We start from the raw sequence: 72089 nt of genomic DNA, 5'->3' as shown, positions 1-72089 counted from the left end.
GCCGGGTGTTGTCTTGAGATGCAGTACACGCTGCTTATTCTCCGTGAGCTATACTTCTAGAGATTGAACTTGCTATAAAGAACCCTGAAAGCTTACAAAATATTTGATCAAGAAAAAGAGAGGGAGGGTCATCTTTACTGTCAAGAAGTATGCTATAATATCTTGAAGGCATTTTTAATATAAGCATTGGTTAATAAGCATTTTTTAAAGACTAACCAAAATTTATTCCAGGGGGAAAAAATAACAACCAGAGCATCTTTCATTTCCCCTAATTGAGAGACTGTCTCATTAACAGCCTATTTTTGAGGGGTGAGGGGTGGGGGGGGTGGTCTGGGGCTTCTCATAACAAGCATTAACAATTTTTACATTCTGGATTACAGTCGTCCTCCTCTGGAGCCAAGGCAGGTAAAAGAGCCTGTCACTGTTATCCATTATATTTTCTGTGAGATCCAAAATTATTCAGTAAACGACAACAGTGAATTTCATTATGAAGTTATTACTAAATATTTGTTATCGACAATCTCAGGCTGATAAATCAAAACAGTACAATGATCCTTACTAAAACCAGGGCCACAGGATACGAAGCGCTTTTGTGGTTTAAAACAAAACCAAACCAAATACCTACAACAGGGAAGCAAGTACGAATGTTCAAATCTAGCAAGTCCATCTAGCCTCTGACAGAAGATATGCTAAATGACATCGTGGGTCAGGGATTTTCCTGCTGTGTACCCAGCCCTGGCGTAGTCCCCAGAGCATGAGATTCAAAGGGTACTAATTCCCCTCCAGCAGCAGCTTCTGACAAGAGCGCAGGGCTGGTGCCCACAGTCCACAGAACCAGGAGATCCAGGCTCTCTTGGTCCAGATGCAAAATGGGAAGAAGGGGGCATAATATTTCACCCCTACCCCTAACATTTAAAAATAATTGAGCACATCCCCCCAACATAGAGAGATATATTTATTTACAAATTGTATCCATATATTATTAAGCTAATAAATGATATGCACATAATAAAATCTAAGAGAAGTAGAATTTTTAAATAAAAATATGTGAACAAAATTTCCCCATACTTTCCGGCTGTATCACATTGGTTTGTTTTGAGCAATCCGTGGAGTGCACCCCACCCCCCGACCCCGAGGCCACCACTGGCATGCACTGAACAAGTACAGGCTGGCCTGTCCTTTCTTTCAAATGTACAAGTTCCCTGATTAGCAGCTATCTTGATGTTTTTAATTTTGAGGAACAACAGGAAGCAACATTTGAAAAAATTACCGCATTTATTCAGGAACAACATTTCTAGAGATCGTGTGCAATGGTGAAAAAAGAATTTCTCTGGGATCTAAGCTATTTGTCATATTGTGAAGCCTCCTGCTTAAAACAGAGTTAAACCAAGTTTGAGAGCAGCCAGTGAAATAGATTTAGGGCTATGCAAGATTTTAATACAAGTTTAGTAAAAAAAAAAAAAATCTACTGGATAGAAGTGGGACTAATGTGTTGAAATTCCTTAATTATTTACTTTAAAAATCATTTTTGGTTAATTATATATAATAGTGTGTTTAAAAATGTATGTATTGGGGGTTATATCAGATCATAACATTTTCACTTGGCTATTTCATAAAATATAAACAACAAAATGGCATATTTACATATACAAATAGTCATAAAATAACATTTATATTAATTAGATGTTTAAGTCAAATAATAAGACAAATATTTTTAAACTTTGGGTGTTTTATTTATAAACCAAGGAATATTGTTTTTTTCCAGGTCCCGCCCAGCTCCACCTTCTGTAGTTGTACCTATGTTTCAAAGTTCCCCTCTAATTTTCTTTCTTTGAAAGTACTTTGAAATGTCTCCTCACTGCAGTCAGAACTAGTCACTTCCCTCCAGTCCACAAATTGCCTATTGTGGCATTTTTCTTCATCAGCCTGAGTAATAATATCAGCTATTTTGCCCAAGATCACAGTTTGTAAATGGCAGATCTAAGAAGAACTCAAGTCTATCTGACTGCAAAGTCCAAACCCTCCTGCCAGAGAGCGTCTTACGAAGAACCGTGACTACACCGGTGTCCCCAGAGTGCTGGTGTGGTATTGCCGCATCTAACACAGCATCCTGTACAAAATGAGGAACCACAAATGTTTGGTCATTTGAACTGATAAATGCAAAACAGCAACTTTGAATATATGTATTATATGCATTAATATATAATTTAGTAAGTAATTACATTAGCATTTAAAATTCATATTGCTCTTTGAATATATTTTTGTTCTTTTTTTAAGGAAAACAATATGGAAAGGAGTATGGGGAGAAAATCTGTGGATTACAATAATGTCCTATGCTAAGGAAAAACATTAGGAAACAAGAGAATACAATTTAGGTGGAAAAACACTGAAAAGAAAATAAATTCATTACTTGAGAGAGGGGGCTCATTTTACAATTGACGTCTAAAATTTTTGTTCTTCTTTGACTTTTCCTAGTTCACAGTAGATGGTTAATGATTCACAGGAAAAATAAAGAATTCCACAGAGGAAATTCACTGCCTCACAGTGGTATTTGTATACCCTTCACAAGAATTCTGGGATGTCAGAATAGACTGTCAGAAATCCTGTTTGGCTGAGGCTTCCCAGGAGATACAGTAAAGATTCCCTTGTCAGATCCCTGGGGCTGCTGATGGAGGGGATAGCAGGGTGCTGGCAGATGCCCATGAAGATAGGAAGTCCCTCCTGAGACAGGAGAAAATTACATCGAGGAAGATGAGTCTGGCCGTGGGAGTCTGTCCAGCTTGGATAGAAAAGGGCTGTTTTGAGAATGAATCTGGAGTGTTTCTGAAGGCCCTCCAGGGCAGCTCTTGAGAACTTGTTCTAAATTTCCTGTAGAGAATTTCTAAAGCTGAAAGAGTAAGGCTCCTCTTTGGAGCCCAAAATGATTATTTTCATCATTTCATCCTTTAAAGTATGCATCAAAGTTAATTCAAGGTTTTCTAAGAGAAATTAAAAAAAAAAAAACCAATTCTTTAAACTTAAAAGCCACAAAGCTCAATAGGTTATGGAAGGTCTCAAAAAACAAACTTCGGATGATGAAATTATGAATGACCCTGATACAGAAGTACTGTTTTGAAATATCACCAGGTGTATTTTCCCTTCTCAACAATTAATCTTTAGCCTCTGTAGTCCTTCTGACAGGAAGAGTTGGCCATGGAATGGGACATACTGTCTCTGAGAAAAAGAGACATAGAACCTTGAAAGAAAAAGTCATTGCTCAGCCTTGAGTCTCAAACTTGACTTTTAAAAAGTCATAGGAAGACAACAGTCTTGAAAGATAGCTTTAAAGAGAGAAAAAAGGATTTCCTCCTTATCATCAAAGTTGGAATTTTATTCCAGAACCAAAGTTGAAGGATTGACCATAAGGTGAATACACAGCAGAAATGATAAGAATGTGATGTGGAAGAAGTTCTTGCCAAACAGTAAAGGGAATGGCCTGCCTGTTGCTGAAGGGTGGAACCGAGAGAGTGGCTTTCTCCATCCCCAAACTACGGGTGAATTTCAGAGGACGCATCAATAGAGACGACGAGATATGGTTAGGATCCCAGATCAGAGGCTGCTGCTGCCTGCACCGTCCAGCTTAGTACAGAGAAAGGAACTTAACTGAGAGTTCCTGAGCCCACAAGAGGAGAGTGTGGATACAGAAGAGATACCTTGCCCCCTCTGGCAGGGGCTGACAGACTACAGCCTACCTGTGAAGTCTGTTCACCCACGTGTCTTGATAAGCCGCTCTTCAGCATTATCAGTAGATGTTTACATTTTTAAATGATTTTAGACAAATCAAAAGGAGAATATTTTATAACTTGTGAAATGTATATAAAAACCCAAAATAAATAGTCCTATCAGAACCTAGTCACACTCATTTATTCATGTATTTTCTGTGGCTGCTTTTGTGCTGTAATGACAGAGCACGTACATACAGCAGAGACAGCAGGCCCCGCCAAACCTAAAATATTTTGTCTCTTTACAGAAAAAGTTTGCCAACCTCTGATGGGCAGTGATGAAGGTGAAAAAGGGAGGAATAGAAAGTGACGGATGTGAATGCATAGAGAATTCTCCAGTGAGTTCAGTGAATTCATATTTAAAAGACTCTTGAAAAAATGAGGGACAAAGTGAGGGAAAGGCTCATTAATAATAATAATAATAATAATAATAATAATAATAATAATAATAATAATAATGAAGAAGGAGAAGAAGAAGAAAAAGAAGGAAGAAGAAGAAGAAGAAGACACAATTTGGAGAAGTAGCAAGGAATATGTGGAAATGTCAGTGAGGCTAAAAGCTCAGAAGATTCTTTCTGAAGCTTGTGACAACTATTAACAGCAAGAAAAAACACTTACTTGTATGTTAAGGAAACAAGAATGGCGTAAAAGGCCACCACCTGGGGTGAATGGCACAGAGCTACTGGACAGAGGAAATTAAGTTGAATTACATAACTCTCTAACTCTACTAACCCCTTAAGTATGTTCCTATCTTTTCTGTGAAGATTTATCATCACTTGGGAAGAACAAAATTCATAGTAATAAGAAATGGAGATTAAGGGAGTAAAATAGTGAGAAAATACTCATCTGCTCTAGTTCATCTCCAGGCTTGGGTGAAAAATACCTCAAGATGTGAAAAAGGTATCATCTCAAACTACCAAAAAGCTATTGATAATCTTCAGGAATTTGAAGAGAATTGAAAAGGTGCTTGAAATACAGAGTTAGACACGGAAAGCCGAAAAAATAAAGAAGAAAAAAAGCTGCAAACTATGGGATTGAGAGTTTGCTGTGACTCCCTGTTAGACTCTAGAATGAACTGTGAGTCTTCAAGAACCGAGAAAGGAAATTTATGATCGGGAAGAGAATAGGTTTACTAAGAAAATCATACCAGATAAACCTCATTGGAATTTTAGATAGGATTATAATATCTATATATCTATATATCTGTATATCTTGATTTTGGAGAGTCCTCTGACAGGTTCTCTCAAAATATCCTTGGTAGAAGATTTAGAAGGGTTGATGTTTACTGATTAAAAAGTATCATCAGGGCAGTTACGTGGATTTGTAATTAGAGTTACTTGATTAATGATATTCTCCAAAGTGCTGATTGATGAATTAATGCCAAGTTATGGAGAATTCCCCAGGATTATGTTACTGTCTTATTTTCTCTCTCTTTTTTAACAAATGATTTGGTTAAGGATATTGCTGCATGATACCTAAATTTGCAGAAACTCAGTACCAGCAAGGGATGGCTAGCATGTCTCATGGTAAAATCAAGAACCAAAAAAAGTCTTCAGAAACTGAAGCAAATTCTACATTAGATCCCAAACCAAATAAAGCAAAACATGAACAACAAAACCAAAAGCAAACAGGCAAAACGAAATTGTGGTTCTCAATGCCAGTTGCACATTAGAATTACCTGGCGAGATTTTTATTTAATTGGTCTGCGGTGCAGTCTGAGCATCAGTATTTTTAGAGGCATTCCAATTGATTCTAAGTTCACCAGATTTGAGAATCACTTGGAATACACTAACTATGAAAGATGAGGAGGGGGTAGTAGGTGGAATAACCAAAGCCCAGTGCAAGAATGGAAATGTTTCAAGGATTCCATGGACTGTAAAATCAATGAAACAGTGAGATGTGGCAACTGAAGAAGCTAAAATGACCGTGAGTATTTTACAGAAGTACTTTTTTTTCCTAAATAGAATTAGGAAATGGTAAAAGTAACTCCCATTTGTCAGGCAATTACTCTTGTATCAGGCACAGTAAAAACGACTTTAAGTGCATAATGTATTCATCCCCAATTTGCAGTGGAGAAAACTGAGGTTAGTGAGGTTAAGTAACTTGCCTAAATCACCCAGCTAACATCTAGTGTGGCTAGGGTTTACTGAATTACTATATAGTAATGAATTGAAGAGGGTGTGCAGAGACTAACTGTACTGGGCATTTGTTAGAAAGGAAAAATCTAAATGCTATTTTAATGAAGAACTGATACTGAAGTGAATATAGATACATAAAAAATTCAAATATGTTTCCAAGATTTTCAGTCTATGAGACTAGAATTTTTGTGGGACCTATGAAAAGAATGTGATGGCAGGTAAGAGGGTTCATTTTTTGCAGAAAGATAATTTTGGTTTTTAATAATAATAGGTATTATTTATAAAGTATCTATCTGTGCCAAGCAGTTTACATTCATCTCATTTAAACCTCATACAGCCCTAGGCATAATTAGTATTATTCTCATTTTAGAGAAGTTGCCCAAGATTATGGAATAAGTGAAAGAGCCAGGATTTGAACCTAGGTCTTTGTGAGTTTTAGCCTGCGTTTTGAATCACCTGGCTATACAGTATCACATATTGTATGTAAGGTGACTGTGCTATATCTAAGCAGAAACATGACAGAACAACTGGAAATAGGGGAATAGGACACAGGCAAAATGACTGGGTTATATGTTCAGGTAACTAGCAGTTTAAAAATGTATCTACTAAGTAATTTTGAATGGAGTGTTAGCACATAAATGTTTTGATATGTCCTAAATATAGTGTCACTAATTTCTAAAAATTCTTATCAAGACTGTGTGTGTGTGTGTGTGTGTGTGTGTGTGTGTGTGTGTGTGTTTGTATGAAATATATACTCCCTTTTATACAAGTTCCTCCTTTGTAGCAAAAATCTCTCGCTCTTCAGCAGTAATAGTGAGGGGTTTTTTTTTATGCCTTAGGTCAAATTTTTTTTTTTGAGGAAAATTTATGAAAGAAAACTAAAGTTTTGTACTCTCGATAAGTTTGTTTGTTTTTAGGTAACCTGGCTTCTGTTTTTATCATTATCTTGGCATCTTTACTGAGATGTAATTGATACTCGATAAACAGCACACATTTCAAGTGCTCATGTTGATGAGTTTTATCATATGTATATACGTGAAATCAAGACCATGATTAACATAACAAACACTTCTATCAATTCCAAAATTGTCCTGGAGCCCTTAACAATCTGTCCACCCCCCCCATCCCCCCCATCCCTAGGCAACTACTGATCTGCTTTGTGTCCCTATGGATTGGTTTTCAATTCCTAAAATTAGGGGAAAATAGACTCATAGATTGTGTACTCTCTTTTATTTGCTGACTTCTTTCTCTCAGAATGATTTTGAGACTTATCCATGGTGGGGTGTGTATTAATGTTTCACTCCTCTTTAGTGCTAGGAAGTATGCCATTGTATGGATATATCACAATGTGTTTATCTGTTGTCTTATTGACAAACATTTGGGTTGTTCCAGTCTGGCACCACCACAAATAAATCTAATATGAACAAACATGTTCATTGTCTTTGTGCAAACATATGCTTTCATTTATTTCGGGTAGACACCTAGGAATGGAAAACCTGGGTTACCTGATAGATGTATATTTAGCTTTTTAAGCAACTACCAAACTGTTTTACACCAGCAGTGCATGAAAGGCCCTGTTGTGCTGTATCCTCACCAACACTTGGTATGATCGCCCCTTTTGATGTTTGATTTTAACTATTCTAATAAATACGTAGTGGTGTCTCACTGTAGCTCTAAATTGTCTTTCCCTGATACTAATGATATTGAGCACCTTTTTGTTTACTTGTCATCCTGTAGCTTCTTTGGTCAAGTGTCTGGTCAAATCTTTTGCTCATTTAAAAAAAATTTAAAATATAATTTATTCAATTGTAATTTATGTAATTTAATTTAAAAATACTTTATTTTGCAATAATTGTGCATTCACATTCAGCACTAGGAAATAATACAGAGTGATCCCTTATACCCTTCACCCATTGATAACATCTTATGGTATTTACTCATTTTTAAGTAGGAATTTCTGTCTTCTTATTATGGAGTTATATGAGTTCTGAGTACAGCTCCTTTGTCCAAAAAAAAAAAAAAAAAAAAAGTTCTGCAAATATTTTTTCCTGGGTTAAGCCTTGGTTGTACTGTGAAAGGTAATAGTTTGCCCCAATCAATAAATATTTTCTTCTAAACCAATTCTAGGTTGCAACATGTCTTAAGCATTAATACTTACATCCATTACAACAAAGCTCTCACACTTAGAAATTGATGCAAAATTTTTATTGCATTCTTTGTGAAATACAAAATGAGTTTTTTTACTTGGTTCATAAAGAAAAGTTTGCATTTTCCAAAATGATAAGCAGAGCAAAAACACATATTTTATATAATAGCAATCTTTTTCCTAGAATTTGATATTTTTACCACTTCATCTAATAGTATGAGTAATAATGATGGACTGATTTCATTGTATAAATATTCATTGCTGAGAGACTCTCAGCACCACTTCATTAAATTTATTTTCACTAAAATTAGTATTTACCCCACCCTTTTTTTTTTTCAATTATTTCCCAATCCCTGATTCTGTAGGCTCCTGATTTCTCTTTAATTACTCTTTCACACCTTTCCCCCTCAGAGTCAAAACTTTCACCCGGTAGTAGGCAGAATATCTTTTCAAGCAACGGGACAGGTCATCATCAGCAAATATCTGCATTTAAAGCAAAATGCAGCATTTGCTGAATTCTAGCCCTTTCTTCTGCATCCTCCTGCCAAAACTGATAACCAGCTTTACATTTATAAAGTTATGTTTTTAGTTGTCTGAAAACCCTGGACAGTGATTTTATAAATTCGTATCAGAAAATGTTATGATTTTAAAATGCCAAATGATGGTTAACAATGTTATAAAAGTCAAAAATCAGAGTAAAATGGAAGATATTCCAAAGGAAGCAACTTTGTGACTTAAATAATCTTTATAATTTTCTTTAATATGATGCAAATGTATTTCTAACTCTAAAAGAATAATTCCTTCATAGAATAACAATTAAATTTTGATTTAGAGTGTCACTACAAATTAACCAAGAGCTTCCAGCGGTTGTTTAGAAGAGAGTAGATCATAGGAAAATCTCTAGCTGTTGGGTTGTTTTCAGCCAATTGGAAATAAATCTTCTTAAGATTAGTCTTATATAGCATTTACGTCCTTTGCATCTGAGTTGAACTCAGTATTGACAAGTGATCTGTAACAAGAAGCATTTTGTGTCTGTTTATTTGTATGCAAAGCTGTCTACACTGAAACACAAATCAGAACTGCCCTTTCTTTCTTTATTAACATATCAGCTTTGACATTCAACAAAAAAATTACATTTCAGAAATTAATAACCCAGTTGAATAAATAGCTCTATTTTCTTTATTTCCTTTAACTCAATTTACAGCAAATATATGAAGTAAGCAGAGTTCACATTTGCGTGGCATAAAAGCTGTATTAAAATGAATGTCAAACTTATTTTCCACCAAGACACTCCTCCCTGTCACCTGTTCAGCATTCAATTCACGAAAAAAAAATTACTAATAGAAAAATGATTTCCTAATTATGTTTCATGGTACTCTCATCCCCTGAGATAGTACTAAGTAGGACCTTAAAAAATTCTATGCTTGTATGTGTCAGGTAGCTGCATACTTGTATTAGTCAGCTTTGCTGCTGTTACAAAATGTGATAGAACTCTCTTCCTGGCTTGCAGATGGCTGCCATCTTTCTGTATCTTCACATGGCAGAGGGAGAGAGTGAGCGACAGCGAGCATTCATACTCAAGGTACTTCAGAGGGAGTTGTCTACTTTGCCTGCTGAAGACTCATGCATCCTGGCCATACTAAATGGAGGGAGTTGTAGGATGACGGTAACAAAGTCACTTCTGAAAGGGGTGCCTGGCCCCTCTTGGTGGGTCTCTTTAAAAATAGGAGGGAGTGAAGCTGCCTCAATGCAATACCCCTCTCTATCCTCCATTTCTCTTCTTCCCTCCTCAAATGGGCACAGATCAGTAGATGGCCAACTGAGGGATGAATGATCTGAAGTAGGGGGGGTACCAACGTAAAACGTTTCTTCCTTGTTTTTCAATCACTGCTTTCAAACATACTCTGTCAAATATTTTCCTTCACCCTGAATAACATCTTGGGCAAATCTCAGAGCTTTCCAGGCCCTTTTTTTCCTACAGGGATTCTCATTTCCTCTGAATGGTGGAGGTGGGGTTGTTTGTTTGTTTTTGTTTTTTGAAGTTGGAAGGGGAAGAAAAACCTAGCACCCAGCACTCTCTGCCACCTAATAACCACATTTCTCTTAGAATCCTTTCTTCCCATGGTGTGCCTGACACAGGGTAGACACTCAATAAATGTGAATTAAGCTAAACCACTGGTTGATATTTGAAGAACTTCCCAACAGCTTGAAAGACTCTACTTGTTTACTTTTATCAAATTTCTTGTCTCAGTTTTCCATTATAATCATTGACTAGAAAGAAAATCCTTAGAGGATAGTCTTATCTAAATTTATTTCCTTTTGTACTTACCATTAATTTAGCATTTACAGATCCTTAACATAAAGCATTTTCCCACTGTTTGGTAACAAGCTATATTTAGTGATACACAAATCAAATCTCTAAGTGGTCAAGAATACAAAATAAAATTAAGCACTATTGAGTGCCTGCTACAAAATTAACACAGGCTGAGTAACTGAAAGAAGCAGAAGTGGTTTTAAGTTGGTATAAGCCCTTAAGGAACTTACACCGAAGTTGGAGGCTAGCAGATAAACAACTATGATTGGTTCAAGACCTGAGAAAGGGAGGTAGGGGAGGTGAGAGGCATTCCAATAGCGAGGTTTGGAGTATGAGCTCTGAAGCAACACTGTCTGGGCTTTAATCCTGACTGCCCCTTCCTTACTGGTGACCTTAGGTGAGTTACTTAACCTCTCTCCATGCCCCTTTTACTTAAAAGGTAGATTAAATGAGCACCTGACCTGTAAGTAAGTGCTGATTATTATGATGAGAGTGATGATGTTTAAAAACTTGGAGTTGGGTCTTTGAGGGACTCAAAAAAACTGATGGAAGCAATTCCTGTAACTGGGAGAAAGACCAGAAAGAAAGGGTTAGGGACAGATAAAGGAAGTCACTGATTGATTGCAAACATCTGAACTTTATTCAGTAGCAGAGACGCACTGAGCTTTTTAAACTGGTGAGTAGCATGATAAAAACAGTGTTTTGGAAAACCGTAAACTGGCTATGTAGGATGGTTTGGGATAGGGACAAGTAAGCCTGAGGAAATATAGTCATAATAATAATAGCCAACTTTTATTAGATGCTTTCCATGACCTTTGTGAGTGTGCAAGAAATATTAGTATAACCAAGCAGGACCCTATGGGCTTTCCTGGGACAGACCCCTCCCCCATATCCTCTGCTTTAGCTCCTCTCTTAAGTACCTAGATAACTGTATCTGATACACATTTCTATAGTTGTTTTTCAGATGCTAAAACCCCTGCCAAATGGAAGAAATTAACTAAGAAGATGATCACTAACATGTAGCCGCCAGATCTGCTGGACACTGAGGATTGATAATGTTAACCCCTGTGACATCACCCTGTTACCTCACCATCAACCAATCAGAGAATTGTGCATGAGCTGATCAGGTACCCTGGGACCCCTCCACCTGGCCTTTAAAAATGCTTTCCTGAAACCCTTCAGGGAGTTTGGGGTTTTTGAGCACGAGTCACCTATTCTCCTTATATTGGAACCAAAACCTGGTGTCAGTAGATTGGCTTTACTGCATGTGGGCAAGTGGACCCAACTTTGGTTTGATAACATTACTTATAAATAATTAGTATTATGTTCCAGGCAGTATGCCGACCACTTTATATGGGATATCTGGTTGTAGACTGAATTGTGTCCCCCCCAAATTCATATGTTGAAGCCCTACCCTCCAAAATAACAGTATTTGGAGATAGCGCCTTTAAAGAGGTAATTAAGGTTACATGAGGACACAATTAAGGTTAAATAAGGTTAAAAGGGTGGAGCCCTAATACAGTATGATTGGTGTCCTTATAAGAAGAGAAAGATGTACCAGGGGTTTGTGTACACAGAGAAAAGGCTATGTGAGGACGCAGAAGGTAGCATCTTCAAGCCAAGGCCTCAGGAGAAACCGACCTTGCTGGCACATTGACCTTGGACTTTCAGCCTCCAGAACTGTAAGAATATAAATTTCTGTTGTTGAAGCCATACAATCCATGGTATTTTGTTATGGCAACCCTGGCAGACCAAGACAATAGCTCATTTAACTCTTAAGTCAGCCCTATGGGAAATACTGACAATCATCTGTTACCCATGGAGAAACACAGGCTCAGAGAGCTTAAAGTGAATTGCCCAAGATAGCTAATAGGTGGTAGTATTCAGGATTTATAGTTAAGCTCCTCTAACTACAAATATAGTTAGAAAATTCAGTTCAGTTCTAAATTGATAAATGAAAAGATTTATACACACAAAAGGAACATGATTTGGTATCTGATTGGATTCAAGCTGAAAAAAAAAAGGGGTTATGACCAGATGATTGAGATTTTAGGCCGCGGGGTTCACACAAGATAAATGACTGGCTTGTTTGTGTGTGGTGTGTGTGTTTAGTTTATATTGACTATTGTGTAAAGGTTGTTCAGGGCAGAAAGGAATTAACTGTGGCTGAAGCACTCACGGAACCTAATGATAGCTGACTTGGGTAAAATGATGGAAGAGATATGGCATTACTGGGGAGAACCGCAGTATTAAAGTAAAAGGATACATAGGGGTAAACGAGTAATGAGGGAAAATTTAAATATGAATTGAGGCCAGATCATGTTTCATCTATTTTAATTGTTATTGCCTATAACTGTGCCTGCCTTTTCCAGGGCACTAAATAACATTTGGTAAAAACAGGAAAGAAATGTGGAGACTTAATACTTGAAAGAAAGGAGCTATTTAAATTGTGTCGTCCCTCCCCCCACCCCCAATACAGGAGCAGTAAGAAATTGAGACTGAATGAGACTGAATTTTCCTCGTTTCTTAACTGGGCTTACTAACCACCTCTCTCTCTTTTTTTTTTTTCTTTTCTTTTCTTTTAAAGGAAGGCAGGTTAGCTCCAATACGAATGAAGCAAATAAAAACATGGATACTAAAATAAATGATTTGATTATCTAATCTCAGATTGTTCTGTGCTTATGTTTTAGGGAACAATAAAATAGCCGTAGGGTTATCAATTCCACAAAAGCTGACTTCAGAGGGTAACTGTTTCGCTATTCTAAATAAAACGAGTAAGCCCCGAATACAATCATCAGTCATCGGCTCATTAGTCTTAACTATGGTCCTTCTTGCATCAGTGCACGCTGACTGTACCGAGCAGGGGCTCAGCTGGCTTCAAAGGATGAGGCTACCACCACGCTCACAGGTTAGTAGTAGGAAGTCGCTACTAGGCCTCTGCCAGGAACATCAACTCATCCGCAATGCGCCTGCCCAGACCGCAGCAGCCTAGCTCTGCAGACACCCCATAGCAGCAAAAAACAGCTGTAAGAGAAAATCCGACCTTGCTGCAGAAACCCAGTCCGCCGGGCTCCAAAGGTTTTTCTCCACCACTGCGGCCCCGCCAGACTACAAATCCCCACATTCACTCCTCCTACGGGAGCCAATGAGGAGGCTACAAATTCCTTCAGCCAATCACATCCTGGCCCAGTGTAACATGCCGACTGAATTCTGGGATTTGTGGTTTTCACGTGGCAACATTACACCATCGTGGTTAAGGCAATGTAGGCCACGCGTCCGATACCCAACGAAAGCTCCTTCTGATAATTCTTCTGTTAGTCACTAGGATAACCCCTTAATTGGCATTACTCCCAGGCCTTATACTCTTTAAAAGTCGTAAACTTTTTTTTCTTACTTTCGTATAGGGAAAAAAAATAGTCAAGTTATATTCGAATGAAGGCATGCTTGTCCCACTCTCCCCCACTGTCCTTTAACCGTCGGTTTCAAGTCTCGCGAGAACAGCCCCTTCCGGTCGTTGTCATGCCTCCTGGAAGGCGGGTCACGCGAAGACTGACACAGGCTTCAGCCAACAGGCTTGCCCTTTAACTAGCGTCTCCACAGCGTGCGTAGAAAGGCCTCCGTGAACTCTGACCTCAGCTTTCCGTAGCGTCCTGCGTCTACCACCTCCGCCCCCGGAGCGAAGGAGGCGGGTTTTGGCCTCTAGCCCTTAGGAGCGAGTGCGGAGGGAGTGGGAGTGAGACGGGCCCGAGTGGAAGTGTCTGGCTCCCCGAAGAGGCCCCGCTGTACTCCTCGCTGCCCATGCGCTCGTTCTCCAGCGAGCAGCGCCGTCGTTAGGCCGGTCCCGTCGCCTCTGCTTCCTCCGGAACGGGCCCACGTCTCGCCTGGGAGGGGGCAGCCCGTCGAGGCGCCTCCCTAGTCAGTGTCTGCGTCGCGCTGCGACCCTGGAAGCGGGAGCCGCCGCGAGCGAGAGGAGGAGCCCCGGCGGCGGCAGCGGGCGGCAGCACCAGCAGCGCCAGCGGGCGGGACCGAGGCCGTCAACATGGCGAGCGCCTCGTACCACATTTCCAATTTGCTGGAAAAAATGACATCCAGCGACAAGGACTTCAGGTGAGTCCGAAATCCGACCCTCAGCCCACCTCGGGGCCCCTCGTTCGCGTCTCTGGCCCTCTTACAGGCCTTGCCCCACCCCTTTGGTCTTAACCGGCTCTTTTGCTTTCCCGAGGTCTCCAGCCCAGCCTCTGCTCCCCGGTCCCGCCAGGCCCCTTTCCTCGTCCACCTTCTCACCCCCTCCCCCCATTCTTTTCTTTAGGCCGTTGCCCGCCTCGGGTCCTAGGCCCGGTCTGCGTCCCCCAGCGCCCCCACCGCAGTCCCTCCCGGAAAGTGACTTTCCCGCCCCAGGTAGCATGAAGGGGCAAGACCGCGCACCGTGGTGGGGAAAGGGGTCGCTCTAGGCGTGGAGACCTGGAGGTGGGGCCTACCGCCGGCCTGCCCGAGGCGCTAGGCCGCCGTGCTCGCGGCGCCCAAGCTCCTGCTGCCCACTCAGGGACCCAGCTGCCGCCTCCTTTCCCGCAGCTGTGAGTGGGCCTAGGTGCGTTCAGTTTGAACGATTTGCTTTTATCCTCTAGCTCTTCGGGGACTGGGTTGTATATAAACTTTTTCTTTGGATTATCTTTTTCATGAAGGTGGGAAGAAAGAGGAGGGGGAGCCAGGATGGTGGAAACTTGACTCGTAGGGTTTTCCCGCCAGCATCTCTTGTCATTTTCCGTTGTCAGGTAAAAACCCAAACGGGAACTCGGGGTTTCAGTCTCATTTCCTTTTATCCAAAATTACTGCCAGAAAGGTGAATTGCTGAACCATAAACAAAGAGGTACATCGAGCAAATGGATCTTACTGAAAGGAGGAGTTTTTTAATATGGGGGTGGTGAATATGGTTTGTATAGAAGTTCTGTTGCAGGAGACTTGGTTCCAAACCGTGGTAACATGCGTATTGAAGAAATGTTATATTTTCACGGATTATCTTGGTTTCTCTCTCTTTTTTTTTGGACTACAGTAATTGTTACATTCCTTCTTTCCCACCTCCTGTCGCCATCACAAAATAAGCACCCGATTTAAAAAAGCTGTTTATATTATTGATACTTGTTTTGTTCTCTGCTGGTTGTGTTTTGTATGCATTTTAAAGGTACGAAGTCTTAAATTTGAATTGTGGCCGAAGGGCTTATTTGGTGCTTTCGTATGAACAATACACTTTTAACACTTGAAAACATGCCCACACTTCATGTACTGGAAAAGAATTTTCAATTTGTGAAAGGAGAACCATTTCTAATTAAATTGATACGCCGGCATATTAAAATGGCAATGAAATAGAGTTTTGATTGTAACTTCAAAGCCAAAGATCATTTTCAAAAAGTTTTGCTACCTAGGACGTTTTTAAGTATTGCACTTAAAACTTAAAATCAGTTTGCTAATTATAAAGATTTTTAGTGTTACTTTTTGGAGGAGACATGTTTATTTTGGGTATTTTAGTATTTTTAGATTTGTGTAGTTGTAGGGTCAAAGTCAAGATTATTGGGGGAAATAAAAGTTTTTGTTTGTTTTTTAAATAATTAGAATGCTGTTTATTTTCCTTTGGAGCTTTGTTTGGTCCCAGTGCAAGCCCCTGGAACGTAAACATTTGAATGGAACTTACATTAAAATCTGTAAGCACTGTAGAGTGTGTGGTGTAATTCCCCCGCCCCCTCCTGTTTCTGTCAGTTGGGCTCATTTTGTAAAAATACTGAATTTCACTCATTGTATTCAATTTTAGTCTAAAGACAGGACTTTCCCTATAATAGTACAGTTTTGTTCCATTAGTTAGACTTGTGTATGGATATATTTAGAGTAAATCAAGTCGGATGATAATACTACATATGTGATTATTGACTAAAGCTTCCTTTCTTAAATTTCTTGGAAAGATAATACATACATGCTTGGGGTTTTTTTTTTTTTTTAATTATATGGAAGAGTAATGTGCTAATATTAAGCCATACCCACTGTTGAACTTGATAAGGATTATCTACGAATTTGGGCTAGAATAAATCAAAACATTGCTTGGAGGATTGGTTATTCTCCTAAAAGTGTGATATTGGTGTATTTCTAATACAGTTGGTAACTATGATAATGTGTTTAGGAACAGTAAGTGACTTCTAGTAATTTATCATTAAGATATTTTAATTAACTATTTTAAAGACTTGTAATATGCTTAGGCCATCCAGTAAGAGATAAGTCTTTGGAACCAAAGCACTATATATATTACATTACTGACATTTAAGAGATTAATTAAAATACGGATCATTTACAGTTAAGTATTTTGAGATTTTTCTGTGTATTTTCAGTACTTGAATACATGTATTCTATTTTTAAATGATGCTTTCTAGTTTCTCATTAGAAATTTATTTACTTTTTATTTTGGTGTGAATATCATAGTTGTTACATGTTTTAAAATACCTAGTGCTAGAAGGATCTTGAAGACAAGAATAGTTAACATTATAGAAAATCTAACATGCAAACCACTCTACCACTCTGCTAAGGGGAGAAGAAAACAATACATCAAAAAGGAAGAAAAGTTTATTTTTCTCATGGTGGACTCCAAAGAGAATATTTCTTGTTGGTCACAAGATGTGAGCTTTAGTCCTATAGGATTCTTTACTGTGAACTATCTGTGATACCTTGGGTAGGCTACTTAGTTCGGGATTAAATTTTCACTTTTGAGAGACTCATTCATGGGTTGCAAAAGGTCCCTTATAGGCCTGAAACTTTAGGTCTCTGGATGACTGCATAGTTTTTTAATGAAGAGAAGGTAAATGGGTGCAGGCTTCAAAATATGAGTGTCAGCATTTTTAAACAATCCCTTTATAGAACTTTTAAAATTGTAGGCTTAATTTATTGGGCAGAAAACTCAAAACCTGGTGTCCTTTTTCTTTCATGTTTCAGCATTCTGTATTCTTTGAAGGTAAGATATTATAGTTTAGTGCCAGTAAGTAGGTGACTCCGTAGATAACGGAATAAAACTTTAACGTGTGCAAAATGAATGCTTCATTTATAAATTTACCATTCTCTTATCTCTCTGTGCATAAGAGTTAATATTAATACTTCCTGTGGACTTTATACATTGATCCACTTTATCCTTACAACTCTGTTAAAGTGAATACTAGCAATCTCTATTACAGCTGAGGAAACTTTGATCTGAAGATAAGTACTTGCCCAGATAGACAGTAGTAGACAGTAGTAGACAGTAGTAGACAGTAATAGATCTGGATTTCCAGATACCCCCAGAGCATGAACTCTAACTACAATATTCTGCCTCTCCAAGATTTTGACTAGGAGACATGAGGAGTAAGACCATAAGTTTTAGTTCCCTCTTAAATTAGGTTTATGGAATATTATGTACTAGAAGAAACTTTAAATAATTCCCTGAGAGGAACTTCAAAAGTTGAAGATTAATGCTTGTCCTCAGTATTATCTACATGCATGTTGAATGGTTAAGACACTTGTAAAGAAAAATTATACAGGGCAATATGTAGTTTTCAGGCTTAAGTGGCAGAGAAGATGAAAGCAAAGAGATTCATGTTCAAGGAGTAATCTGAACTAGGTCTGGAAGTTGTACTTAGAGAAAATGGGTACAGGTATGAAAAAACACTAAGCAAAACTCCATTGGGGGAGAGGGTATAGATAATTTTAATAGGAGCACATAAAGACCTTGTCTTACTGAACTTAATCCTCCACTCTATTCTGTGCCTTGGCCATGTGTGTTCTCAATAGTTACTTGTTTTAGTTGAATTGGATTTTAGTTCTGGAGTTAAGAAAAAAGCATGTATGGGTTGGGGAAGTTTCTTCAAGAAACCATTGTAAAGTATACCAGTCTATTCTTTTTTAAATTTTATTTTCATTTTTGAAAGGGGGAGATAATTGGGTTTATCTATTTATTTATTTATTTATTGTTTGAAGGGAGGTACTGGGGATTGAACCCAGGACCTTATTACCCAGTCTGTTTTTTAAATTACCACTTGATACTATCTTAAAATACTTTACTGTACTGTAAAATTTCCTAGCTTGATAATGGCTTATGGTACCAAATTTATATGTTTTGGTTATTGGAAGGCATTTGCTCTTAGAACCTGTCTAAAATGCTGGTGAAAATCTCAGGCCTGTTATGGAATCATCACAGAGCTGGAAGGGACCTTAGAGATCCATAGCTTTAACAGTACTGCGTGGGCATTTATAATAATGTAACAGGAGAGGCTAAGTTACCTGGACTGCTTGTGCTTGAAGAAAAGTAGGTTTAATCAGAAGAAATAGATTTGTAAAGATTAAAAAGGTGATTTCTGAGCACTTTTTAAGTACTTTGTTGATGGCAGTAAATTACATGATCCCACTTAGGTATTTTGGGGGGGGTGTGTGGATACAGATAGAGTACTGCTAACTGATTATCAACAGTGATTAGGGCTCACCACTGAAAAAGAAGAGGGAAGGGCCTCATTGAAGGAAGTGGGAAGAAGAAAGATGACTAAAAATTAGTTTTATTTACATGAGCAATATGTAGACTGTCCCAAGTTAATTCATATCTCTAGTAAGAGAGTAAGTGAGAAAAGGTGAGACAGCAGTGGGGTGTGAACAAGATCTTTGAAAGATAATTGGTTCACTGGGTGGTGCATTTGGCCCATATCATTTAGATGTATGTTGGAAACAGGGTAAAACTGTGGTTGTATTTTAGAAGAAGGATTGTGAAAACCAGTCATTGTGCAGTAAGGCATCTATTGCTACCATTATTTCTGCTTCTCTACATTGAATTTACTAAAGATGAATAAGTTCTCCCCTCAGGAAACTTTCAGTCCAGGAAAATAAGCCAAGTGTGTAAGTTCCAGTCTGTCTTGCATACAACTTTTTGCAGAGGCTGGCAGTTTCTAACGATGGTCCCTGCAAAATACTTGAATAAATGAATGAGATGGCACTGCCTGTAGGTTAATCTACCTGAGACTCCCATAGAAGTCAGAAAGTTAACATGTATCTTCTCCCCTCCCAGCTTAAGGCTTTTTTAGTCTTATTTTGTCTTGTTACATTACTAACCCACCAAATGTCCCAGTTGGAAAATCTTGATGTCACCCTTCTCCACCTTCTTTCCTTTAGTTCCCTCATGGGTATTTCTCAAAATAGTCTCCCCATCTCAGGCCTCTTTTTAATCCAGTCTGTTGATAACTCTTCCATTTGAATTTTCTTCCTAAATATCACAGCTGATCATTGCCTTCCATACTAATTCCCACTGACCGAGAAACTAAACTTTTTAGAGGTTGCCATCTAAGCTTACTGAAATTACTCTCCTTCAGATCCCTAACAATCTCCAGGTAACTAATTTAGTGGGTATTTTCTTTGCTCATTTATTTGGTATGTAATGTAAGCACTGTTTATCATTTTTTTCCTTCTTGAAATTCTCTTACACGTATAGATATCCCTCACACAGGTTGGGTTTACCATTATATTGAGGGAGAACACACTGTGGGATGTCTCAGTAAGAGGATGTTAGGACTTACTTGGATAATTTTGGGAAGGGTCTAAGGAAGCAGAGGTTTGCTTTAGATTGAATGTTGTCAGAAAGTGGAGGCATTTCTATCATTTGACATCTTATAAAATGTTATAAGAAGGGCATGCTAAAGCAGAGGAAAAGCTAAAATCAGTAAAGAAATAGCAGTCACTCATTTAGTTAGAGGGTATTTGGTATTTTGTGTTGCTAAGTGAACTTGTCTGAAGTGGATGTTCTGTATGTTTATGTCCAGGAAAACAATGTGCTTTCACTGTAAGCATCAGATCAGTTTGGATTATTCATTTGGATGTTAACATGAGGTTTAGGTATGAGCCTCAGATCAGTTCCTGGGATGCAGGGGCTGCTAGGTCAGCTCTAGTCCTCACTTTTGGCCAAGGGCAGACAAAGTTAGGCTGCTGGGCACTAATTCCTGATGTTGACATCTTCTCTTTTGCTGGAATTTTGTTGATTAGGATCAAAGGAGTGACCATTTAGTATAGTCTGTAGTTGAACCAAGCTAGCTTGTTAATCCTTTCTTCCTCTGTTATAAGATGAGTGGTTGAACTGATGTGTGGCAGTGGTTGTTCAGTAACATTAAGATTCTGAACAGGATGCATACCTACTAACACCCAAGTCCTGTGGTTTCCCTCCTACTCCTTTGTTCATTTCCTAACTCATCCCTTACCATCCCCGTATCTAATCCATTTCAAAGACCTATTAATTTTACTCTTGTAAATCTCAGATAGGGTTGATGCTTATTCACAGTACTTTCTATAAATTTGCAACGAACATTGAATTAGCAATACTGATTGTGAGGGAAATACAGGGTTAGGTTCCTGTCAGCCTCTAGTCACAGTATTTTTTTCAGTTGATCAGTTCAGAACCTTGTTTTATGCGTTTCTGTTTAAAGACACCAATTTAATATATGTTTCATTAGCATTGAACTCACAGCCAATGGTACTATACCTCATGCATGAGCAAAGCTTATCTACCTTGTGTTTCTGGAAGACATGTCACAGCCTTCTTGTATTCAGGAACACTAGGTAGCATTTCAGTACGACACTTGGTGGTCATTTTAAACAGCAAAATTACCAACAAATAGCACAAACGTGCAAAAAAAAGAAAGTGGCACCAGGTAGACTGGGAAGAGGATGCTTGTTTACAGTATGAGAGCTGGAACAAGGCAGAGCATCATCTTGTGTACCATCAGTTGGGAGTGTGTGTAATGTGTACATTGGATAATTCAAATGTTTCATCGTTCTTCACATGTCTGTAAATTACATGAAAGCACTGGAGAATTGATTTTGGGGGTTACAAAAAATTTTACTCTGTTAATAATGAGAATTGACTGTATGTCTGTTTTTCCATCTCGTTTGACTGTCCTAACCCTAACCTTACTTATAGCTACCATCATTTCTTTCTCACTTAGACTGCTGCAATAGCTCTCCTTATTGTTCTCCATTCAGTCTGCTAAGTGAAGTCTGGTTCTCTCCAAACTGTATTCCGCAGTGTAGCTGGAGTATCACTTCTGAAATGTAAATCTGATCATTCCATTTACTCCCCATCTCTATGCCAAATGCCTTTCAGTAGCTTCCCATCGCTTTGAGAAGAAAGACTAAAGAGATTTTTAAAAATCCTACTAAGATCTACAAATCTTTTTAATCTTTCAACCCTTGCACGATACACAACTTCCATTCCAGTCTAGGTCAGATTACTTTGTTATAACATTGTCTTGTCTTTGTGACACATTCTTTTTCTTCATAGCATTTATCTCATGTATGTAAATACTCATGTAGTTTTTAAAAATCAGTATGCCTTTATTTGACTGTTAAGTAAGCTTGAAGATAGTAGGAACCAACCATATTTGCTTTGCCAGTCCTTGTGTCCATAGCACCTAGTACAGTACCTTATAAATAAAAGGTTTTCACTACATTGTAGTGAGTAAATACAGCCTTTCTCATCTTGACCTCAGCCTACATTTCCATTTTCCTGTTAGGTTTCTATTTCCTTATGACTCAGACACACTGAACTGCTCCTTAGTCCTTCACTCTGGGGTATTATGGTCCGTACCACCACCTCCATGCACACATATAAATTTAATATCCCAAACCAGCTTTCCTTGTGCAAACCCCTATTAATCTTTTGAGATCCAAACTAACCATCAGTTCTTTGATATGATCATTGCCAAACACCTTGAGTATTTTAAAAAATTTGCTTGAGATTTGTCCTTTACCTGTCTGTCAGCCTTGTTAGATGAAAAAGCTAAGAAGAAGGGACTGAGTCTGCATCATCACGGCCCTTGGTACTATTCCTAAAACATTACATGCTTAAGAGCCATTTTACAAATTGGCTTTTGAATCTGCCATGGACGGCTTTCAAACTGGTCAGACAACTTCCTTATAAGATTTATAGTGCAAATTTTTAAACAAATTAAGAGAAGGAAGAAATTCTCAGAACTTTCTGGCTTCAGAGTCACAATTAAAAAGTAACTCTTATAACCTCCTACTATCTCAATCTAGTTTTTTTGGTTTATAAAAATACTCTCTATTGCTAATTTTGCAGGTGCTCATTTCAACTTTTTAAAAATCTAACCGTTAAGTATAGATTTTTGAAAATTGATAGACTTCTTTGTTAGAATATAAGCTCTCTTGAGGTTAGGAGCCAAGGCTTACTTACCTTTTATCTATCTTTTGCTCATAGTCCAGCCTTTGTAGCATAACAGGCGGTGAATTAATAAATGGTAAATAAAGGAAGGAATCTGTACATCAGTAGAATTTCTTCAGAACCATAAAGTAACTTTTTTATGTTGGGATTATATGCTTTTTTTAAAATTTAAATTGATGCTCAATGTGTTTTCTCTTCAACTAGATGACTAACATTTCAGGGGTCCTTAGAGATCCTAAGTAGTATGGTTATATTATGGATTTTATCTAAGCAAAACAGTTAAGGTACTTTCCATGCTTTGTGTGTAGAAGTGCCTGCATTAGCATTCTTTTCAGTTTTGTGGGTTTTATTTTTAAACTGTCTGGAATATTCTGTGGTTTTAATTTCATTTTGTCATCATATAAAATGGGGAGGAGCTTCCAGTTAGAACTGTTAATTTTAAAAAGGCACATGCTTAATTTATCTTATCAATTTGAACATATGCTTTTCTTTATAAGCAGTTTAACAAAACTTGATAAGAATTGTACTTGTGTGTAGTTTAAACTTTATCAAATCAGTATTAAATGAACATACTAGTTACTGGAGTTCACCTTAAAATTACAAGTAATGGATTGCTAAATTAGTAAGTTGTTCTGCCAATCCTTACTACATAGTTTATTGCCTACATTGCCAGACTATCAGCTGTTTATCATTTCAGCTCCAATAGTTGTGTTCTAAGATTGATTTAAATGTGGATTTTGACATTTCTGTATGTAACATGACTGTTAAATTTTTACCCAAACTGGATCTGGTTCAAATAGAAGAGAAAGGCATTAATTTAAGTAGCCGTTATTTTGGTTAGATTATTTCAATAGCTGGAGGGGAGCCAGGAATTCTAAGGAGAATTCATTTGGCTTTTAAACAGGTTTTGGAGCTTTATTTCGATGTAATTATCTAATATTCTAAGAAATTTATTTTTAAAATGAATTTTCTGGTGAGGTATATGAGAAAAAAATCTGAGAGAAAAAAATTATTTACCTTATTTTCATCTTCTGTTCATCCTTTTCATTTAAAGCTGAGATTAGACAGCTGATCATAATGGAGTTTTTGTCTGGCCTTCCTTTGGCAAAGGTTCTTAAGGAGTGGGGGCTGGATGTCAGGTGGAACAACTTTCTGGAATCACCTCTTCATCATTTTGAACGTACACCTGATACTGGTGGTGGGCTTTGGGGTGGAGGTGAGAATTTGCATTTGGGAAGTTACCAGTAATTTGTAATATGTGACCCCCAATCCAACACAAAATATTACACAGGAAGGTAATTCTTAATGTTAGTTAAAAGCTTCTTAGATATAATTCAAATCACATGCAGAGAAAAAGTAAAGAGGAGCTTTTCTTTTCCTAGATGCAGTGATGTAATTACAGTTGATCCCTAAATGATGGGTTTGAACACTGGGAATTTTTTTCAATAAAAATTGAAAAAAAAATTTCAATAAAAATACTATATGATCTATAGCAGGTTGAATTCACAAATGCAAAACTGCAGATATGGATGATGCTGGAAAGTTATACATGGATTTTTTTCAGGGGAGGTTCGTGACACCTCCAAAACCCCTGTGTTGTTCAGGGCCCAACTTAGAATGAAAGAGCATTCGCTGTAGGTCCTGTCAGTAAATTTGAAATCAAGACTAACCTGGGGAAAAATAGTTGTGGTCAATGATACCTTGTAAGAGTAGATCAGGACTTAGATATGAGTAATAGCATTGGGTTTGAAAACTATGATCTTTTTTATTAATGCTTAAAAAATTTCATTACCAACATATTTTAATTTTTTTTGATAGGTTTATGGCTACAAATGATTTGATGACAGAACTGCAGAAAGATTCCATCAAGTTGGATGATGATAGCGAAAGGAAGGTAGTAAAAATGATTTTGAAGTTACTGGAAGATAAAAATGGAGAGGTACAGAATTTAGCTGTCAAATGGTAAGTTGTTTTTTTATTGCTTTTCACAGCTCCCATTTCCTTTTAAAAAACTCAGTGTAATAATTGGTAAATTATTATAATCTTGTAGTATGTTTTTCTGGAATTTTCCTTTAGAATATGTAAGTGATTGGTGATTGTTTAGTGTTTGTACTTGGTACATGAGACACATTTCCTTATATGTAGTTTCTGTATTGGCTAGATGTGGCCTTCATGTTATTTTAATTCTTTTGAAGTACATACAGGAAACTCCAGAAAAAGCAGTTCTCTTATTCATTTGGCCAGGCTTTTTAGCTAGGTTAAAAGGCCTACTTACTATCCATCTCTCTATTCCAGTGGGGGAGATATTTAAGAACCAATGACAAGGGAAGTAAAAAATAATGACAAGGAAAATAAAAGATAAGAAGACTTAATAAAGGATAGCAGCTGTAATTAAAACCATAATTAAATCAACATGGATGGTACAGTAGTTATAAAGAATCTTACCTAAAAATTGAGAATTCCAGTTATCTTTGTGTGTACAGTACATTGAGAGTATCTTGTTAGGCATGATATTGACAGTTGGACTCAGGATTAGTAATAAGGTACAGAATTTGAGTTTTTGGTAAATTGTATTAATGCATCTGTTTAATTTATGCATACCAAATATTAGAAGCCCTGAACAATTTACATACTAAGTTAATAGTATAATCTTTGGTTTCATATGAAAATTAGATTCTGAAATTTTATGTCATTTTGTATGGCATATAATGTTTGATATCAGCTTAAGTAAAGCATTGTCTTAGTACCTTTGTTGGATTTTCTTGTAAAGATTTGAAATTTATTTTAGGCTAAGGTTTTATGTACCTGCTGTAAAAAACAGGCAAAAGTGAGAAATCATTGGTCAGCTAGAATTTCTAGACTGGTAGTACAACTTTCTTTAACTTGGGACATTTGCAAGTTTAAAATAAAACAGGTCCTAAAGGAGTTGCTGAATAATGAAAGTGAGTCTGGTTTTACTTAAATCATTATTTTTCATTTTTTAATTCTTTCTTTTGCCATATGCTTGTTAATAAACAAAGTTGTTTTGTTCAAAATATATGCTGAACAATTGTCAGCCTTTAAGAATGATGATTGAAAGTAGGCTTTGTCCTAGAAAGAGGTACACAAAGCTTTATTCACTTAACTTTGAATCTTTACTTGTTAGGAATGTGACCTTTTGATCTTTCGATGATCTTTTATACTTAAAATTTAATGGGTGGAGAGGAAAGTGACATATATTCAGGAAAAATACGACAGGAATTAAGATATAAACAGAAGTAATATATTAGGAGATAAAACCCAAGAACTGATTCTTGGAGGAGGGAAAATCCCAACACAAATTATTCAGTAGCCTTATCAAGAAATTGGAAGATTTATTACAGAACTCATCACCTGAAAGAAACTCATGTCTAGACATCTTTCATACAAGTCTTTGAAACCTCAAAGGACAGATAATTCCAGTACAGATAGTTCTAGTACTATTTCAGAACATACGGTGTGAAAACTTCCAGTCTTTTATTTAAACCAAATGCTGATAATAAATCCTGACTATAGATAACACTAAAAAAAGAAAGCTATGGACCAGTTTCATTTAAATGTTCAAAATAAAGTCCAACAATATATTAAGTGTAACATACCTTGACCAAGTAAGGTTCATCCCAAGAATATAGGAGCAGTTTAATTTTATGTGCTTTATTAATATTTTTATTTCATCATGTTAATAGATCAGAGGAAAAAAACTATCTGGTTAGTTGTCAAGGCACTGATAAGATTCAACTTTGATTATTGATTTAAAAAAATCAGAAGTGAAACACCTTCCAAAAACCAGCATCATAATTAATGTGTCATTAGAGTGAAAAACAGGTCAAGGATGCTTTATGTCTCTCACTAAAGTAAATTCATCATATATTTCAGTAAAACATTTAGTAACAAGGAATCAATAAGGACCTTTTTTTAAAAAAAGTATACAAACAGATACTCATACCTCAACCCAAAAGCCAGTAAATTACCAGCTACTGTCACCCTGAAGTTAGGAACAAGGATGTGTCTCTATCTCCATTACATTTTTTTTGAAGGTATTAGCTACTATAAGGCAAGGGAGGAAATTTTAGACACAAAAGAATTTTAAAAGATAGATGGAAAAACCAAGTCAATCGAGGAAAATAATTAATGTAAGTAATAATCCAGTGAAGGAACAGGCTATAAAATTAATGGAAAAATCAGTAGCTTTCACATAAGCAAATAATAACCAGTTGAAAGATATGGAAGCAAATGTCCATTTATTAAAGCAACAGAATGACAAAATGCCTAGGAATAAATGTAACAAGAAATGTTACAATGGTGACCTTGGGTGACGATATTGTATGGTTTAAGGTAAGGTTACAATTTTTTAAAACTTACAGAAGGAAAACTTTAAAATACTCTTGACCAGTAACACACATGTACTTGGAAACGAATGTACTAGAACAAATGGAAAGACATCCCGTGTCTTTGGATAGGATAACTCAACAAGATTGTCAGTTCTCTTCCAGGTTAATTTAATGCTAACTTATTTCTAAAAATCAGTAAGTTTTTTCCCACAAGCTACACAAGTTGATTCTGTATTTTGATGGGAGGGATAAGGGGGACAGATCTTTGCTCAGGATAGCCATGAAAACCCTGAAACTTGCTAGAGTTGGACGTTTTGGTTAGCCCTACAAGATAAGAAAACATACTAGCGTGCTTATCTAATCAAAGCAGTAAGATATTAAGGCATTAATAGAACAGTAGAGTAAAGTAGAATGGAAAGTATATGATGAAGATAGTGTCATTATGAGAAAAGTTGGACCTTTTTTTTGAAAAACTGGATAATCTTTTGAAAAAGATAAAATTGTATCCTTACCTCACAACTTTCCTACTTAAGGTCAACCTTGTTCACCTTAAATTAGTTTTATGTTGGGTCTATTAGTGTTTCATTATTTTTTATTACTAATTAGTAATTGTTCAGTAGTTGCGTGTAATAGCACAATGATATTTTTCTAGGATTTGGTTACTGTGAAGATACAACGAACATTCTTGTATAAACTCTTCTCAGGACATGTGTCTTTATTTCTTATGGAAGAGTGAAATTGCTTTTGTCCATTTAGATTTTTAAGAAATTGTGAAATTGTTTCCCAAAGTATTTGTACCATTTTACATGAAAGTACCAGTTGTTCCACGTTATCATCAATAGTTGGTTACCACTCTGTAGTTCTAGCTGTTCCAGTCGGTGTATCGGTGTAGTTTTAATTTACATTTCCCTGATGACTAATGATGTCTAATGCTATTTTGTTTGTTTATTGGCCATTTATTTATTTAATGATCATGGGCATCCTTTTTTTTTAAATCTTTTTTTTATTGAAGTATGTCAGTTTACAGTGTGTCAATTTCTGGTGTACAGCACAATGCTTCAGTCATATATGAATATACATATATTCATTTTCATATTCTTTTTCACCGTAAGCTACTACAAGATGTCGAATATAGTTCCCTGTGCTATACAGTATAAACTTGTTTATCTGTTTTATATGCACCAGTCAGTATCTGCAAATTTCGAACTCCCCCAGTTTATCCCTTTCCATCCCCTTCTCCTCTGGTAACCATAGATTTGTTTTCTATGTCTGTGAGTCTGTTTCTGTTTTGTGAATAAGTTCATTTGTCTTTTTTTTTTAGATTCCACATATGAGTGATAACGTATGGTATTTTTCTTTCTCTTTCTGGCTTACTTCACTTAGAATGAGATTCTCCAGGTCCATCCATGTTGCTGCAAATGACATCTTTTTTATGGCTGAGTAGTATTCCATTGTATAAATATACCACAACTTCTTTATCCAGTCATCTGTCAGTGGACATTTAGGTTGTTTCCATGTCTTGGCTGTTGTAAATAGTGCTGCTATGAACATTGGGGTGCAAGTTTCTTTTTGAATTAAGGTTCCCTCTGGGTGTATGCCCAGGAGTGGGATTGCTGGATCATATAGTAAATCTATTTTTAGTCTTTTGAGGAATCTCCATACTGTTTTCCACAATGGCTGCACCATACTACATTCCCACCAGCAGTGTAGGAGAGTTCCATTTCTCTATACACTCTCCAGCATTTATCGTTTGTGGACTTTTGAATGATGGCCATTCTGACTGGTGTGAGGTGACACCTCATTGTAGTTGTGATTTGCATTTCTCTTGATAAAGCAATATTGAGCATTTTTTCATGTGCCTATTGGCCATTTGTATGTCTTTATTGGAGAATTGCTTGTTTAGATCTTCTGTCCATTTTTGGATTGGGTTTTTCTTTTTCTTACTAAGTGTATGAATTGTTTATATATTCTGGAAATTAAGCCCTCGTAAGTCTCATCTTTTGCGAATATTTTCTCCCATTCCATAGGTTATATTTTTGTTTGGCTTATGGTTTCCTTTGCTGTGCAAAAGCTTCTAACTTTAATTAGGTCCTATTTGTTTATTTTTGCTTTTATTTCTGTTGATTGGGTAGACTGCCCTAGGAGAACATTGCTGAGATGTATGTCAGATAATGTTTTGCCTAGGTTTTCTTCCAGGAGATTTATTGTGTCTTGTCTTATGTTTAAGCCTTTAAGCCATTTTGAGTTTATTTCTGTGTATGGTGTGAGAGAGTATTCTAACTTAATTTTTTTGTGGACTTTTCCCAGTTTTTAAAATCAAGTTTGTCCTTTTGTTACCAAATTATAAGAGTTATAATATAATATATTCTGGATATAGGTCCTTTGACACTTTTTTTTTTAGACCTGATTTTTTCTTTTTTTAATTGAAGTATAGTCAGTTTACAATATATTAACTTCTGGTGTACAGCATAATGTTTCATACATATACATACTCCTTTTCATATTCTTTTTCATTATAGGTTACTACATGATATTGAATATAGTTCCTTGTGCTCTACAGTATAAACTTGTCTATTTTATATACAGTAGTAGTTAGTATTTGCAAATCTTGAACTCCCAGTTTATCCCTTCCACTCCCTTTCCCCCTGGTAACCATAAGTTTGATCTCTCTGTCTATGAGTCTCTTTCTCTTTTATAAATAAGTTCATGTGTCTTTTTTTTTAGATTCTACATATTAAGTGATATCATATGATACATGTGTTTTATAGGGATTTTCTCCCAAATTGATAAGTTTTAAGTTTTTATTTTTAAATTTAGTTTAGTTTGATTTAATTTATAAATTAATTTCAACTTTCGTTTTATGGTTATTGCTTTCTGTGTTATAAGAAATCTTAGTTTAGGTTGCAAAGATTTTTTTTCCTGTGTTTTCCTCTAAAAGCTTTATAGTTTCAACTTTTACTTAGTCCTCTCTTCTATCTTGAATTAATTTTTATGGAGTAGGAATTGTTTTTTTTTCCCCCCATTTGGCTGTCCAGTTGTTGAAGCATCATTTATTGAAAACATTTTCCTTTCCCTACTGAATTGCTTTGGCATCTTTGTCAAAAATCAGTTGATTGTAGAAGTGTGAGTCTATTTCTAGACTCTAATCTGCTCCACTGATATATTTGTCTGTTCTAATGCCAGTACCACACTATTCTATTAACATAGCTCAAGCTTTTTCAGTCTTGTGGAGTTTTGGGGCCAGATAATTCTTTGCTGTGGGGAGCTATCCTGTGTATTTTATGTATTATTGGATATTGAGCAGTTTCTATTTTTGCCAGAAGCATTCCTTCATCCTCTAGTAGTGACAACCAGAAGTGTCTCCAGACATTGTTAAATGTCTGTTAAAGAGCAAAAATCACCCTTGGTTTAGAAACTCTGGTGTAGGCCTATAGAAGTCTGAAAATAAGGTAATGTAAGTTCTCTAGCTTCATTCTTTTTTTTCTACAAGTATTTTGATTTTTTAATTTCTGTTGCATTTCCATGTAAATTTCTTTTTAATAGACTCTTCTTTTAGAGCAGTGTCAGGTTCACAATTGAGTGGAAAATACAGAGTTCGCACATAGCCCTCCCCACTCACACATATACCCCCCCACCCTGAACATCCCTCAATCAGTGTGGCATATTTGGTACAATCGATGAACTAACGTGGGCACATTATTATCAACCAAAATCAATAGTTTACATTAGGGTTCACTCTTAATGTTGTTCATTCTATGGGTTTTGACAAATGCATAATGACATGTAGCCACCACCATTGTATCCTACAGAAAATTTTCATTGCCCTAAAATCCCTTATGCTCCATCTATTCATTCCTCCCTCCCTCTCCCCAAACCCCTGGAAACCACTATCTTTTTATTGTTTCTGTAGCTGTGCCTTTTCCGGAATGTCATTTGGTTAGAATCGTACAGTTTGTAGCCTTTTCAGACTGGGTTCTTTCATTTAGTAATATGTCTTTTAAGTTTCTTCTATGTCTTTCATGGCTTGATAGATCTTTTTTTTTTACTGTACATATAGTTTTTAATTTACATATATGTACTGTTCATTGTTTTTAAGAACGTTTAGAGCTTTAGCTTTTTGAACTTACATAGTTATCAAAGGAATAAAGCCAACCACAAAATAAGAATTAATTCAAAAAGATACATGCACCCTGATATTAACAGCAACATTATTTATAATTGCCAAGATATGGAAGCATCCTAAGTGCACATCAATAGTTGAATAGATAATGGAGATGCAGCATATATACATATGTGATGGAATACAACTCACCCATAAGAAAGGATATTTTGCCATTTGCATTCCTTCATTCACTTTTTTTTTTCACTTCAGAAACCAGAATTTTATAACTGGCTGAGACATTTCCATTACATCAGAAACAACAAAATATCTAGAAACAAACTTAACCAAGGTTACCTATACTCTGAAAACCAAAATGACACAAAGAAATGGAAAGATTTCCTGTGCTCTTGGATTGGAAGAATCAACATTACCAAAATGGTCAGACTACCCAAAGCAATCCACTGATCCAGCACAACCCCCATCAAAATACTCACAACATTCCTCATAGAACTAGAACAGACAATTCCAAAATTTGTAAGGAACCACAAAACACCCTGAACAGCCAAAGCAATCTTTTGTAGGTCTCTCTTTTTTTTTCTCTTTCTTCTTTTTGTTCTCTTTTCTTGTAGTTTGATGGCTAGAAAAGTTCCTTTAACATTTGTTGTAAAGCTGGTTTGGTGGTGCTGAAATCTTGCAGCTTTTGTTTATCTGTGAAGCTTTTGATTTCTCTATCAAATCTGAACAAGAGCCTTGCTGGATAGAGTATTCCTGGTTGTAAGTTTCCCCTTTGCATCACTTTAAATATATTGTGCCACTCCCTTCTGGCCTGCAGAGTTTCTGCTGAAAAATCAGCTGATAAACTTATGGGAGTTCCCTTGTATGTTATTCGTCGCTTTTCTCTTGCTAATTTTAATATTTTCTCCTTATCCTTAATTGTTGTCAATTTAATGGCTGTGTGCCTTGGTGTATTCCTCTTTGGGTTGATTCTGTGTGGTACTCTCTGCGCTTCCAGGACTTGGGTAACTGTTTCCTTTCCCAAGTTGGGGAAGTTTTTGGCTATTATCTCTCCAAAAATTTTCTCAGGTCCTTTCTCCTCTTTCTTGACCCCTATAATGCAATATTAGAGCGCTTTATTTTGTCCCGGAGTTCTCTTAAACGATCTTCATTCCTTTTTATTCTTTTTTCAGTTCTGAAGTAGTGATTTCCACTAATCTGTCTTCTAGCTCACTGATCCGTTCTTCTGCGTCATTTGGTCTATTCTTGGTTCCTTCTAGTGTATTGTTCATTTCAGTGATTCTATTCTTCAACTCTGTTTGGGTATTCTTTATATTTTCCAACTCTTTGCTAAAAACTTCACTCTGTGCATCTGTACTCCTCTTGAGTTCTGTGAACATCTTGGCCATCATTAGTTTAAACTCTCAGATAAATTACCTATCTCCTCCTCACTTATTTCTTCTTCTGGGATTTTATCTTGTACCCTGGGAGATATTCCTTTGCTGCCTCATATCATCTTTCTGTATGTTTGTGGATTCCTTCCACAGGCTTTGGGATTATTGTTTTCTTATTTCTAGTATCTGCCCCAGTGGATGAAGCTGGACTAGAAGCTTGTGCAGGTTTCCTGGCAGGAGGAGCCAGTGCCTGCCCACTGCTGGATGAAGCTTGGTCCTGGACCTCTGGTGGGTAGGGCTGTGTCTAGAGGCCTTTGTGGCTTAGGAAGTCAGGTGATGGGTGTGGCTGTGTTCCCACCCTGTACATTGTTTGGCCTGAGGCTTCCCTACAGGTGGGGCTAGGACTTGGTGCTAATGATCCAATCAAGATGTCAGCTTCCAGGTAAGCTCCTGTAGATTAACACTCCCAAATGTCCGCCACCAGCTTTTATGTCCCCTGAGTGAGCTGTAGCTGTGCCCCACATCCCCAGGTGACCCTCCAAATCCAGCAGGCAGGTCTGGCCCAGGTTCCTATGAAATCATTGCTTCTACCCTTGGACCTGGTGCACATGAGTTTCCATGTATGCTTCCCAAGCGAATAGAGTCTCCATTTCCCCTAGTCCTGTGAGGCTCACAGAGCCAAGCCCCCCCTGGCCTTCAAAACCAGTTGTCCTGGGGTCTTCTCTTCCCAATGCCGGGACCTGAGCTGCGGAGCCTCACATGGGGCTTAGAGCTCTCACTCCTGTGGGAGGGCCTCTGTGACTTAACAGATCTTCAGCTTGTGGGTCACTGACCGGGGAGGTTAGGGGGTTGGTATGGGGCCCAATTATATCGTGAGCACGCCCTTCCTACCATCCTGCTGTGGTTCCTTCTTTGTTTCCAGTTGCAGATCTTTTTTGCTAGGTTCCAGTCTTTTTTTGATGGTTGTTTAGCATTCAGTTGTGGTTTTGTTGTAGTCCCAAGGAGCAGCGAGCTCATGGTCCTACAACTCCGCCATCTTGACCAGAACTCTCTGTAAATTTTAGATTCAGTTTGTTAATTTCTATTCTTAAAAATAAGCTTGCTCAAATTTGATTGAGATTGTGTTGAAGCTATAGAAATATTTAAAGAGAATCACATCTTAACAATACTGAATCTTTTAACCATGAGCCATAGTATCTCATTATTATTACAGTACTTTTTGTTGATTCCTTGGGATATTCTACCTGAACAATTGTCATCAGTGAATATCCCCTTCTTTTAATCCTGATTTTGGTAACTTGTGTTTTCTCTCTCTCCTTTTTCCCCTCAATTTATTCAATCAGGGATTTACCAACTTTACTAATTTTACCAAACAACTGACTTTAGGGTTTTTTAATTTTCCCTGTTTGTTGCTTTATTTCATTGAATTCTTCTCATTATTTTTCTTTCCACTCACTTTTGTCCTTCCTAATTCTTAAACATTTAAAGGTATATATTCTAAGTAAATTTTGGTATTTTCATTATTAGTTTGAAATATTTTTAATCTCTGTTGTGATTTTTCTTTGATCCATGGGTTATTTAGAAGCAGTTTTCAAATATTTCAGATTATGTGGATGTCTATGTTTTATTTTTATTTTTACCGGTTTCAAACTTAATTGTGTTATGGTCAGAGAACCATACTCTTAAGATTTCAGGAAGGTTTATTTTGTCTGTTTTGTCTACTTACTGAGATTTGTTTCATGTTCAGCATATAATAGGTCTTGGTGGATGTTCTGTGTACCTTTAAAAGTGTATTCTTTGGTAGTTGGGTATAGTGTATTATAAATGTCAGGTCAAGGTAGTTGATAGTGTTGTTCAGATTTATATATCCTTTGTGAATAGTGTATTATAAATGTCAATTAGGTCAAGGTAGTTGATAGTGTTGTTCAGATTTATATATCCTTTCTGATTTTTTTTCCTTCATATTAAATTACTGAGAGAGGAGTGTTAAAATTTCCAACTATAATTGTCAATTTATCTGTTTTTCTCTTTAATAATGTCAGTGTTTGCTCCATGTATTTTAAAGCTGTATGACTAGGTGCATACACATTTATAATTATTTCTTCCTGATTGATCTTTTTATGAATATAAAATATTTCTCTTTAAATACATCTTATCTTTAAGTATATTTTATGTTAATGCAGCCACTCCAATTTTTTTAAGATTAGTGTTTGCATAGTGTATCTTTTTATATTACTTTCAGTTTAATCTGTGCTTTCATTGTTAAATTATGTGTCTTGTAGACAGCAGATAGTTGGGTTGCGCTTTTTTCTTTATCCTTTTTTTCAGTTTCATAATTTCTTCCTTTGATGGGAGTGGTTTTTAGTCCATTGATGTTTATTGTAAATATTGATATAGTTAGATTTAAGTGTGCCCTTATTTCCCTTTTGATGCTCGTCTCATAAGTGTACAGTATAATTTCCCACAGGCCATATGACGTGTGGTATCACATTAGATTGAATGCAAAAGCAGATATGAAAATCCAGTTGTTTTCTTTTATACCCAAACATTAATTTGCAAAAATGTGGAACAGCTATTTTTTCCCTTTTTTGAGAATATAGCTGCATTATTTATGGTAATATGTGAGTTTATTATTGTTTAATTTTTAATGTAAACATTGATAGATAGAACCCACATATAAGAAAAATTCTTTGGGGTCTTCATTTTTTTTTTTTTAAGTGTGAAAGGGATTCTGAAACCAAAAAAGTTGGGAATCACTGTTTTATAAATTTAATTTTGATTTCCTCTGTTGACTTTTCAGATATATCTCTGCATTATTTTTAAAGTTGTCATGCTAGGCTAGGGATTATAAATTGCATCTTAAATTTATTACAGTCTATTAATATTGTACCACTTGATATAAATTATATAAACCTTGAAATAACATTTTTCCACTGCCTTCCTCCTGTCTTTGTGCTACTATTGGTTTTTATTTGTGAGTGTGTATCCATAATATAGTATTATTGATATTTTGAAGAAAAAAGTAGTCTTTTAAATGTAGCTTTTTTAGGCATATACACGTTTACCATCTCTTGTGATCTTTATTCCTTTCTGTAAATCTGGTTTAATTTTCCTTTAGCCTAAAGAACTTCCCTTGGCAATTTCTGTAGAATAGGTTTGGTGGTGATATATTCTCAGCTTTTACCCGAAATTGTCTTTAATTTATCTTCATTTTTAGAAAGTAATTTCGGGGGAAGGATATAGCTCAGTGGTAGAGCACGTGCTTAGCAGGCAGGAGGTTCTGAGTTCAATCCCCAGTACCTCTATCAAAAATAAAATAAAATATAAATAAATAAACCTAATTACTGCCCCTCCCCCAAATATAACAACAACAAAAAGTAATTTCACTAGATATGGAATTCTAGGTAGACATTTTTTCCCATATGTTTTTAGTTCCATCATTACCATGCATTCAAATTGTTGTTTTCTAAAATACAGTTTTAGAGATTTTGTAATTATTATCTGGAGAGTTGGAAGCTATTTTGCCATTACTGGAAGCTAGAAGTCTTTAAATTCAGTTTTGGAATTCTTTTTATTTTTCACTCCCAATTTTTATTGTTTCACATTAGACCTCTCTACATATATGTCATTACTATCATTTTGTTTTGTTTTTTATTGACATATAATTTACAGTATTGTGTTAGTTTTGGGTGTATAGCAGTGATTTGGTTATACATACATGTATGTATATATATCTGTATTCTCCTTTTTTATTCTTTTCTGTTATAATTTACTATAAGATATTGAATATAGTTCCCTGTGCTATACAGTAAATCCTTGTTTATCTGTTTTATATATGGTAGTATGTATCTGTTAATCTCTACTCCCAATTTATTCCTTCCCTGCTTCCCCTTTGGTAACCATGTTTGTCTTGTATGTCTGTGAGTCACTGTCATCATTTTGGATTGGGCTGTTCTTGGATTTCTCCAGCCTTTTCTGTTTATTTTTCTTCTTCTGTTACTTCCCCAATTTTCACTGCTTGCTGCTTCTCTGTAGTCAGGCAGGCAGTCAGCTGTTACTTATCAAGAATGTATATGTGAAACATTGATCTGAGCATTTATCAAACTAAATTATTTTCATCATGTCACTTATGCTTGAGAAAATGCATTGGTCCCAATTTTACCATATCACATTTAAATTCATTGGCCTAACTTTAAAGATTCTTCATAAAGTCCCAGGTGCCTGCCTTTCATATTGTGTTTTTCATCTGCCTTTTGTATCCTGCAGTTCTTCTGACTTCTCATCTCTTTCAGTATGTATTCCACTCATTCTAGTCTATGATCTTTCCATTTGAAATGCTTTTTTTCTAACTATATCCCATCAAAGCCTAGTACCTAAAAATCTGTCTCTGAGGTGCAGTCTCCTGCCAGTAAATAGATACTAACATTGAATTTAACAGTTTTTTTTTTAATTGTGCGGAGTAGTGAATGCCTTCAGTTAATTTCCAGAGTATTTATGTGAGTTCCTTACCTCATCATGTGGATGGTAAATTTTTGGAGCTAGGGCCCATACTCTTGTTACTCAATACAGTATAGAATAAAATGGCTCCTCAATGAATACTCATGCAACCAAACATTATCTACTGTGTGCTAAATTCTATAGGAAGGACACAAAAGAAGGGCTTTTCTTTATCTTCAACCAGTGGGCCTACATGCAGTCTTACAATAACAGTATAAAATACTAGTAAGAAAGGCATATACAAGCTGCTTTGGAAGCACAGAGTAGTTCTAACTTGTTTGCTTTTTGCAACCAATTACTTTACGTTTTTAAAATTTGAGCAGGAAAATAAAAGGAATATAAATTCTTTGGTTCATGAGTTGGAGTTGGTGATAGATGTTAGGAAGGAAAGGTTACATTGGCAAAGTGTGATACATTAGATGGAATTTCTGTTGGAGGTAAATCATAGGATCCTTGTTAGAAGTAGACTGCTAATTAGCCTTACTATTTTTTTAGCTTTTTTATTATTAAAAGGTGTTTTGTGTATTTGAAGGGTTTGCAGGGGGTGGAAGCATCTTGAATTTCATACTATGATGGAAATAAGTGGGAAAAAATGGAAACTGCAAGGAACTTATTAATCATACATTTTTGTACTCTTATTCATATACTATGATATAGGCATAATGTTTACTTTGTTGACAGTTACGAGGCAGAAAAGTTAATGTTTCTACTTGTCTAATTTTGTGTTTTTGTGTTTATCTAGATTTAAATTTTTTTTCTTTTTTATGTTACAGTCTTGGCCCTTTAGTGAGTAAAGTGAAAGAATACCAAGTAGAGACAATTGTAGATACCCTCTGCACTAACATGCTTTCTGATAAAGAACAGCTTCGAGATATTTCAAGTATTGGCCTTAAAACAGTAATTGGAGAACTTCCTCCAGCATCCAGTGGTAAGCAAGAGCACTTTTTTCTTCTATTTCCCTTTTACTAATGGAAGAATTTCTCTTCTGCCTTTTTCCCCCCCTTTCCCTGGCCAGGGAGGGAGAGAAGTATCTATCCTAAAAGATCTTTATAAGCATCCCTTTGAACAATTAAGAAAGAAAAGTCTGGAGTCTTATTTTTGCTTAAAAATAAATCAGTTTTTAGTTTTAAATGATTTATTTTGATTAAATTTAAGTGTCTCTCAGGAATAGCAGTTCTGAAGGATTTTTATGTTGGAGCAAGGTTTTATTTTGTTGTATGTACTGCGACTGCAGGATAGAGTTAAGCCAACCTATATAGTGAAGGAAAAAATAACCAAAATCATGAGTTATTTCTGATTAGCTTTCTATTGTCAGTATTAATTTTGCTTTGCATTAGAATTTATGATGTAAAACTTAACGCCATTAAGACAGCTGTGAAGTAGTTCAACTTACTAGAATCTTTAATTAAGGCTGAGCCTTTTACAGCTACTTGGTAATTTAAAAAAATTAAAACTACAATTAATGAATTTGTCAAGTTGTTAGCTTTTGGCCTCTGACAGAAATGTGTCGGAAATGTAAATTTTAGAATTGGTCTTGACTACTAAGCTGCTGGCTAAAATTATCAGGCTAAAAGTTACTGTCTCATCTTGGAAAGATGTAGATTGGTAATAATGTAGTCTTAGTATGTAGTTTTTGTTTACTTAATATTTATTCATCGTTCACTGTGCTAGCTATCATGCTAGATGGTGCATGTGTATTTTTTCAGTTTGTCTAAATGTCAGCTATATGGGATGTCTTAACGATGTAGATTGTTGATAAGGGAACTGAAATTCAGAGAGATTAGGTCAATTCACTCCAAGTTTTGATTACCTGATTAGGTGAATATTCATATCCATTATCTTTTAATCCAAAGCTGATTTTTTCCCCCAATGTATCATGCCAGTGTTACTTTACCGTACTAATTCATTATTTCAGATATATTTTACCAACTCTGAAGTATATTATTTATAGGTATATTAGCTATATTGATACTTTCCTTATTTTTTTCCTTTCATTGAAACATGTTTGTTTTTAGCTGATTTCTGGTTCTAACAAGAATTTTTTTAACCAAGCAGATTTTTACTTTCATAGTTCCTTGTTCCTTTTTTCCTCTTACTTGTCAGTAACAACACTAATCTACTTTAAAATAGTAATAACCTTGGTTTATGAGTCCCTGGGAATAACATTTCTACTTTATTTGGATTGGAAAGGATCTTACTAGAAGTTAGAGCTACTTTTTTTTTTCCAAAGAAACCATGTTAGTTGTTGGAGCTCAGAATATATTTGGTTTTTAATTCACTGAAATTTAAACTAGGTTAATAGTAGAGAGGACTGCAGTAGAGGAAAATGTCATTGCTGCTTTCCAATCTAGAGATGTTAACACTTCAGCTACTGTCAGCTCCATAGCAGGCATTCGTGCCAGTCCTTAGATATAGTTGTCCAATAGAGTTTACTGAATCGATACTGTTTTCCCTGTGTGGTGTACTCTTGCATTTATTACCTCTGATTCTTGTTCATGTCTAATATTTTATTGAAAAACAACCTGTTCTGAAACACATATTCTTATATAGATCTCTTCAGTCAGTCTCAAAATCAAGTTTAGAGTTGTTGAGTATTTGGTAATTATAATGAATATAAAATGGAATTCAGCATACTTGCCTTGAAATCATCATTGGTTTCTTATTCATGTATGTAGGCTCTGCATTAGCTGCTAATGTATGTAAAAAGATTACTGGGCGTCTTACCAGTGCAATAGCAAAGCAGGAAGATGTCTCTGTTCAGCTAGAAGCCTTGGATATTATGGCTGATATGTTGAGCAGGTAAACATGAGTGTTATTTATATTACTTGTAATACAAATATTTATACATTTATTAATAACCTTTTCTGATAAACTGATAAATAATAAAACTTGGTCTAAATTTATTCATATTTAAATTGTCTGTTTTACAAATGTGTTTGGTTAGGAGTAAGGAGAGAAATAAGCTAATTATATTTGTCATGTAATATTGCATAGTGAGTAAATTTTTGTAGTTTTGAAAAATAAGATGATCTGTGATTTAAATATTTCAGCAGTTTTTATATTTTGTTTTACTGTTTTGTATTCTTGAATACAATGATGTGCTTGGATAAGGAAATGTGCCAGTAGGAGTAGCAAGTTTTCCAGTTAAAAGAATGCTGGTATACTTCAGCAACCATATTTTTAAAGCATGTGTTGGGAGGAAGGAGCTTCGCTTTATATATTTGTTGCTTTTCTACTTTCCTCTGGAAAGATAGAAAGATTTAAGGAACTCCTGGGGGAAATAACCTTAAAAGGCCTGTCAGTTTGTCGCTGATTCTTGTAATTGTTACACATCATCATTATTTGTCTGTTATTTGTGGCTAGTTCACGTGAACTTGGAAGAAATCAAGTGCCTTCATGTGGTACAAATTTATGGTAAAAGTGAAGAGCTATCATCTTGGCACACAACGAACTTATACTTCTCTATAGGAGATAAGAATGCAAATGACTATAAGGCAGAGTTAGACTAAATACTAATGAGTATAGTATGTTTTGGGGTATAAACTGAAAGGATCTAAGAAAGCTTGTTATGGAAAGAGTGGCATTTGAATTTAGTTTTGAAAGTTGGTAGGGCACAGGTATATGTGCTCAAGCATAAATATATCAGAATATGTAAGTAGTCTTGGGAGTTGGAAAACACTGTATTCTAGTTTTCCTGAATATAGAATGAAAAGTAGTACGAGATCATCCTGATAGATTGGCATCATGTGGAGGAAGGTGAGGAATTTATACTTAATTTGATAAGAAGTGAAAATTCAGTTAGACCTTTTGTCCTATGTGTGACTTGATCACTGGCACCGTCCTGCCATAGGACACAGATGTTTGATGCTATTGACTCACTGAACTGCACGTCTGAAATGATTTGGAAGAGAGGGTTGGGTCAGCAAGATCATTGGAACTTTGTAGATATGTAGAGGAAAGACATTAGGGAGAAGGAGTAGTCAAGAGATGGTCAGAGGCCAGACATTTCAGTCATACTTGGACAGATTGAATTTATTTGTTTTCTTTTTATTTTATCTTAAGGCAAGGAGGACTTCTTGTTAATTTCCATCCTTCAATTCTGACCTGTCTGCTCCCCCAGTTGACCAGCCCTAGACTTGCAGTGAGGAAAAGAACCATTATTGCTCTTGGCCATCTGGTTATGAGCTGTGGAAATATAGTTTTTGTAGATCTTATTGAACATCTATTGTCAGAGTTGTCCAAAAATGATTCCATGTCAACAACAAGAACCTACATACAGTGTATTGCCGCTATTAGTAGGCAAGCTGGTCATAGAATAGGTAAGAAATGTTCAAATATTTTAAAGTTTTCTTTAATTTAAAAAATATTAATGAATGTTTTTAAGAACCAATGTGCTTTTCTTAGGTGAATACCTTGAGAAGATAATTCCTTTGGTGGTAAAATTTTGTAATGTAGATGACGATGAATTAAGAGAGTACTGCATTCAAGCCTTTGAATCATTTGTGAGAAGGCAAGTTTTTAAGATCTCTATTTTTCAAATAAAAATTTTTGTTAAGATTAGAATAATAAGATCTAAATTAGATGGAAGAGGAGAAATGAGTTATTTATTGACAGCTGGGATTGAGTTTTGGATTTCAAATGTGTTACAATTAGGTTTTTAATTAAACAGTAACTGATAACCAGTACAGTTATTTGAAGTGAATATCATCTTTATTTTAAGATAGTCCTTATATTTATTTTGAAATGTTTCCTTCTCATTGTTAGGGCTTTACTTTAAGAACTTGGGAAAGGTATTTATAATTGTCTTTTAGTTTAATTTAATGATGTAGTCTCTATCTTGAGAGAGTAGCAGGATTAAGTTAATTATCTAGCCAGAAATATATAAGTGAGTTTCATCTCTCTTCAGCAGTTTTTGAGCTCTGTTACATCCATTTTGCTAGGGCACTGATTCTCAATTTGGAAACCCCAGTTCTAATAATAAAAACTACATTTATGTAAGAGAAGCCATGCTGGCCAAGTAATGAGTCTTTTTGCTTGTGCTAGAATTGACAGTAGTAGTAGTACAGTGTCCTGAGACTTCATTGTTGTTGCTTGCAGTATTAGTAAATAGTTTTTCACTGTTTGCCACTCATGGCTTTTGGCAAATAGCTTTATAGTCATATGAGATTGTTAAGATCAGAAATTGTGAGGATTCATTTCTGTCCTTTTAATTGAGAAACACAAATTATTCCTTTATTGTTGGTCATTTATTATAATAATGTTCTGTCCTTACAACATACAGCTAGAAGACCATGCCTAGAGGAATGTGCATGGCATTTTCACAAATAATCCTAGTTACTGAAGGGCAAGTTCATGTGGGCTTGGTCTTTTAGTCATGTTGAGAAGATAGAGCATATACAGATTTCTGTCTGTATGACCCCATACTAACCATGACATACTATTTATTATAAGAATCATCCTAATTTCAGAGATGTTAAAATGGAGGGGGGATTCATCTTAAAACTGATTAAATAAGAGTAATTTGAAAAGTAAATCTTTTAAAACATGGAGTCAGTGGGAGGGAAGGATGAAGGGTCATTGGTGTTGAAAAGGCTGGAGACCACTTTCCAATGTTCAAGGGAAGAAAAAAATCTGGTAATAAAGCAAAATGTGACAGATACTGACTCAATGAGAAAAATACAGTTATTCAAGGCAGCTTTTGTTTTTTTTCCCTCAGATGTCCTAAAGAAGTATATCCTCATGTTTCTACCATTATAAATATATGTCTTAAATATCTTACCTATGATCCAAATTATAATTATGATGATGAAGATGAAGATGAAAATGCCATGGATGCAGATGGTGGTGATGATGATGACCAAGGTATTTCAAATTAAGTAGAAGGAATTTGTTAAATTTTCATGAAAGACCCAGTGTTACAGATGGAGATGATTCTTAACCCCAGATTGTTCCATTTGTTTGTTTATAATAGTGAAAATAGAAAAGACCTCAATATTTGACAGTAGCAGATTGATTAAATTATGGGACATGTATTGAACTGCTATGCAAAATTTTCAAAATCATGTTCTAGAAAAATATTTGTTAAAGCGGTTAATAAGTTGAGTGGAAAGTGGGTAACAAAAAGTACTCTGCCCCAGTTTTATTTTTCTAAATATGCTGAAAAAATGTTACTAGTGTTTTTCTCTTGGCTAGCAATTATAAGTGATTTTTGTTCTTTATTCAGATTTTCTACAGTGTTTTTTGTGAGGAGGGAAATGAATGCTATTTTAAAAATTATATTGATAGATAACATTCATAGCAGTTTGGTTGGTTTTATACATAGTTGCTTTAATGAAAAATCCTAAATATTGTTTGAGGCTTCATTTAACTTTCATGAATAATCTGAACATTTCTGAGGCTCCTGAGATTGACATCATTGTGCTGTGATTTGATTGTGGTATTTACTCTGGAAAGAAATAGCACTTCAAGGACACAGGGTTGCTCATGTTCAGTTGTTTCTGCTGGTATTGAAAGAATCATAATAGAAATGTTTAAGTGGGTAAGTGACTGGGTTTATGGCTTGGTCAATTTCCTGTTAATTTTCTTATACTTTTTAGTTTGATTCTATAAATAAATTTATGTAATGACTTTTGAAGTCTGTAATTTCATCCATCTTTAAAAAAAAAAGTACAAATAATCTTGGACTGTAGCAGATACTGCCTAATTTCTCTACACTACAACAGAACTGAAAAGAATGATAGCTCTCCAGCCCCTTTCTTCCTCTTTTCTCTTGAATTGTCTTCCAGTGATGGAGAAGATTGCCAGTGACCTCAAATGTTTGACTCTGCCTGTTACTTAGTCTCAGCAGCATTTCTTTAACTTCCAGGATACCACGCTCTCCTGGTTTTAGCCCTGTATTTGTGATTACTCCCTCTCAGTCTCCATGCTGGTTCTTCATCACCCTGACCACTTAGCTTTGGAGTATTTCCAGGGTCAGTCCTTGGACTTCTCTGTTATACTCTTAGATTCCTGTTGATCTCATCTCGTTTCTTGGCTTTCATCATATCAGTATGCTGAAAACCCAAACTTTATCTTTACCCTAGATCTTCCCTGTGAATTCCAGGTTCATATATGTAACTGCTTAATTGATTTACTGCTTAGATGTCTAAAATATCTTCTCCCCACCCTTCCCCCATTGCCTGCCTAACCTGTTTCTTCTTTAGACTTTTCCATCTCAGAATGGCATCTCCATTTTTCTTAGTTTCTCAGGCCAAAAACTTTGGGGTTATACCTGATCACTTTCTCTCACACACCCCTCCTCATACAGTCTCCCATCTCAGGGCTTTCCCCTTACATCATATCTCTCCTTTTGTAGCATTTTAATTTTCTTCCATTATACCTAATCATTTTCTGACACATTGTAGTTATTTATGATCTGCTACGGTGGAAGCTTCATGAAGGCAGAAATTTTAATTTTAGTCTTTTTTATTAATTGCTTTATCCAAGTGCCTAGGACAGTGCTTGACACACATTAGACACTCAATAAATGTGTTATATTGATAAAGGGAAACATTAGCTTATAACAGGAGTATCCTTTGAAAAAGGCATTAGCATTTTATGTTCCACGTTTTTTGATTGTTGGTTTTTAGTGTGGTAAGTACTGATGTTGAATAATAAACCAAGTCCTTCAGCTGCTTTATCAGTTACATGGATTATACCTAATAAATATCTTTGTAGCGGTGTTATTGTAACTTATAAAACCAACATAATTTCAGTGATTAGGCTATTAACCTTTTTCAGTAAAGTGTATTTCTGTAAAGTATTTCTCATAGTTGGGTTGCCACTGGAAATTTTTCATTTGTTTTTAAATAGTCCATTTTGATACTACCCTGTAATTTTTCTTCATATAAGTATTGATGAATAAATCAAATGCCTTGGGTTCATGGAAAATCCAACCAAATATGCTGAAGTGCTAAGATGAAATTAAGTAATAAAGCTTTTGGAGATTGGAAAATTTTATCATATAGCCTAGATTTTTCCAAGACATGTTGGTTACATTTAGCTGTCATTAAGCTAACTGGAATATAAGCCAATGAAGAGACATCATCTTTCTTCCCCCAGTGAGGAATCATTTCAGGGGTATAGTCTTATATCTAAGAATAACAGAGTTTATTGTCAGTAATTGTAGACTGTCCTGAGAACTGTTAATATGTAGGCCATCCTCCTGATTTTGTTGACCCAACTGATTCAGCCTGATAGTATCGGAAGGAAATAATTTTCAGAGATTTCACGCATACACACATTAGCAAGTATACATAAGTGAGATGGAATTGTTGATGCTTATACTGGGAATATTGTTTTCATGTTTTACAGGAGTTTAGAGAAGCTAGTGCTCTGTTGTTATGTGGGTAGAATTTTCTTGTTATAATTGAGAAGGTTTAGTTTCTTTAAACTGTAATAAGATCATACCTTAAAAGGTTGAAAATATGCATCAACAAATTTAGTGAACAATCTGTGGTCACAAAGAAAGCTGATGTCAGGATTCTTTTTCTCCCTCTGTAAAATTAGTTTCACAGCATGACCTGGGATTGGTCATCATTCCTTTCATTACATCATTTTTACCACAAATCTGTTTTATGGTTAATCTTACAAGCTCCCCAGTTTGATTTTCCTAGTGTCAAGTGGGTCTTTTGAATTGAACTTCTATTCATATTATTTAAAAAGACTAGGACATTTATGATTTTATAAATACTTATATTGAAGTTTAATGTATGAATTAATGATTTTAAAGAATTAATAAGCAGCTCATTACCTATAAATGTGAAAATGTTTAACAAATAAACAGTATGATCATTTTTCTTTAGAGGTTTATTTATGTGTAAATTTATGTGAGTAAACTCTACCTCTGGTTTAAGTATTAATTCTTTTCAAACTTATCTGTTGCTGTTTATCTTAGTGAAAAGTTGGAAAACCGTCTTAGTTTATGAATATCAATTCACTTTCTATATTAAACAATAAACTTTTCTTATGATTATTAGCATGTTAACATTAAAACTTCTCTTTAGGGAGTGATGATGAATACAGTGACGATGATGACATGAGCTGGAAAGTAAGACGTGCAGCTGCTAAGTGCTTGGATGCCGTGGTTAGCACAAGGCATGAAATGCTTCCAGAATTCTACAAGACCGTCTCTCCTGCACTGATATCCAGATTTAAAGAGCGTGAAGAGAATGTAAAGGCAGATGTTTTTCATGCATACCTTTCTCTTTTGAAGCAAACTCGTCCTGTGCAAAGTTGGCTGTGTGACCCTGACGCAATGGAACAGGGAGAAACACCTTTAACAATGCTTCAGAGTCAGGTCAGTTTAAAAGTGTGGTTTTGAAAATCATGATAATAAATTTCATCTTTTAAAATGGCATTTTTATATAGAAATATGAGTTCCAGAATAGCTTTAGAGAAACAGAGTTCTGGGATATGTTTGTATAGTCATTTATGGATGTTCATATTCTATTACTTGTATAAATCTGATTATTTTCTTGATTTTTCTGGCTAAACAACATTAGCTTTAAGAGTTAGTAATCTTTATCTTTGATATTAATGGAGAAGTCTTAGGGCTGTGGAATCAGACTAGTTGTGTTTATAGTTTCCTTCCCTCCTAATTTAGCTGTGTGATCTTGGACAAGTAGTTTAGACATTTCATTAAGCTTCACTTTTCTCATTTGTAATCAGGGTTTACTTAGAACTGTCTACCCAAGGTAGAGATGAGATGATCTATGTAAACATACAATGAAGTGCCTACTACAGAGTATTTATTATATATGCCAGTTCTCATTAATAAAACACTTAGTTTTTCACTTCGGGACATCTTTTCTAAGATCCTAAACATTAGAGCTGTATAGCCCCCATTTATTGAATAGTTGATACATGCTGGACATTTTCCTATCTTATATGTAATCTCTACAGCAGCCCTAGGGGGTGGGTACCTGTTTGTCCATTTTTATAGATCACAAAACAGTTCTTGAGAGGGACTGAACCAGGGGAGGGTATGTACATGTCATATCTATCTTGTTTTCAAGTAGTAAAAATTTTAAAAGTTTGTGGTGAACTTAAAGGTGAACACTTAAGATTAATTGTAGAAAAAAAAAGTGTATGGAGGACATAAGCAATTGAATAAGTATGTAGAAGGCAGGTAAAAATCACGAAATTTTGATGATGCTGTGATGAATTCACTAGATAGATATTTTCCTTTGCCTTTAGTTCTCACATCATTGTTCAATATGGTATATGTTTCTGTGACCTGACATCCATAAGATTTATTAGTAAATACCCTATTTAGGTTTTGCTGACTAATAAAACATTAGAAAGTTTAGAAGCAGATGTCTGGGTCATATTCTTGCTGCTTGTAACTGCATTTGAAGTGAGGTTGATTTCATTGCAACAGCAAACAAGCAAAAACAAGGACCCATTTAATAGTTTCTTTTCCATAATTTTTTGCCTTTAATTGCCTGTATGTGCTACTTGGGTTCCAAAAAGCCATTTATAAATTATTGCTCCTAAAGTTTCAGTTGAAAATTTTTATTTAGATTTCTATTTAGTCTTAATACATTACCTAATTTAAATTAATCAAGGGAGACTGTTTTTGTTGCTCAGTAGAAAGCTAATGATAGCATTTATTTTCTTACTACAATCAAGCAAATATAGTTACAAGAGAACATACATAGTAGACGCAACAAAGTTTGTATCAAACAATCTTGTTAGCAGTTAGAGGACTTGGGAATTTGACCAAAAAAAAATTTCCATTTCTCCCCATCCCCTGTAATTTAAGTGTACTGAGGAAGTACCAATAGCTGAACCAGCTAATGAGCGCTTGATAATTACAGGTTCCCAACATTGTCAAAGCTCTGCACAAACAGATGAAAGAGAAAAGTGTGAAGACCCGACAGTGTTGTTTTAACATGTTAACAGAACTGGTAAATGTATTACCGGGGGCCCTAACACAACACATTCCTGTACTTGTACCAGGTATGAAAGAAATAGTAAGTCACTTTTGGGATTTACTATAGACTATCAAGACTTAGATAAGCTTAAATAATTGTTTCCTTGAAAAGGATAATTTGTGACAACTTAATTTGCATGTGGAACTGACTTTTTTGTAGAACCATCCTGAATACCTAAAGTTAAAAGTATAAAATCATAACTGAACATTTTTGACTTTAATGTTTATCATAGCTTGTGGAATTTCTACTGCTTTAGACATAATAAGGTGAAGTGGAAACTTTAGCAATCTTTTAGGGATTAGTTTTAAATTTTTTCTTTCGTAAAGCTGCGATGCATAAAAATTATTGGATTTTTCTTTTTTGGTTGGGTTTTTAGGAATCATTTTCTCACTGAATGATAAATCAAGCTCATCAAATTTGAAGATTGATGCTTTGTCCTGTCTGTATGTAATCCTCTGTAACCACTCTCCTCAAGTCTTCCATCCTCATGTTCAAGCTTTGGTCCCTCCAGTGGTGGCTTGTGTTGGAGACCCATTTTACAAGATTACATCCGAAGCACTTCTTGTTACTCAACAGCTTGTCAAAGTAATTCGTCCTTTAGATCAGCCTTCCTCGTTTGATGCAACTCCTTATATCAAAGACCTATTTACCTGTACCATTAAGAGGTTAAAAGCAGCGGACATTGATCAGGAAGTCAAGGAAAGGGCCATTTCCTGTATGGGACAAATTATTTGCAACCTGGGAGACAATTTGGGTTCTGACTTGCCTAATACACTTCAGATTTTCTTGGAGAGGCTAAAGAATGAGATTACCCGGTTAACTACAGTGAAGGCTTTGACATTGATTGCTGGGTCGCCTTTGAAGATAGATTTGAGGCCTGTCCTGGGAGAAGGGGTTCCTATTCTTGCTTCATTTCTCAGGAAAAACCAGAGAGCTTTAAAACTGGGTACACTTTCTGCTCTAGATATCCTAATTAAAAACTATAGTGACAGCTTGACAGCTGCCATGATTGATGCAGTTCTAGATGAGCTCCCGCCTCTTATCAGTGAAAGTGATATGCATGTTTCACAGATGGCTATCAGTTTTCTTACCACACTGGCAAAAGTGTATCCCTCCTCCCTTTCAAAGATAAGTGGATCCATTCTCAATGAACTTATTGGACTTGTTAGATCACCTTTATTGCAGGGGGGAGCTCTTAGCGCCATGCTAGACTTTTTCCAAGCTCTGGTTGTCACTGGAACAAATAATCTAGGATACATGGATTTGTTGCGTATGCTGACCGGTCCAGTTTATTCTCAGAGCACAGCTCTTACTCATAAGCAGTCTTATTATTCCATTGCCAAATGCGTAGCCGCTCTTACTCGAGCATGCCCTAAAGAAGGACCAGCTGTAGTAGGTCAGTTTATTCAAGATGTCAAGAACTCAAGGTCTACAGATTCTATTCGCCTCTTAGCTCTGCTTTCTCTTGGAGAAGTTGGGCATCATATTGACTTAAGTGGGCAGCTGGAACTAAAATCTGTGATATTAGAAGCCTTCTCATCTCCTAGTGAAGAAGTCAAATCAGCTGCATCCTATGCATTAGGCAGCATTAGTGTGGGCAACCTTCCTGAATATCTACCATTTGTCTTACAAGAAATAACCAGTCAACCCAAAAGGCAGTATCTTCTGCTTCATTCCTTGAAGGAAATTATTAGCTCTGCATCAGTGGTGGGCCTTAAACCGTATGTTGAAAACATCTGGGCCTTATTGCTAAAGCACTGTGAGTGTGCAGAAGAAGGAACCAGAAATGTTGTTGCTGAATGTCTAGGCAAACTCACTCTAATTGATCCAGAAACTCTCCTTCCGCGGCTTAAGAGTTACTTAATATCAGGTGAGTACCTAGATTTTCTTATTTAAAAAATATATTAGCAGTTGGTTGCCCTGAAAGATGCCCAGTGTCAAAGTTAAAATATTTCTGTATCTTGTTACATGTAGAACCTATTGCCTTATGAAAGGAGCCATATTCAAGTGACATTTTGTTGTTTAAAAGGATGAAGAGCGTAGTTAGGTAATGATTAAATAAATCTGTTGTAGTTTCTAGTGTTCAGTATATTTTAATGTTACCCTTTTGTCTTAAAATGTGGAAAAGACAGGTGTCTCTTGAATTAATATAGCTGGCGGAGCTTGCTAGTTATTACAGTACTGAAATTGGTGAACTAACCTAGTTCAGTTGAAAGATTCTAGAGGAGTTTTCAGGTTTACCAGTGTCAACCCTTGTAGATCAAGGAGAAGGTATTAATGGCCATTCTTAGAAATTGCTTTCGTTTGAAAAAACAAACAAACAAACAATCTTTAATGCTACTATGGGTTTAACCAGTTCCCTTTTGTGAGGGATAGATCCTCCACTGCTGGTCTCCCAGGCCACCTCCTTCCCAGAAGAAATTAATCCCATTAGATTTCAAAAGGAATATGTTTCGTAAGATGAGTAAACTTTGCTCCATTAGTGTCCTGAGAGCAGTAAGAAATACTGCTCTTGACCAAAAAGAATCTTAAGGAGTTAAACACACTGGTGTTATTTGAAGTGGTTTGAAAATGATAAAGATGTCCGTCGATTTTAGTTAACTTAAATACCAATAGACTTACAATTCATTTTTAAATAGGTTCATCATATGCCCGAAGCTCAGTGGTTACAGCTGTGAAGTTTACTATTTCTGATCATCCACAACCTATTGATCCACTATTAAAGAACTGCATAGGTAAGTGGAAATGAGGATAAACATACTGAATAACTATTAAGTAGTTAATTAAAAAAGACCAAATCATTTCAACAACTAAATACTACCACCAGGGAACTAAAATGCTTTTAAGGGACAGTAATTGTTTCATTAGAAAAAATAATTTTACAAATAGCTGAAATCAGTAAATATTGTAAGATATCGTTAAAGTCAACTATATATTTGATAATCATATTTTGGGGTTGACCCAAATAAACTAATGGATAAAGGAAAAAGATACGATCTTTCTGACCAGTCTGAAGTTCTTCCCAGGTGTAAATGAATTTCACTTGAGCTGTGAAGGCCCCAGTTTCCTGTTGTTACTTGTACCCTCCAGCTCCCAAGGGGATCTTTGGCGGCTTTTCTATTTAAGGTGGAAATTTAAGAGTAAAAAAGATAATTCTTCTGGTAATTAGCTCTCCCCAACTGAAGAAGAGATACCCAAGAAGGACAGGGGCTTTTTCTGTGAAGACAAGATTATAACTTCCTTGTGTTGTTTTCATCATCACTTTTCCTAGAGCTGTTAGTAGCTCAACTCTGGTGTTTTCTTGAGGACAGTAGGCTGGGGATACCAGCAGAGAGGATAGAAGGATATGGCAAATAAGCTTTCCAGTTTTGTGCCATTCTGCAGTAGGCCAGAAAGGGGGCAAAGCCCACAGTCTAAAAGAACCACAGAAAGATTAACAATTCAGAGTAAGGGGGACACAGGGATAAACGAGTGCCAACACTAGGACCTAGAAATGATTGAAAGACAGACTCTTATCAGTAGAGTCTTGCTTTTGTTACCCTCCCCTATTTTTGCTTTGATATATTTATTTATTCTCATTTTTGGCATTATATGAGATAGGACAAAGGAACAGACCTATGCCAGATCTCTAGACATCGTTCTAAATTGATAACTGTCAGCCAGTGTGCATCACTGGTATACTTAATCAGATGATTATTCTGGTTGAATTGTGATCTACTTCAGTATTACTTGTGACTACATAAATATCAGAACCACCACCTAGGAAGCTTTTTAAAAATTGAAATTCCTAGACCAAGTTGTTGGGGATCCTAGTCCATGTCACCATTTGTCTATAATAATAGCAGTACTTCAGGTTCTTTACTGAAAGCAGATACATTATTCTAATTTACCATTATAGCAGTTCTAAGCAGAGAGTTGAGGAGGTTTAGTCTGGTACATTTAAATTCTTTTTGAACCTGAACTATTTCTTTTTGTAATCAGAACTTTCAGGGGTGGTCAACTTTGAGTTTACAGTCTAGGGTGTCTGAAGTATTTTTTTCCTCCCATTTCTTCAAATTGCTGCTGTGAAATGTTCAGATATTGTGGCACTTGTTTTTCCCCTGTGTATTCTAAAAGATGGTTATGGTAGGGTTGAGATTACATGATGAATAGCTCCTTGTGACTATCATATGTGTACCAGACACTTGTGTTTAATAGTATACATGCTATTTATTTTGCTCAGTGGCCCTGAAAGGTTTCTAATTCTTATTTCATAAACTGGGAAACTGAGGCTCTTGCCTGCAATAACTTGCCTGAAGTCTTAGAGTTGACAAGTGAAGCAGTTTGGATCTCCATCTGTGTGACTCCAAAGATTTTTGCACTGTTTCTTTCCCCCACATGCAAGAACAACCAGGCTTATCTCTGTGTTTAATTTTAAAGTGGCTAGGTACTTTCTTTAGCTTTTGTCCTGTTAGGTTTCATTTTCTTCCTTTTATATTCTTAAACCTTTTACCAATTGATATTTCTTGTTAAAAATAGGCTTTTTGGATGTACATTTCTGATTATTTGATAAAGATGGAATACTGTTAACAAGTGTATGGTTTATCAAGCAGTGGATCTGTTTCCCCCCTTGTTTATTTTTTGAACTCAGGCTTTAAAATTGCTTTTTCTTTTGTTAAATGCAGGTACTAATCTTGAACTCTAAGGAGAATCATTCAAGTTACTAGTTCTTGTGGTTGCAGGCTCCATCACTTCTCTTTGCCACCCCCTTTTTATCAAGTGTTTGTAAAAGTAATTGGGAGCCTTTGGGGCTCTCACTCCTTACCTTCTGCATTTAAAGGTGCTGAGAATAGGTTTATTAGTTAAATCCACTCAGATTCAAACATGATAGTCTACCTGTTGCCAAAAGAAATTAATAGATTTCACTTAATATTTCATCATATTCTGTGACCCATGTTGAAGAAATAATAATACCAGCAGTAATAATCAATTTAGAAAAAAATGTAATGCACATTTTAAGCTTACCGTTAACTGTGTTGCATCTCTTTCAATTTTTCAGGTGATTTCCTAAAAACATTGGAAGACCCAGATTTGAATGTAAGAAGAGTAGCCTTGGTCACATTCAACTCAGCAGCACATAATAAGCCATCGTTAATAAGGGATCTTCTAGATACTGTTCTTCCACATCTTTATAATGAAACAAAAGTTAGAAAGGAGCTTATAAGAGAGGTAAGTTAATTAGATTACACTGTTTACTCAAGCTTGTCGTTCACTTTTTCAAGTATATCTACACATTCTTTTTTATTTCAACAGGTAGAAATGGGTCCATTTAAACATACAGTTGATGACGGCCTGGATATTAGAAAGGCAGCCTTTGAGTGTATGTACACACTTCTAGACAGTTGTCTGGATAGACTTGATATCTTTGAATTTCTAAATCATGTTGAAGATGGTTTGAAGGATCATTATGATATTAAGGTAAGATGTTTGTGCCTGTTTATAGAATGTTTTAGATGATTTTGCTGTAGTGACTTTCACCCTTGTAATTTACTCTCGTTACTAAGTGAGAAAAGATTGGTTTGCTTGTCGTGACTTTAGTGTTATAAACTATAATTTGCAAAAGTAATAGTGATGCGATGTAATATCAGTTGATAGGTAGGAAAAATCCAGGAACACTTTCATTGGAGGAGGAATTCAATCAATATCAAGAGGTTTGTTAAAGAATAATATGGAAGAACTGTACATACATGCAAAGAATCTGTAGTAGCAACTATATAGAGATTATACGGCTTCTTAGGTTTAGAGCATAAACTGCTCATAACTGCTGCTTTGTTTTTTTGCCTATATCCATTTTGTTTATGTCTGTTTAAAATGTGAACTATAAGGGTGATTTGAGAAATCTACTCGGGGCCTTTAGTCAAGCAGTGGAGTTGGGCAGTAATTTAGCTGTACTGTGAGAACTCCAGCTTTCATGTTTCCATAATGTAATATGGAATGACCTGACCCTCCCAGAATTCAATGAAAAGAGCCCTGAAGTCATAGGATCCTTTTATTTCTACAGTTTATGGCATAAAAGACTGGGTTACTGGACTTTATATTATATGGATTTATCTGAATAACCAGGCTTTTGGGGGTTTTTTTAGGAAAATTTGCTAAGACAGTAGAAACTTCTTGTAAAGCTTTTCTTTTAGTTCAGTGATTTTGCATCTGGTACATATGAGCTTTTTAAAAAAAACTAAGTCTATGGCCCTATCCTGATGAGTGAAGTAAAAATAGCTGAGGAATAGATACAAAGACACACCACCCCCCAGCTTTAATGTGCGGTCAAGGTTGAGAACCACTTTCCTAGTTCTGAACTCTAGGACCACATGATAAGTAAGGTAACTCTAGTACCTGTAGCTAAAATTCCTTAGATAAGATCTGAGACAATTCTGTGATTCCAAATGGCAGATTACATTAAAATGAAACTTTATGGTACATGTAGTCATTTTCCTTTTAAAAGCTTTGTGAGAATTTGGGATTGTCATTAGAAAATAATGCAAAATCTAAATTTTGTCCTTTTTAAATTTCTAATAGATGCTAACATTTTTAATGTTAGTGAGGCTCTCTACCCTTTGTCCAAGTGCCGTCCTACAGAGGTTGGACCGACTTGTTGAGCCATTACGTGCCACATGTACAACTAAGGTAATTTTAATGTCTTTGACATGTCAGTTTAGGCTAGACTCAGTGTGTTCAGGATCCCTAGTTGATTCTGTACCGTGGTTTTCCAGACTTAACTGTGCTAGCACCATATATAAACAATTAGTTTCAGAAGTTAACCTGTTGAATATGGATGTTTTAGAAAGCTTAGCACTGTTCAGTGCTAGCTGTTCTTAAGTTTTTGTTATAACAATGTGACACATACTTTTAAGTACTGATAAGGGTTAAAGTGTGATAGGACCACAAAAGAAATGTTTAGTTCTGGTGGAGGTGGGAGTCATAGAATGCTTCATATGTGCATGATGACATTTAAAATGGACCTTGAAGTATTTGGGATTAGCAGATACACATTACTATATATAAAATAGATAATGTGTGTATGTATAGCACAGGACACTATATTCAGTATCTTATAATAACCTGTAATGAAAAAGAATATGAAAATGTATGTGTGAATCACTTAGCCTGTAGTAAATCAAGTATACGTCAGTAAAAAAAAATATAAAGGACCTTGAAAAGTCAGAATTATTTTTAAGGTTCAGAAAGTGAACTTCATACAAAAATAGTTATATGAATTAAGGCACAGAGATGTCAGCACATTGAAATGTTTAAAGAATAATGAACAAACAAGGTAGCTAGTTTCTTGATGGAGGACAAAGTAGGACTTGCTAAGCAGATCCCACTCTTGGTTTTTATAATGGGCCTTGTGTAAAATATTTCCTTAAGGAGACAGCTACTGCTAGAAGGAAGTTTAAAGACAACTATGCTTAAGAGTATGAAAAAGAATATATGTATGTATATACATGACTGGGACATGGTGCTGACACCAGAAATAGACATATTGTAACTGACAGTACTTCAATTTTAAAAAAAGGTAAACTATGCTTGAAGAATAATGTGTCTTTTAGATCTGTGAGTGTACTTAAGTTTTGTTGGTATAAGAGCTATCTTTTAGGGCATGTAATATAAATTTACTAAATGTTACAGGTAAAAGCAAACTCAGTAAAGCAGGAGTTTGAAAAGCAAGATGAACTAAAGCGATCTGCCATGAGAGCAGTAGCAGCACTGCTTACCATTCCAGAAGCAGAGAAGAGTCCACTAATGAGTGAATTCCAGTCACAGATCAGTTCTAACCCTGAGCTGGCAGCCATCTTCGAAAGTATCCAAAAAGATTCATCATCCACTAACTTGGAATCAATGGACACTAGTTAGATGTTTGTTCAACGTGGGGACCATTACATTGACCATACAATGCACTGAATTGACAGGTTAATCATAAGACATGGAAAGAGAAGTGTCTAAAAGCTTCAAAATGTTCCACTTTTTTTTTTTTCCCTTCATGGAGACAGTTTGGCTTTCTTCCATTGTTGTTTGGTAGCATTTATTTCAGAAATATGTATTTCCATAATCCAGAGGTTGTAAGACCACTAATGTTTTAGTGGTTAAGGCAGCATTTAAAATGGAAACTAAAAGCTAGGATTTATGGAGTATGGCGATAGGGTCCAGTATCTATTTACCCTGTAATGTGTAGGATTAAAATGTTAAAATTTTGTGACCATGAATTTCTTTCTTTTATAAATTTTCTCTTATTTAAAAATCAAAAATTCTGCAAGACAAAAACCATGTTTCTTCTTCTTGTATAACTTTGTTTCAGCAACATAAATTGATTTTTAGCTGGCAGACAAGAATATCCGTGTAAGATTTGTTACATTTCAGAGGGTTTGACAGTTTAAAAGAAAATAAGGTATCTTTTTTTTTTAGGTATAGGGATTAACAATATCCCTGTTGCGCACACTAATTTTGCATGAGCAAGTTTACAAATATGTATCGTCTGTAAAGCAGCATGTGCAGATTATTCATAATACAAAAGGTAAAATAAGTATTATTGTATTAGTGCAATTTTCAGATATTTATTTTTGCACAGAAAACACGTATCTGGAGAGAGAGGGGAGTAAATTTTTGAAACTTTGGTTTTCTTAATGCCAGTGTGAATTTGCAGGTGTTTTCAGCAAATCAAGTCACAATAACAATTTGCCACTTTTTCTATTACAAATTTTCTTATTATACATTTAAAATTTGAATATTTAAGTACTCAGTTTTTCTCGGTTACATTTGTGTGAGTGTGTTTCCACTTAAAAATTCTTCAAGCCAGGTTTTTCTCATTTCCTTTGGACCTCTACATTCCTTATTGAAGAGTTAAATAACTGTCTGCTTTTGAATTTTAGTTTTAGCAAAATTCTGAAGCTGGCTGTTACAGGTTTATTAGCTAATAGTATTTTCTTTTTAGCTGAGTTAGATTCCCCCCTCTTGTAGCGCTAATTTACATATTGTATTTGGTAAGTGTTGACTATTTCCTGATTAAGGGGTATGTGCTGAGGGGGGAACAGAGCTTTGCAGTACCGTATATTGTAGTTAAAATTTTATTTAACATTCTTCAGTGAGCTCATTTCACACTGTAGCCTCTTCAAATTTGTGGTGCTCCTGTAACAGTAAGAACTAACTTCTGAAATAAAAGACATCTCCTTATGCTGTGCAAACATAGTTTACATGTATTGAAGGAGGCAGTTGTAAAATTGAGTGACCAATTTTAAGCATTCAGATATTTGAAAACTGCACCCTTTATTTTTGAAACTGTGAATTAGAAATATTTTTCCTGCTGTATTAACTTCCTGCTTTAACATCCAAATATGCAGTGGTTTTAACTGATAACATACTGTGGTTATTAGATTAATAGCTTGACTTCAAATGTCTAGAGGAAAATGCATAAGACATCAGTACCAGTAAGGATTTTGACTTACCATTCCAGAAGCAGAGAAGAGTCCACTAATGAGTCATTGACATGGACCATACCTGAAGGTGTCATTTCAAAATGTGGCAGGGGATAATCTTATACCATAACTCGCATAAAACTGTAATAGAAATTTATTTTGAGATGTTAGTATATTATGTACTATATGCATTTCCGTGGTATAGATGTTGTGGATATATTTAAGTATTTGGTTACATGGTTTCACAATAAATTACAATACTGCAGGCTCTAGGACCAAATAGGAGACTGACATGCATATGTTGTGTGAATGTCTTTGGATTTAGTTAACTGTCCGAAGTTAAATCCACACACTTTTCTTGTACTGGATTTCTCTTTTTAATTTCTACAGTGCATGTGGTTTTGAGTCTTGCAAAATGGCTAATTTTTCTAATGTAGCTGAAATTCTATCTTTAAACAAAAGAAATAAGATTATGCTCTTTTCGAGTAGTAGATATGGTTTTAGTGTTTATATATAATATAGATTATATGCATATATTCACATATATAATAAAATTAGTAAGAAGAATACTAGATTTTAAAAGAGAATACTCAGATTTTAAATGCTGAGTTGTACTGATTAACTTCATACTTCTAGTGGTGATGTTATGATACTGGACTGGAAATTGCAAAGTGTGGGGTTCAGTCATAATCTGCCACTCACACTGCTTACTGGTATTTAAAATACTATTCGAAGTTCTGTTTAACAATTCTGCATACGTAAGTTCCTTAGGAGATCTGTAAGTTAATAGTAAGAGAAAAGCTGTTTGCTAATTTTTGGGGGAGGACATTTAAACCATTTAGGTCTACTCGATTTCTTTTTAAAGAAAGCTCAATATGGGGTTGTGTTTTGAGGTTATTTTATGAAACTAAGGCAGAAGGAAATTTGGTATGGCAAGGCCTAACTTTAGAATTTATAAAAATTAGTAGCACTGAATGATAATTTTTTTAAATGGTGGTCATGTATTCATTAATAATATCTAAAGCTGCTTAACCACTGGGAAATTAGACTTCTTAAAAAGTTAGAGTATGGTGACTTCAACAAATGTTTGAATATGTACATAATTTTTTTGTAACCATAAGTAACCAAATTGGTCATTTTTTTACACTTTTTGTTAGGTAAAATGGTAAAGAAATAACATAGGGGCATATCTAATTTAACCAGCTTTAAGGGGTGTTCTGATATCTTTATATCTAGCTCAGTCTCAGATATGATTATACAGGCATGACTGAAGTTCAAAATAATGAAATGTACAAAATACTTGAAAGTCACTGAAAAAGTCAGTTAACGGGTTAATAAGCCTTGTAAGGTGTGTTTAGTCACATGACAAATTTTTAAGTTGAAGCAACATTTTCTGCCCAAACTAAATTTTACCAAAAATTTCAGTTGCTAAAATTAACTGCCAACCTCTACGTATTAATGCTTATTAGTAAGTGGTTTGATATTAAAAAGTTTAAAAATTTCAGCAAATTTGGATTCTAGCTCTATCTAAATTGAATCCTAGTTTTCAGACCACTGCCACCCCAGATTCAAATCTGTTTTTGAAATCTTATTTAATCTTCTGTGGAATGGAAAATGGACATTAACAGCAACAGTTCATTTTGTTGTATGAGAAAAGGATATTCTCGTAACTCACTTTTCCAGTTAATTAGGTAAAACTCCTCTGACACCTCTGGTTGCACGATGGAACACACTGGAAGTAGCTGGTGGCAAGCTGCCCAAAAGCTCCCCAGGTAAGGCCATTTTCTTAAACATGATGCACAATGAAATTAGATTTTTTCCCTTTACAGCACAGTAAGTTGCTTATTTTCCTATTAATACTAGAAAAATAAGACTTAGTGAACATCTGTAGTACAAAATTTAGGGGAAGAGTCACCAGCAACGTGGTTTGGCTCTTTGTAACTTAGAAAGTTAGCTCTCATTTCAAAATGGAATTTGTTTTTCATAGGATGTCATAAAAACCAACCTCACTTAAAACTACTAAGGGGTGAGTATTGCAGGTAGTTTTACTTTATTAGATCCTATAATGTCAGTGTGTCAGAATGATTTTTAGTAGAGGGAATCTTAATATACTGAACTCTTAATTCTTATCTTAAATGATTATCAGTGATTATTTTGGCAAGCTGAATTGTTCACTTAAATCTTAGGTGGGAAAGAGCTCTGCGAATTGAAATTCTTTCTATATTAGGATGTATTGGAATTAGTGTAACCGTTAGTTACTGATAATTATTATTAGTTACTGATTATTATCAGTAACTAATGGTTGATACACACTGAGTGATTTTATTGTACAATGCTCTCACACAAGAAAAATCTGAAGAATTGTGTTTCAGAACTGATTAATGTATACCATGATAACCTCATGATTTAGTAGCCTGTAATCTATTACTCTGAAAAGCTGTTTTACTTGTTTCACAGACATTTCACTTGTAATATAAATATTTCACTTGCTTACTTAGGTAAGGGCAGCTAAATGTGTGTGATCCTAATGTAGTATTTTCAAAAGACACCAAATGTGTACTTTGCTTGGAATTGTTACCATCCATGAACTAAATTAGGCTTTCCTAAAAGGTCTGGAAATAAACTCCTAGTTTCTTATTCTAGAAATAAAACCCATGCTTTCCTCTAGAATTTAGACTTTGGTAGAAAAACGCATGTTCCTTTTAGATTAGGATTTCTCAGGCTTAGCACTATGACATTTTGGACTGAATAATTCTGTGTCATGGGGGATTGCCCTGTGCATTCTAAGATTATAGCATCCCTGACCTCTGCGCACTTGGATACCAGTGGTAGCACCACCACTTCCAGTTGTGACAACCAAAAACTGTATCCAGATATTGCCATGTGTCCCCAGTAGGGTAGGGGGATGGGGAAGAGTACAAAATTACCCCAATTAAGAACCACTATTTTAGAGAGATTTTCTTGTTTCTTGTTAGCTGCTATAACCAAGATACATATAGAAGTTTTCAGACATTCTTAAGTGTCAGTTCTTCATCCTGCTAATAACTAAATTTAAGTACTGCTTCTCATCCACCAGTTAACTGAACTATCATGTTAATTTTAGTGAAAATAGGTTTTTGTATACTACTACCTCTTTTGATTTAAATGGATGGTCTTTATTAAATCCCTTAACATACTGTTTTTCTCTGACTACAGAATGCCGTCTCATACTTAAAGAAATCTGTATAAAGGGGGCTACTATACAGGGGAGTATGAGCAGTGTGCTTTGCAGTTGATGCATCACATTAAAAAGCAATTGGTACATTTTACTTGAAATCTTACAAAAAGTGGATTTTTAAAATTACTCATTTACATTCTCTTCAAGAAAAGAGTTTGTTCATTGACTTACTTTCCTCAACTAAGGACTTGTTTCCCAGTACAGGTAATTTCTTGTTTAGCTGTAATATTTATTTAAAGACATGCCAAATAGTGACATTTTATATACTTTCAAAACTAGATATTTGAGCTTTGAGATTAACTATTAAAGTTGAGCTGACTAGCAGATTTTTGCTATTTTTCTAGGATTAATGGATATTTGGAGACAATAATATGCTTTTTATGATTCTTCATACCCACATGTGACATTTTAAAGACTAATGGTGGTAGGCAAAGTGGCAGAAAAACTATCACAAATTGTCTACTCTTGAAAACAAGACCATTGAGTTGTCTTTGAAGCTTCTGAACCATTTTTGAAGTATTAATGAGGCTGATTGGTCAGCAGTTTTAGTAAGTCCAGAATGCTTAGTTTGTAAACCTTGAAAATCACTCATAGTCTTTAAAATCTACTTTTAAAAGATTAAGAAATTCGCTCCAGCATCAGTCACCCTCTAAAGTACAGTCAGGCATTATCAAATGACCATGTGTGGCTGCCCCGCTGCAAGGCCCCACTGGTCTGTCCTGCCCTAGCCCTGCTCACAGTGCTCTACACAGCAAGGTTGATGTCAGATGTGTTAGCATGCCTCCATTCTTGTACTGGATCATCAAAGGCAAAGCTAATTACCTTTTCCCTCCCTTCCCTTGATACCTCCTACTGACATTGGGGACAGTATCTATGGGGAAAACACGTTAATTGCTATTAAATAGTGTTTCAGTAGGGAAAATACTGTGTGGGCTCTATGATTTGTGGCACAGAGGTTCCTGGTCTAGGGGTCAGGACAGGCCTAAACCAAGAAGTATACTGCATGCAGTGGGAACAAAATTAGCAAATCACAGAGACGAGATGTCATGGTGTATTCAGAAGGTGAGTATATGCCTACAGTTTGGAATAGGGAAAACAGGAAGAGTCTAGGAAGGGCCTTGTAAACATTTTGGACTTAATTTCAGGGATGATGGCAAGCCTAGGAGGACTCAAAAGCCAGCAAGTCATGCGATCAGATTTGTAATTTTGAAAGATGAACTGCAGTTTAGAGAGGATTGGAAGGAAGTCAGGTTAAGACGTGTCGAGTTAGGACGTTACTGGAGTAATATAGGTGAGATAATGTTATGCTGAACCAGTATATCTTTGGAGTGGAAGTCAGGGTGTTAGAGATGAAATTGAGAGGGCAATTGATTGGCTATTGGAAATACATACAATTATGCTGCAATACAAATAGTCCCCAAAAGAGGTGGTTTCAAACACATACTGCATGTCCAGTGCGTAGCATGGGGGTCTGCTTCCCAGCTCACTGGGAGCCTAGGTAACCAAGCTGCCCTTCAGAGTATGTTCTGTTGCTGTGGCAGAGGGAAAGTGAGTAATGAGTCACATCTGTCTCCTAGTGCTTTTGCCTAACAGTGACACTACTGCTGATCACATTTTGGTTGGCAAGAAGTCATACGGTCTTACTCATAAGGCACTGGTGAGAACAGTAAGTTCAGCTGAGCTGTGGAGTGATTTTTTTTTTTTTTTTGAGAGGCAAGGTGGGCAGAAGTTAGGTCACACTGCACACCCCACTGCAAACAACTCAAAATTGGACACTTACCTGTTCTTACAAGTTCTTTTCAACCACCCTGCCACAGTTTCTCTTCAGCTGTTCCTCCACTCCATGCCAGTGTCTGGCTCCTCTTTTTCCTGCCTTCATCTTTTCTCTCTTCCCTATCCTTTACAACCATCTTCACCCCTCCAGAGTAACAATCCAATTTGGTTACCAACTTTTTTAAGCTGTGGCACTGAGGGCCATGGGAAATGGATCATCTACCTCAAGCATTCTTTTCCTTCACATTTCAAATACATTTTTCCAAACAAAAACAGCAGTCTCCTAAAAGTCCTAGGAGCAATGTTGATATTTTCTGAAATGTACTTACGTAGATAGCATTCAGTATTCAACCCTGTAATTCTTGGTTTTATCAACCTTAAACTGCTATTTCAGCCAACCACTCTGAAGGCTACAGCTTAAATAGTTTCATCCAGAGCTGTTTGAACTTAAACTCCAATATCCTACACTAACTACAATCTCCTATCCATCAAGTTCTATCCTCACCTGCTTTAAACTGGTTGACCTCACAGAATCCTGTAATCTATCTTCCTCACCATTTTCTGTTTCTCATAGTCTTCTGTCTTTGCCTAGTCTGGATCTCCTGGTTTTTTATAAATGGCTTACTCATAAAATTAATCGTCCTCTTATTGCATCCAGGGATGCTCCCTCTCCTGTTCTCTAAATCTTCCTTTGTTTTGCTTAACCCTGCCTCCAAACCCAGTGGACTACCATTAACCTCATTTTGTCAAAATTAAGGCCATTACTCCTGTCCTCCCACGTAAGAATTTCATATCCTTTCCCATCCTCATGTCCTCATCTCAGAGGCCGAGTTGTTGCCTTGTGCTCAAGTCCAGACATTATCCCAGAGCCCAGCTTCCTCCAGCGTCTCCCAGGTTCTGGTTAAGTTGGTCCTCCATCTCTTCCCTTTATCCTCAATACCACTTCCACTGGTTCCATCTGCTGCAGTCTCAAAAACACACTGGAGTCTCATCTAAGAAGACTTCAGTGCCATCTCTCTGTAGAGAATCAGATTTGCTTTCCCAGTGTCTTCCCTTCTTTTCACTTAACTTATTCTAATCTGGCCCTCTATAGATGATATAGCAAACCAATTTCAGTGAAGCCTTAGATGCTTCAGTGAAGCCTTAGATGCCAAAATGGCTTTCAGTCTTTTTCTTGGTTGAACTCATTCATACTAAGACTGTTGATCACTCTCTCCATGAGGCTACATGTTGCTTTGGCTTCTAAGATGTTACTGTCTTCTGGGGGTTTCCTTACAGTTGTGAAGTGACGGCATCTTAGTTTCCCTTAAATACTGTTCACTAGGGCCTTCAGTTCATGTCTTCTCATTTTATATAATCCTAGTTGGGTCATCTCATCCATTTCTTGTGGTTTACATGTTGATTTCTAAGTCTATACCTAGCCTAGTTTATATTTCAGACTGTTCTATCAAACCACTTGCTGGACACCCAATAAAGGTATCTCAAACACAGCATAGCTAAAGCTGAACTCAGCAACTTCCCTTGGTTTTTCCCTGTCTTTTTGTCTTTGCTGATGGCATCCCATTTACCCAGCCACTCAAGCTGGAAATCTTAGCACAAGTTTGGAGGCAGAATAGCATAAATAAAAAAGAACATAAAGATGCATGCTGCCAGACATTGCCTGGGTTTGAATCTTGGCTGAATACTATCTGCTTGACTTGAGTAAGTTACTTAGCCTGAGTTTCTTCATCTAAATGCAAACTGCCTGGTACATAGTGCTATAAAATTGTTAGCTCTTATTAACATTCTGCCTATTTCCTAAATATTTCTCAGGCCCATCCCTAGCACTCTTTTAGTTCAAGACCTCATTTCCTCATCTGTTGACTGGACTACTACACATGCTCTTCATTGGTATTTAGGTCCATTCACTCAGCAAGCTAATTTGTTAAGTACTTTGCTAGGTCCTGCCAGGCCTACAAAGGCAGGTGAGAGACATACCCGACACAATGAAGTGCACTGGTCACCATGAAAAAACTGCCATAAGGACGGACCACAAAAGGCTACTGTATGAAGTATGTTCAGGGGACAGAATGGCTGATAATGGAGGATATCATTCTATATGGGTGAGGCAGGAAAGCTTCTTGGAACAGATGAAATGTCTGGAGAGAAGAAGTGTTCCTTAGAAGAGTGGTTTTCAAATGTGCATCACAATCACCCAGAGGGCTTGTTAAGACAGACTGCTGGACCCTAGCTCCAGAGGGTCTGATCCAGTAGCTTGGAGTGGGGCCCAATAATTGGCATTTTTTTAAGCTCCCAAGTCCTGATGCCTTCTCAGACCGCACTTTGGGACCCAATGCCTTAGGGTAGCCAGAGAGCATTCATTTCCAAGTACTCTCAACTGCCAAAACAAGGGTCTTGACTATTTCATATTCTTGCACTACATCCTTCAGTGGCTTTTTGCCTATAGGGCAAGTACAAGCTCCAGATCTGGCCAGTCTGGCCCTCTAGCCTCAGCATCTGTCACACCCAGGGCTGACCTTTAACCTCAGGCAAGAATAAAATACTTTCCTCAGCCACTATGCCACTCCTAGTCTTTATACCTTCCCTCAAGTTAAAGATACACCTTTTGCCTAGTGTATCTTGTTTTTTCTTCCCTTTATGTGGCTGGCTGTTATCATGTAGGCTGAGTCAAGGATTCCAAAAGCCTTCTGTGATGCCAGTTGACAAAGAGAACATAATCCAAGGGCCAACTCTCATCTTTAAAGCCTGTCCGCTTTTCATGCATGTGATATATAGTCCAATTTCTTTAAAAAGCACCTCTCTGTTAACTTTGTGCAGATCCTGCTCTTCCCCACGCCATAGTCAGTAGTTGCCAAGTGGGGAGGGTAATGGGACAAACGGACCAGGTCAACTGTTCAGGCAGCTCTTCATGTAAAGCTGAATACTGCTGGAAACTTGTCCCTCTCTGTACCTAATGCTTCACAGGCTGGAGTCCTTTCTGGGGCTTGGCTGGACTAAAAGGATGCCTGCTTTGTCTAGTCTGTGACTTCTTTAATGCCCCGTTTTCCTGTCGTCTAGAAATTTGTCAGAATTTTTGAACTATGTTGGCCTTCCCTTCTGATCTCTATATTTTGGATTTATTCCCATTTACAAATGTTTCCTGTCATTTCAGTAGAATTTTGAGACAATAAATAGCACATGAGATTTGTCTGCCATCTTAGAGCTTTTGTTATTTTTTGGTATTCTCTAATGCTTTAATGAGAAACATTATAATATAGTTGTTAAGAGTTCAGGCTCAGGGAGTTAAGCCAAGGTGGCAGAGTACAGAGACTCACAGCTTGCCCTCTCCTACAAATACACCAAGAATTACATCTACAAACCCAGTGAGTCACACAGAACACCTACTGAACTGGCGGAGTGTCTCTCACTTTGAAATACAGGAGGATCCGGTAAGAAAATCTGGTAAGGGAAAAAAAAATTGGTGCAGGACTGGTCCTGCAGGGAGAGAGTGGCATAGGAAGAAAGGTACCCTCACTCTGGGACACCCCCTCTCCAGCTGGGAGGTCAGTGGGGACAGAAGCAGAGCTTCTGAGACTCAGAGGAGAAAGTGGCAACCACTTGGCAGACAGAACTAAGAGAAACCGACACAGACGGTTCCTGCGATCCCCAGCCCTAGAAGTGAGCCAGCAGGGACAAGCCAGGACTGGCTGCTGGAAATTGGCGAGGAGCCCAGGCAAAGGCTGGGGCCCACTGCACAGAGGCAGCCTCAAGAGACTGGAGGGCAGTGTGCGCTCTGGCTGGCGGTGTGTGCAGAACAGAACAGCCTGGGACCTCCATAAAAAAGCACCACTGTTGGTGGATGTGTGTGGGAGGGGAGGGGAGGGGAGGGGAGGGGCCCAATGCAGCCTTGCCATAGCTGCTTTCTCTGCTTGGCTCCATTGTTGGTGTGTTCCCACAAAAAGAGAGGTGGGCTTGGTCATAGCAAATGGAAATAACAAAAAAGTGGGAGTAGCAATACTCATATCAGACAAAATAGACTAAAACAAAGGCCATAAAGATAAAGGACACTCTATAATGATAAAGGAGCAGTACAAGATGAAGATACTACATTCATTAACCTATATGCACCCAATATAGGAGCACCTAAATGAATAAAACAGATACTAACCAATAAAACTAATACTAAGTAATAAAAGGAACTATAATTACAAAATCAGATAAGGAATACACAAGATAAAGGATGTAAAGCGTAACGTTGAAAACAAAAGTGGGGAGGGGAAAGGGTAAAAATGTGGAGCTTAAGAATGAATTCAAATTTGTTATCAACTTAAAATTAACTGTTTTATTAAGTGTAGGTTATATGTAAGCTTCATGGTAATCACAAAGCAAAAACCTATGGCAGATACACGAAAGAGAAAGGAATTTAAGCATACCACTTAAAGTCATCAAACCACAAAGGAAGAGAGCAGGAAAAGAACAAAGGAACCAGAGGGAAAACAAAATGTCCAAAAAACCGTTATTAACAAAATGGGAATAAGCATATATCAATAATTAAATATAGATGAACTAAATTCTTTAATCAAATGACAGAACAGCTGAATGGATTTTTTAAAAAGCCCATCTACATGCTGCCTTCAGCAGACTCACTTCAGATATAAGGACATACACAGATTGAAAAAAGGGATGGAGGAAGATGTTCCATGCAAATGGAAACCAAAAGAAAGCTGAGATAGCTATTCTTATAGCAGACAAAATAGACTATAAAACAAAGACTCCAATAGGAGACAAAGAAGGACATTACACAAGTCTCAATCTAACTAGAGGATATAGAATTTGAAATACTTATGCACCTAACCTAGAAGCACCTAAATATATATAAAGACCTAAGGAAAGAAAAGGACAATACAGTAATAGTAGGGGACAATTAAAAAAAAAATATATATATATAAAAAGAATTTAAAAACCCAAATATATATATATGAGTTTTAAAAATAATAAGGGAACTTTATATTCCATTTACATCAATGGCTAGATCATCCACATAGAAAATCAATAAAGAAACATCAGCCTGAAATGACATGTTAGACTAGATGAACTTAACAGACATATACAGAACATCCTATCCCAAAGCAGCATAATATTTTTTCAAGTGTACATGGAACATTTTCCAAGACAGAGCGCTTGTTAGGCCACACACACAAAAAAAGTCTAGTAAATTTAAGACTGAAATTGTGGCCTCCATACCCTGCTTACTGAACTGAGACTTGAGGACAGAGTTTTGGATGAAGTAGAAAAGGCAGCTTTATTTCTTTGCCAGGCAAAGGAGGTCACGGTGGGCTAGTGCTTCTAAGACTGTGACCCTACTGGGCAGAGAAGGCAGGGGGTTTTATAGTTCAAGGGACAGAGCTAGTTTCCACAGACATTACATACAGGTTAACAGATTGTTGCAAAGTTGTTTTTTGCAGATGCAGTGGTCCCCTTCCCTCTGCTGGTTTTGAAGTACAACTCTGGCTTTGCGACTCTCTTAATATTGTTAGAATAAAGGATTCATAGGAAGGGGCTCCATGGAAAAGAGCTATAGAGAAAAACTTGGGCAATTTAAAGTCAGATTGATAAATGCTTTTAGCCTTTTAAGCCAGGCTGAGGCCTAGGATCTCCTGCTGCAGGAGAACAACAGGATACATGGAAACCACAAGGGTCAAGAGGAGGGCACTGGGGTCAGAAGCAGGGCACTGAGGTTGATCCCTGCATGCAGCAACAGCACCACAAGAGGATTGGGGGGATCACCCAAGCCTCCCTCCTTTTCAGCCTAATCCTGGTCAGCAAGAGCATGAGAAAAAACCTTTAAACCATTATACAGTTCAGCAGTTACAAACACCATTATAGATTTCAGATGGTCACTAATGACAATAGGGTCCTGCTCAGTTACAAAATAATACCAGTATCTTTTCCAACCACAATGGTATAAAACCAGAAATTACACAAAGAAAACTAGAAAATCAACAAATATGTGGAGATTAAACTACATGGACCTGAACAACAATGGGTCAAAAAGAAGTGAAAAAGAAACTTAAAAAATACTGTAAGACAAATGAAAATGGAACCAAAATACATCAAAATTTATGGGATATAGCAAAAGCAGTTCTAAGGGTGAAGTTCATAGCAATAAATGTCTACCTCAAGAAACAAGAAAAGTTTCAAAAAGCCTAGATTTTATACCTCAAGAAAATAGAAAAAGAGGAAAAAATGAAGATGAAGCACAAAGTTAGAAGGAAATAAAGATTAGAGCAGAAATAAATGAAACAGAGACTAAAAACATAGAAAGGATCAATAAAACTAAGCTGGTTCTTTGGAAACAGAAAAACAAAATAGACAAATCTTTAGCTAGACTAACTAAGAAAAAAGAGGACTCAAATAAAATTGGAAGGGAAAGAGATGTTACAACTGATACCACAGAAATACAAAGGATCGTTAAGAGACTACTATGAACACAAATTGGACAACCTAAGGGAAATAAATTCCTAGAAACTTACAATGTATAAAGACTGAATCATGATGAAATAGAAAATCTGAACAGACTGATTGTTAGTAAGGAGATTGAATCAGTTATCAAAAACCTACCAACAAACACAAGTCCAGGACTAGATAGCTTCCTAGTAAATTCTACCAAATATTCAAAGAATTAATACCAATTCTCAAACTCTTACAAAAAAAAAAAAAAAGAGGAAGGAACTCTTCCAAACTCATTTGACAAGGCCAGCATTATCCTGAATCCAAAACCAGACAAGGACACCACAAGAAAAGAAAATTTCAGCCCAATATCCCTAGTGAATATACATTTTAAAATCATCAACAAAATATTAGCAAACCAAATTCAACAATACATTAAAAAGACCATACACCATGGTCAAGTGGGATTTATCCCAGGGATGTAAAGATGGTTCTACATCTGCAAATCAATCAATGTGACACATATTAACAAAATGAAAGATAAAAATCACATGATCATCTTAATAGATGTAGGAAAAGCATTTGATAAAATTCAACATCCAGTTATGATAAAAATTATCAACAAAGTGGGTACAGAAGGAATGTACCTCAACATTATAAAGACCATACATGACAAACCCAAAGTTAACATCATACTCAACAGTGAAAAGATGAAAGATTTTCGTCTAAGATCAGGAAAAAGACATGGATGCCCACTCTCACCATTTTTTTTCAACATAGTATTGGCATTCCTAGCCAGAGCAATTAGGCACAAAAAAAGAAAGAAAAGGCATCCAAACTGGAAAGGAAGAAGTAAAACTGCACTATTTTGCAGATGACATACTACATGTAGAAACCCTAGAGATGCCACCAAAAGACTGTTAAAACTAATAAACTTACTTAGTAAAGTTGCAAAATATAAAATACTCAAAAATAAGTTACATTTCTATACACTAATAACTACTAGAAAGAGAAATTAAGAAAATATCATTTACAACAGCATCAAAAATAGTAAAATACCTAGCAACAAATTTAACCAAGGAACTGAAAGAACTGTATATTGAAAACTATAAAGACATGGCTGAAAGAAATTGAAGACACAAATAAGTGGGAAGATACCCTATGCTCATAGACTGGAAGAATTAATATTGTTAAAATGTCCATATTGCCCAAAGCAAACTATAGATTCAATGCAATCATTATCAAAATTCCAATGGCATATTTTTGGAAAAATAGAAGAAACAATCCTAAAATTTATTGGGAACTATAAAAGACCCTGAATAGTCACAGAAATCTTGAGAAAGAAGAATAAAACCAGAGGCATCATGCTCCCTGGTTTCAAACTGTATTATAAAGCTATAATATTTAGAACTGTAAGGTACTGACATAAAAGCAGACACACAGATCAATGGAACAGAACGGAGAACACAGAAATAAACCCACACAGATGTGTCAATTAATTTATGACAATGTAGCCATGAATATATAATGAAGAAAGAATAGTCTCTAATAAATGGTGCTGGGAAAATTAGACGGCTACATGCAAAAGGATAAAACGACCACTGTGTTACACCACATACAAAAATTAACTCAAAATGGATTAAAGACTTGAACGTAAGACCTGAAATCTTAAAACTCCTAGAAGAAAACATAGGCAGTAAATTCCTTGACATAGGTCTTGGTGATGATGTTTTGAGCCTAAGAAAGCAAAGCAAAGGCAACAAAAGAAAAAATGAACAAGTGGGATCACATCAAATTAAAAAGCTTCTGGACAGCAAAGAATCCATCAACAAAATGAAAAAGTAACCTACCAAATGGGAGAAAATATTTGCAAGTCATGTATCTAACAAGGGGTTAATATCCAAAATGTATAAAGAACTCAGAGAAATCAATAGCAATAAAAAAAAAAAAAAACCCAAACCCAAACAATCTGATTAAAAAACAGGCAGAAGATGTGGACAGACTTTTTCCATAGAAGACCCATCGATGGCCAACAGGTACATGAAAAGATACTTAACATCACTAATCATCAGGAAAATGCAAATAAAAACACAATGAGCTATCACCTTACACCTGTTAATATGCTTATTAAAAAGAAAAGAAACAAGTGTTGACAAGAAGGTGGAGAAAAGGGAATCCCTACGCACTGTTGATAGGCATGTAAATTGGTGCAGCCACTATAGAAAGCAATACGGAGTTTCCTCAAAAAATTAAAAATAGAACTACCATATGATCCAGCAACACTATTTCTGGGTATTTATCAGAAGAAAATGAAAACACTAGACAAGATGTATGTACTGTCTGTCATGCTGAATGCAGCATGATTACAATAATCAAGATACAGAAGCAACTTCAGTGTCCTTTGATGGATGAATGCAGAAGAAATTGTGACATGCACATACACACACACTGAAATATTATTCAGTCATTAAAAACAATGAAATCTTACCATTTGTAATAACGTGAATGGACCTCAAGGGCATCATGCTAAGTGCAATAAGTTGGACAGAGATACACAAATACTGTATGCTGTTTCTCATATGTGAAATCTGAAGTAAAATAAAATAAAGCCAGCACATAGATACAGAAAATAGATTTGTAGTTGCCAGAGATAATTTGCAAATGAGATGTTCTTTTCTTTCCTTTTTAGTTTGTACTGACCATGTTAAACTATCCCCATGAGAAGTACAAGACGTTCAGCCGTACCTCCTCATCAGCTACTATTGTTAGGGTTTGACTCAGATCAGCGTGGGTCAGGTGGTTTCTGCAGTTCGCCTGTCAGTATTTAAATTCCTTCCTCCCTAAGTTCTATCTGCCTCCTGGCGCTGGGACTGTCTGTCCTGCCTCACCAGGGCACCATCTTGCAGGCGGCTGTATAACCAGGTGGTTACTGCACTGCCATCCGCTGTTCTAGACAAACTGCACATTTTCTTTACCTGGAACTGTTTTTGAAAATTGCCTTAGTTCTCTTTTAGAGTTATTAATGTACATTTTTACTAATGAGTTGCTGCCTACTGAAACATTCTATTTTTCACCTGAAAATCGTGACAACGGACTCCAGATCCTAGGAGTCATGATACTACTGTCGACCTTCCTACAACCTGAGTGTGAGACGCCGGGGGCTGGGTATCTGGAACACAGTGTGATCCCTTATTCTCAAGTCTGGGTAGCTCAGACAATCCTCAGGTTTCCAACAGATAACTTGTTTCTCTAATCTGTAAACCTGCTTTATATTTAAGATTCAGAAATGCCTTTATAGTTGTGTTTTGGGGAAGAACTGTGACATCCTTGAAGGCT

The 72089-nt window shown here is 36.2% G+C and overlaps 1 protein-coding gene across 1 annotated transcript; it reads left to right on the top strand.

Moving 5' to 3' along the window:
• Positions 1-14029: 14029 nt before the first annotated feature.
• CAND1 (cullin associated and neddylation dissociated 1) lies at positions 14030-56186 on the top strand. The gene is made up of 15 exons (XM_010994202.3): positions 14030-14466; positions 24395-24538; positions 37686-37840; positions 39588-39711; positions 40975-41231; positions 41317-41422; positions 42629-42774; positions 45957-46249; positions 47772-47913; positions 48265-49758; positions 50528-50623; positions 52927-53096; positions 53181-53345; positions 54444-54551; positions 55554-56186. Exons 1-15 carry the CDS (start codon positions 14399-14401, stop codon positions 55776-55778), a joined length of 3693 nt encoding a protein of 1230 aa, XP_010992504.1. The 5' UTR covers positions 14030-14398; the 3' UTR covers positions 55779-56186.
• The last annotated feature ends 15903 nt before the right edge of the window (positions 56187-72089 follow it).

The sequence above is a fragment of the Camelus dromedarius genome, chromosome 11 (assembly GCF_036321535.1).
Source record: "Camelus dromedarius isolate mCamDro1 chromosome 11, mCamDro1.pat, whole genome shotgun sequence".
In the NCBI taxonomy this organism is placed as follows: domain Eukaryota; kingdom Metazoa; phylum Chordata; class Mammalia; order Artiodactyla; family Camelidae; genus Camelus; species Camelus dromedarius.
Note: the sequence above shows the minus strand (reverse complement) of the source record. Positions and strands in the feature narration are given on the sequence as shown.

Excerpts from the sequence above, each read along its gene's own strand:
- CAND1 (XM_010994202.3), top strand. The coding sequence starts at position 14,399 with ATGGCGAGCGCCTCGTACCACATTTCCAATTTGCTGGAAAAAATGACA. Across the intron at positions 14,467-24,394 it reads TCCAGCGACAAGGACTTCAG|GTTTATGGCTACAAATGATT; the intron begins GTGAGTCCGAAA and ends TTTTTTTGATAG. Across the intron at positions 24,539-37,685 it reads CAGAATTTAGCTGTCAAATG|TCTTGGCCCTTTAGTGAGTA; the intron begins GTAAGTTGTTTT and ends TTTATGTTACAG.